General features: G+C 36.8%; 4 protein-coding genes across 4 annotated transcripts; 2 read left to right on the top strand and 2 right to left on the bottom strand.

Annotated features, from left to right (window-relative positions):
* Window positions 1-4,503: 4,503 nt before the first annotated feature.
* LOC143621775 (ATP-dependent DNA helicase 2 subunit KU80-like) lies at window positions 4,504-10,540 on the bottom strand. Its single transcript, XM_077093097.1, has 12 exons — window positions 10,458-10,540; window positions 9,542-9,634; window positions 9,310-9,361; window positions 9,043-9,174; window positions 8,374-8,780; window positions 8,021-8,307; window positions 6,948-7,143; window positions 6,655-6,861; window positions 5,390-5,557; window positions 5,007-5,306; window positions 4,803-4,933; window positions 4,504-4,706 (listed from the first exon to the last, which is right to left on the bottom strand). Exons 1-12 carry the CDS (start codon window positions 10,470-10,472, stop codon window positions 4,649-4,651), a joined length of 2,046 nt encoding a protein of 681 aa, XP_076949212.1. The 5' UTR covers window positions 10,473-10,540; the 3' UTR covers window positions 4,504-4,648.
* A 9,434-nt stretch (window positions 10,541-19,974) lies between these two features.
* On the top strand, window positions 19,975-22,547 carry LOC143621689 (uncharacterized). Its single transcript, XM_077093035.1, has 7 exons — window positions 19,975-20,150; window positions 20,255-20,311; window positions 21,398-21,523; window positions 21,705-21,783; window positions 21,928-22,020; window positions 22,106-22,216; window positions 22,303-22,547. Exons 1-7 carry the CDS (start codon window positions 19,975-19,977, stop codon window positions 22,354-22,356), a joined length of 696 nt encoding a protein of 231 aa, XP_076949150.1. The 3' UTR covers window positions 22,357-22,547.
* A 26,019-nt stretch (window positions 22,548-48,566) lies between these two features.
* LOC143621733 (ATP-dependent DNA helicase 2 subunit KU80-like) lies at window positions 48,567-52,576 on the bottom strand. Its single transcript, XM_077093064.1, has 8 exons — window positions 52,462-52,576; window positions 51,546-51,638; window positions 51,381-51,432; window positions 51,114-51,245; window positions 50,445-50,851; window positions 50,092-50,378; window positions 49,017-49,212; window positions 48,567-48,930 (listed from the first exon to the last, which is right to left on the bottom strand). The coding sequence occupies exons 1-8, from the start codon at window positions 52,474-52,476 to the stop codon at window positions 48,712-48,714; spliced, it is 1,401 nt and encodes a 466-aa protein (XP_076949179.1). The 5' UTR covers window positions 52,477-52,576; the 3' UTR covers window positions 48,567-48,711.
* A 7,357-nt stretch (window positions 52,577-59,933) lies between these two features.
* Window positions 59,934-62,564, top strand: LOC143621732 (uncharacterized). The gene is made up of 7 exons (XM_077093063.1): window positions 59,934-60,166; window positions 60,271-60,327; window positions 61,414-61,539; window positions 61,721-61,799; window positions 61,944-62,036; window positions 62,122-62,232; window positions 62,319-62,564. The coding sequence occupies exons 1-7, from the start codon at window positions 59,991-59,993 to the stop codon at window positions 62,370-62,372; spliced, it is 696 nt and encodes a 231-aa protein (XP_076949178.1). The 5' UTR covers window positions 59,934-59,990; the 3' UTR covers window positions 62,373-62,564.
* The last annotated feature ends 2,197 nt before the right edge of the window (window positions 62,565-64,761 follow it).

Genomic DNA, 64,761 nt, shown 5'->3' with positions numbered 1-64,761 from the left:
ATGACAGAGTAATATAACTTGATCTAACTTAATTATATAAATAACTAACGAACACCGAAGATGACGCTTATTAATCAATTAATGCCTAAGTACATAATGAAGTCGATTTAGTGTTTCTATAAATAATTAACGTACACCAAATCAAATGAGAAAGCAACTATAACATACCGGCGCTCCGAACATGCTGCTGCTACACCGGAGAAGTGGAATTGATTAATGCCTAAATACATAATGAAATCAATTTAGTGTTTATATAAATAATTAACGAATACCGAATCAAATGAGAAAGCAACAACTATAACATACCGGCGGTCTGAACATGCTGCTGCAACACCGGAGAAGTGGAATCGATTAATGCCTAAATACATAATCAAATCGATTTAGGGTTTATATTAATAGTTAAAGAACAACGAATCAAATCAGAAAGCAAAAACTATAGCATACTGGCGGTCCGCACATGCTGCTGCAACACCGGAGAAGTGGAATCGATTAATGCCTAAATACATAATCAAATCGATTTAAGGTTTATATTAATAGTTAAAGAACAACGAATCAAATCAGAAAGCAAAAACTATAGCATACCGGTGGTGGCGGTGGCTGGTGCGGTGGCGGTGGCGGGTGCTGCAACACCGGAGAAGTGGAATCCGGTGAGAAAACGGGGTTGGCGATGGCGATGGCGGTGGCGGGTGTGGGTGCGGCTGCAACACAGGAGAGGAGACGAACGGAGATGATGGCATTCTACAGCCTGATTACACCAGTGAGGAGGACATGAAGGATGAATTAGGATTTGTTTGAAAGATCTGGTGGTAACAATTAGAATCGGGCCGGGTTAATGGTTTCTAAATGAATTGTGGACACAGGCGGGAATGGATGAGTGAGGGTGGGCTAAATGAATGACACGTGGCTAGAGGAAAGCTTTATTTATTTAATTGTATAGATTTTCAGCTATTAATTAAACCAGATATTTGGTCCAGTGGTTTAGTGTGAGTTGTTTAAAGTCATGGGACGCTTGTTTGTCTGAGTTAAGCATGTTCTATTTTTTTTATTAGCTCATCTTATTTTTATTTATGTATGTTGTTTGCTCTTTTATTAATTAGAAAAACGTTTTTTTAGTATGTTTTCCTTTTTTTTAATATGATAACTTAACGACATGTCTAATATCAATCCAATTCATGTCAACTCATAGCCGCAACGTCCGTGTTTTTTTTTTATATTTTTTATTTATAAACATGTTAAGTTGATGAAATTAGTTTTTGCGTTTAGTTTCGGTACCGTAATAAACGTGGCACATACCGCCCAAATTTGCGTCTACTCGCCGCTGCAACACTTATATTTTATCGACCGAATTGACGGCATTTTTAATATGTTATATTTCATACCGTATTATATTTTTGAATTTATATTTAGGGCCTTTTGTTTTTTTTGTTCTAGACCCTTCTTTTTTCTTTTCTTCTCAGAGACGGTCCTGTTTAAAACTAAAATGATAAATTGGTAGTCTTATTTCTTCCCTAATGAAACCCAAGGTATCAAAGAGCTAGTTTGTGTCTAGCGATGTTATTGCGTGTAGTAAAAAATATTTCTTCTCAAGTAATTGAGGGTCCGACGAATGGTGATGGATGTCGGTGAGATTTAAAAGAAAAATATCTTGAGCATGTCTAGCAATTAATCATACAAATTACAACACAGAAAGCGAACGTTTTCTCACTTTAAATAGACACTACACTCATATACTTTTACTAATTTTTATATTAGATCCTCAAAAAATTAGTTAAGATATTAGAACTACCATTACTTTAAATGTAAAATAGGGTTAGTTCTTAATGTTTCCATTAGATTAAAGCACAATATAATCTAACACGTAAACTGTTATTTGTTTCTATTTTAATCCAATTATATTCATGTATGAATTCATGCATTTGATAACACTAATCCACGCATTGATCAATGTTCGTTTACTGTTTTATAGTTTTCAAATCACAAATTTAAGAAGTTTATTATATATGTTTTGTTTACCTAATGAATTTATCGTTTCTTTGTTCCATATAATCAATTTTTCCCAAATAAAATAACATACAAAAAAATTAACAAACAAAATCTTATAAAGATATATGCAAAAGAAATAATGAACATAAGGCTTAATTTTTATTTTCCAGTTTGAAAACCAAAATAATTTTTGAATTTACTAACGTGTAAAATTATAATTTTTTACAACACCTAGTTACAATATATTATTTTGATAATATTACGTATGACGTACACATGAATGACCTATAAAATGTCCAATTGAGGTGAGATTTCTTTGAAATTTTATTGAAGTCTTCTTGTTGGGACCATTGATTATTAGTCTTGTACAAAATACTTAAATAAAAAAGTGTGATTACGATTTATACCTTTTAGTAAATGACGATGTAATTTCATACGCGTAGATTTTATTAAATATTTGAAACAGTAAACCAATGGTAAGTTAACATCACTTTCTAATATAGTTGTAATAACGTAGACTTGTTAAATTAAATGCTTGTTCGGTAGTCCCTTACTCTCTTATGTTTAAGTTTTAGAGATATGCTGAATGATTCAGAGGATACATCTTAATCAATAAAACATATTATTGACACAACACTTAATTGTCAAACAACCCTAGGTTATGCACGAAGTCGAATTAAGAGAGGTGAATGCTCAACTCATTGACAGTGTTACTTTACATCCTTCAAAGAAAGTTAATGTTGCAACAACTATTCCTTAATTTAGGTGAATACTAAACATATCTGAAAAACATATATTTTATTTTTGTTTTGTTTTCTTTTAAATTCATCAAACATAATCAACATATAAGTAACTAGTTGTGTCAAATAATATAAATAAATTTATAACATGGTTGGGTTTTATGCTTTATATTTTGTAACACCGTTAGGTATTAACACAATGACACTATCAATCATTAACCTCACATGTCTAACACGTAAATGTATTATTCGTCACTTTCAAACTAAATGCCCCTATTTAATGTTTGACATTGTATTCCCCATTTACATACTCAAATACTGTCGATCTTTCTTCAAAGTTTTTCGTTGACGTTCATACTACAAACTCAGGAGACGCTCCAAATTGATCGCAATGTGGGCAATTAGAAAAAATGACACTCCAAACACAGGTGACACTCCAAATCGATCATACGCGTTAGGCATATTCCCGAGTGGTTTGAATGAACTCTTTCCACAATATGTTCCTCATGATCCCATCCAGTAAGTTTGTCACAAAAACGACGTATCTTGTTTCTCCATTGAAGCTTCGCCGCCGATCTTCCGCCTCCTCACCTCTCTATGCTCCATTAGTAACTTATGAACTAATGTTTATAGACAAAATTTTCAAATCTATGTATTAAAATTTGTGAAATTGAATTAAAGGAAACAAAGAGAACAATATATTAAAGTTAATAATAAATAATATAAGTTACTGAGTTAACGGGTTTTTTACATAAAATAATAAAATAGAAAATACAAAAAAAACTCGGCATTACCAACGCAGCGCCGCCCTTTATGGGGTCTACGAATGACGTGTAGGTGAAATCACATGTTTTTAATGTTTAATATAGTGTGTTTTAGTTTCTATCTATACATGATTACTGCGATTGGTTTATGATTACGGATGCTTGGAGCATTAAAGATACTAACAGGAGGTTTAACATGCATGTTTTGAAGTTTGGGGGAGTTCAAAAGTGATTCGCGTGCTTTTAAGGTAAAATGGGCATATCCGGGGCTAGAAAATGAGTTACGAGACCCATAATATATGAATTTTGGGGTTTCTCAACAAGACGAATATGAAAATGAAAATTTCTTGATGTCACCTTCACTGTAGCTTACGGCGGCTCCACCGTAGCTTACGGTGGAGGCTAGGTAAAAGTGGTGTAAAGGCTGCAGTTTCTTGATACCTAAGCCACCTGACCACCGTAAGCTAAGGTGACCCTACCGTAGCTTATGGTAGGCCCGGCGCACAATGTCAGTTTTTGGGTTTTTCTCTATATTTAAGCCCTGATTAACCCTAAATCGAGATATCTTAATACCACATCCGTCTTGGATGATTTTGGAGTAATTCTTTACCATCTTAACACCTTTCATCTTCCCAATCCCTAATCAATCTACTCAAGATGCAGAGACAACAATCCATAATCAATCTACTCAAAGATGTAGAGACAAGGCTAAACCTTTCGTCACCACGTCAAGTGTAGGTGTAGGGTTTTATATGAACAAATGATTTTGTGATTTCTATCTTATGTGTGGATTAAGTTTTGATTAATTCGTTTAATTAACCTTTATGTTTACTTGAATTGATCAAACAGTTGTTTTTCTAGGATTCCTTTTTATTATCAATCAATTGGTTTGTATTCATCAAGTAGGATTAAAGCGTCACTGAACCGGTTACCTTTGATCATAATTCTAGAAGAGTTTTATACTAATAAACTGGTAATTAAGTAGACTAAGTTCACTTGTGTCAAGTCCAATTCGAATATTGAACACGTTAACAGGTTTAACATCCATCATAATTACAAAACACAAACTTTCATGACTATTCGATAGCCGATACTTTAATTCCATTTGCCAAAGTGTGCGCATCTTCAAGATCAAAAAACACAAACTTCGTAGCACCCGACTTATGACCTTGGCTCTGGTTTCACAAACAAGCTCCTAGCATCTTGTTCCTCAATTTCACTGATCAAACCAGCACGCGCCATAAAAGCAAGCATGAGTTACACTGATAAACATGTAATATTATTATTACAAAAACAATCAGACACAAACTATTACCTGTCTTCAGCTTCGGTTTTGGTGATGAGCGTGACGTCATTTGAAGCAAGAAACTCCCAAAAACTTGATAGCTTCGCCTCCTGGCAGAATCTAAAAATCTGGCTCAGAAAATCATTGAACTGCTTCGGTTCCTATACGAGACACAAAAAAGGTCAAACTTCAGTCAACTGTCACATATTATGTGTGGTAAAAACAAATGCTTACTTGTTCAATGACACAACCCTTTCTAAGAGCAATTAGACACTCTAAAGCCTTTGGATAATTATCCCCTTCAAGTGAATTCTCCACCAAATCTAATATTTTATTCTTCATAGCAAAAATCGCTTTACTAACCCATTCGGGACTATCTCTGCGAGATATCATAGCTTCAAAATCAGCTACAGAAGTCAAATCTCCCAATGTCTCGACTTTGACTTCAGATGTAGAAGCTATTAAGTCAGTTGACTGGTTTTCATATGATCCCGGTGTTTTGTCCTTCAACAACCGCCTAGTTGATTTCTTCAACTGAAAATGAAATTTTAAACGTTACATTGTATCGTTTTATTGCAAGAAAGTAAAGATGTAATTGTCGGTCCTGTTTATTTGACCTTAGGATTCTCTTTAAGTTCAAAATGTCTTCTAAAGTCATCAATTGCGAGCTTGTTTTTCGATACTACTTCAGGATTGGGTTCTGTTATTCTTTTGAGTGATTCATCGAGTGGCGGTACAGCTGCATCTGGATGCTTGGATTTCAGTTCAAGGTGATGGTAAAACCGCTGAATAAATAGCAGTCAAAAGTCAACAAAATAGCAAGAAATTGACATAAGTCAAACATTTGTAAACGGATTTAGTTCAAGGGTAGCAATTTTCACCCATTTTACTCACAAATGAATTAACATAAATTAGTTACAAATAGAACATAACAGGTCGAAGTCACCCAAAGTCTATTTTTATAAATACTTCTTTTTAAATCAAACATTAAGATTACAATTGTAGTCATTGTTAAACTTAACTTATTAATTATTTATATATTAAACTGGACTAAAACGGGTTTGTGGGTCAAAAAGGGTTTGTGGGTCAGCCCTGCCCAGCCCAGCCCATATTGAATCGTACTAAAGAAGCAGTTTCCACCCACTACATGTGCACAAAAAACGGTTTCATAACCAGTTTGTAACCCGACCCGGAAAGAGCTGTAACCCAATCAGAACCAGTATTGAAACCAATTTAGCAGGAACCTGTTAGGAAGCTAACTGAACCACATCGAAACCGGTTCCAACCTGGTCAAGCCCAACCCGAACTAGTGATGCAAACAAGCCGATCCCAAGCTTTAGTCTACTTGAACTCGGCTCGATTCGAGCCTATGTTTTGGGCTCGAGCTCGACTCGTATACAGAATTGAAGCTTGAGGTCGGCTTGGCTCAGCTCGAGCAATTTTGAGAAGAACCTTAAACGAGGCAAAGCTCAGCTCGAGTTCAGACCCGATAACTAAACGGGCTTTATTTGAGGCTCAGGCTCGATAAGGCCCAGCTTGATGCAAGCTTCTTATCAATCCAATGCAAGCGGCCCAACACATTTTTAGCGGCTAGGCCCGAACAGTTCAAAACCCACCTGATTCATTGAGTTTTTCAACCCAATTCCAACCCAAACCGGTTCCAACAAAAACTGGTCAAACCTGATTCATTGACATTTTCAACCACAAAACCAGTTTTGACTTTTGTTGACCTGAACCGGTTTGGGCCCAGAAAACGGTTTGTGCACCTCTAGTTTCCACCAAAATTATTTTAACCCGTAACCTAACCCACCCATCTTGGCATCTAACTACAGTTTGCTTTTCAATTTTGCAAAATTAGAGAAATAACTAACTAACTAGATACCTCCAAAACAGGGTTTGGGGTGAACTCTGGCCGCAAAGATTCCTCCTTTCCAGCTGGCGCTAGATCCAGCATCATCACCAACTTATCAGCAGCTTCTTGCTGCTCTGCACTTGGCTGTAGTGATACCGGAAGACTGTTAAAAGACGGAAATTGAAACTCCCGAACATCTTCAGCAAAAGGAAGGACATTGAAGTAAAATGAATCCGCCTGCAATTTAACAGCAAGGTCAGAAAGAACATTGGTCAACAGTCAAAGACACAAGTCAAACACTGTAGCTGAAACTAAGGACTCACAATATTATCCTTGTCTGATACATTTGGAGTTAAGACTCCTATAACAACATTTGCTTGTCCTTGTCTCCACACGCAACGCAAAATAGCAACTTTGTTCATTTCCTTCATTGCCCTTGCTAATGCAGAAACCGCAGCAATCGCCTTTTTGTTGCCCGGATCAGCAATAAATATGTTGACATCTTTCATGTAGTAATGTCTTCGAATATACAAGTCAAAAGTCAACTTACTTTAAGTATGCAAAGAGGTGACAATTTCAACCCATTTTCTTACAAATGGGTCAATTCATTTCAGAAATGCATTTATCACTAGTGAGTCAAATCACAAATGTGTAAAAGAGAAACAAGTCAAATAGGTCAAAGATCACTATAAGTGTATTTTTAACGCGTAAAATGTAAATCCTAGGGGTGTGCATGGGTCGGTTTAAGGCTCAAACAGAACCAAAAACCGAAATTCGGTTTTCGAGTTTTTAAAAACCATTTGGTTTCGGGTTTTTTGGTTTGGGTTCACTTTGGTTTTGCCTTTTTCGGTTTTTGCCATTTGGGCTTGAACTTTTTGGGCCGAAAAAGGAATTCAACCCAAAAATATGAATTTGGACCAAAATCTTTTTGTTAGTTAATAACTAATCAATTATTTACATTTGGGCTAAAATGTTTGGGATACACTACTTGTTAAATTCTTATAAATTACATCAAATTTAAAAGTAAAATCCATAAAATTAGTTCGGCACATTTTGACTTTAATAACATCCAAAGCCGAAACCAACCAAAAGTTCGGTTTTTACAAAAAGTCGAAAACATAAAACCAGATCTTCATTTTTGTTTAGATTCGGTTTTTTCGGTTTCATGCACACCCCTCCTAAACCAGTTTATTCAAATAATTAGATTATTATTGACAAACATAACTTTGTGATCATATTTGACGCCTGTTATAAATAACTTAAAATAAAAGAGTGTTTCAGGTCAGCCCAACACAAACCGATCTTACCAAAAAAACACAGGTTGACTAGTTAAGCAACCCACCCATTTTGCAACCCCTATATGTTTATAGCTATCCATTACAGTAGGTAAACATACCGCATAATATTGGAAGCATTTGTTAACCCTAAAAGTTTCACACTTTTTTCTGGTCTGAATTTAACCGCATCAAGTTCAGCAGATGATATAGGAATCACTTGAGGTCCATATCTATATCCTTTTATCCTCTGTTCTGGAGGCACAACTTTACCGGGATCTTGAACGCTTTTGTACTCATAATCTAACTTAATTTCATGAGTCGCAAATTTATCTGTTGCAGGTGCATTATCAGAATACTTTTTGAGAGTCGGGAATCTCTCTTCAGCTGTTTTCTTGTAGACCCAAACCTAATCATTAACAAGAGTGAGCAAAAAATCATAATGAAACAATAATTATAGCAAATGGTAAATCACCTTTATCTTAAATGTGGAGCTTATTTCAAGATCACCCCTGTATGTGGTTACAGGAGTTACATTACGAGTCCTTAATGCACCCAACAATGAAGTTGAACTCTCAACATGCACGGCTTTTGCTTTTGTTTTCTTTGAAAATATACTCAGCAGTGAATCATTTTCTTCGATGATGTTAGTCTCGCTTGGTTCCCGTTTCTGGTTTTCTCTGTAAATGATGCAATCAATTTTCATGCCATGTAAAGCCATCTGCTCTGCAAGGGTGTAGACTTGATCTTCTTTGGTGCCTTCGTATGGATCTTTGATCGAGTACATAGCATTAGTAATGAGACAGATACGTTTTTTACCCTTGATTGTTTCTTGGAATTTCTTAATTAGCAAATCCATCCCCACAACAATTGCATCCATAACTATTATTAACGTCAAGGTACAAACCAATAAGCACAACTGAACCATTAGGGTTATTTACTTATTTTGATCTCTAACGGGTCAAACCGGTCACGTAAAAAAGGATTAGCTAAAGAAGAAACAGGTTGAATGTCTCCCAAAGCGTATAATGCATCAAACCTCCTAAATCATTTTACTAAAATAGTTAGATTATTGTTTTGATATAATATAACTTATAAATGATCATCTATCTAAATTATAAATGTAACATAAACATTAGGATACAATCTCCAGGAACAGTTCCTCGAGGAAGTTGTTGTACCACATCAACAAGATCTCCATCCACAACTTTTATCGGCTGCAAAACTGTCACGTGTTCATATCCACCCACTTCATTTGTCAAATCATTGTTGGTATCTGAACATATAAAAAGCACCTTCATAAGAATGACTCCATTACAAGCAAAATTCATGGACTTGATAGTTGATATTATGTCAACATGAAAAACGAGCGGTTAATAAAGACGAACTTGGTCAACTAAATTTAAATTACCTTTTGTTCCAAATACAACAACTCCCACTTCGTCATATTTGCTATAAACCAACTAAAAAGATACAAAATTAGACAAAACAAGTTAACAAACGGAAAATTTACAGAATCGGCTCTGACATAATGTACACAAATAATAACAAGAAACCGAAGAATTAAAACATTCACCTTCTTCTGTATTAGCAAAGAACAAACTTCAAATAATAACAAGAAACCGAAGAATTAAAACATTCACCTTCTTCTGTATTAGCAAAGAACAAACTTTCTGAATCTCTGGTAAGACACTGTGCATTGATGGACTAACATCGATCAATAAAACCAATCCTTCCTGTACGTGTTCACAAAACAGGTAAAAATATAAGCAAATCAACTTCCTTTCCAAATAATATTTTCTTGAGAAAAATAATTAACGTTTCATAAAATTTTACTCTAGTGAACCACATTGGGTCTCCCAAAAACATTTTTTTTCATGATATCGCTACTTGTCAGTTGGACTAAAATCGACATTAAATTTATAAAGTCAAACCATTTGATATAAGTCTTTAACGAATCTTTGAGAGCAGAAGAAAACCATTTGACAGGTGAAACAAAACAGCAAGTCACAAATAAATAGCAAGCTTACATAACTATCAAGCAAACTTATTTGCCTGCTATTAGTATAGCATGTATGAAACCAAGTCTCACTGCATCAATTCTCTAAATAAAAGGTGAAAAGGAGTCTAAGAAAACCACTCTCTGGCTGTTAGTAAAGTAGCATATAGCCATATAAGAAAAGAAAAATTACCAATAAACTAGCTTTATATTCAGCCTTGATTTGCAACCATAAACAAACATTAATATAAATATAGGGTTTGGATCAAATACAAATGAAATGACTTATATCAAGTAGAGTAATTATATATACAAGTAGATAAGCTGATAACCTCAACTCTCAAAACAATATACTTTTGACATTTTGACTGCAATCCACATAACATTTTAATGTTATGTTAAAAGCCTAATTATTGAACTATTACAAACTTCAAACACCCCCTAATTCTGAGTATTTTTTGCCCTAAAAATATAAGCAATTATTAGCACAAACAAAGACCTAAACATTTAATTAACTGAAATCGAAAGTTTAAATAAATAAAATGATTATTAAAGCTAACCTTGTTTCGTGCCATTATTATTATTATTATTTGGTTCAGGAAGACGAAGGTGTTGAAATGTAAAGCGTACGAGACAAGATGAAGCCTTCCCGCCCCCAATTTCAACTCTTTCTAATTTACGCACCTTATAATAACTATTTGGTCAACGTTGTATAAACAGATTATGGCGTGCGGGTGGATACTAGCAATTAATCGAGATTAAGTAATTTTTAGTTTTATATATACACAAATATATTTTGGTCGGAATTGAATGGGATCTTGCAGGAAACCACTGATTGTGACTGGAAATTCGTTGGAATCCGTTGATTTTGGCCAAAACCTCGTTGGAAAGAGAGACTAAGTCCAGTTAATGTTGGCCAGATTTTGACCATTGACCGATTATTCTAAAATTAATAAGTGGGGTGGGGACTGGCGATTAATCGCTGTCTAGTTGGGATTTTCACAACACTGCTCTCAATTAAAAATCTAACTTGCGACAATCCCAACTATTAATTTTGTTACCAATAACAATCTCAAACTAATAAAGCTTTAACTTCGATTATTTCTTATGATGAAATGACAGTCACTTGATTTTTTTTCATTTTATTTAGAATTGTTTTTTTAAAGAAATTACAATATTGCTCTTGTTATTAAAAGAAGAGAAAATTCCAATTTGCCTCCCTGTGATATATTGGCAGGAGATGGATTAGCCCCTGAAAACTAATTTGCGCATTTTGTGCACCTGTATTTCTCCGGCGGGTTCCTCTGACTCCTATCGTCAGTTGACTTACCGTTGACTCGTTAAAAATTGGCAAATTTACTATGTTACCATTTTATCCTTATTTTAACATAACCTACCCTGTTTCCCCTCTTTCTCCGACCGTCTTATTCATCTTTTGCTGCTGATTAACATCGGATGTCAAGTCAATACTCCTCGGGGTCACCTTCCAAGCCTTCCCGTGTAGGCGACTGTTGTGTGAGATGCCAATGTCTGCCGGGACATGTTACCTGATATCCAGGACCGATGTGAACCCGGGTCGTCGATTCTTGTACTGTGTAAGTGTTTAATTACTCACGAATTAGGGTTCTAGTCTGTTTATCGATGATGATTCCGGCTGTCGTGTGGCTTAGGTCAATTTTAGGGGTAATCGTTCTAGTCTGTGAATCAAATTAGGGTTGTTTGTTTGTTGATATCTTTAGTCCGTTATAGAAGGGGAGTTGTGGATTGCTAAAATGGGCTGATGATCCCACTTGCCCTAGTTGTGAAAAGGTAATTCAAGCAATGGTGAAGATGATGAACAAGAAAGATGAGTTTGAAAGAATGAAAACCAAATAAGTGACAAGCTTGAAGATGTTGCTAGGAATTAGTTAGTTTTTGTTCTTTGTTTATGTTTGGGTTTATTGATTAGTTGTTAACATTGTATTTTTAGTATTGGATAATGTAATCTTTGTTGTTGTTATTGTAGTTTATGTTAAATGTTTAGAGTTTCTTGTTCATATATTCACTTTGAATCTTTGTTCCACATTATTAGTCATGTTGCAGCCATGATGAAACTGAGAAGGATGACAATGAGAATGTTGAGTTTGGGAAGGATGTAGTGCAGTTTGCAATGAAGCAAGTCAAATGGAAGACAAAGAATGTCAGTTGGGAGAAGATGAGTTGCTGGCTTATTTGGTGAAAGAAGATGAATTATTTATGCCAATTGAAGAACTTGAAATGGATCCGGGTGATGATTATGACCCTGAGGTTTTGAAAGCAGCTTTCAACTACACCAGTGAGCCGGAGGAAGATTACTATCATGATCCATATGAAGACGATCCAGTGTGGTACTCTGACTGGTCAAATGACGATTGTCATTGGAAATAGCATCATACTTGGTTTGCATTTGAAATGTATTGTAACGTGTTACTTGAAATTGACATGGTTTTATGTATTGTAATGTTTGCATATTTGAGTAAAAAAAATTGTCAAAATAAACACAAACTGTCTCAAAAGCATTAAACACAAATTGTCAAAATAATATAAAAACCATCATATCCCAAATGAAACATACATGCCAGAAGTCTTAAATTGATTCAACCACAAACCATGATAACAGACACCATCAATCTTACTCAAACACACCTTGTTGACATCATTATGGTTGACTTGGTGCCTTGCAAGTTCTATATTGTGTCCGAAACCTCCACATCTACCACAACTCTTGGACTGCCCCAACTTAGTAAGTCTGTGTAACATCACAGAAAATTCGAGCCAAAAATATCAAACTTCCAAAGTCAAGGGACCAATTCTGCCAAATTCCAAAACTCTAAGGTTAAAAACAAAAATCTTGTTTTCTTGTCCTTTCGCGATACGCGACAGGACAAAACACGAACCCATCGCGTACCACGACAGGTTTGGTCAAAAAGTTCTAGAAGAGTCAACAGCAATACGCGATCGCTGTTGAGCCTACGTCATCGCGTACTGCGATGACGTGGTCTGACACCTCTGGCACAAAAGCTTCCACATGTCCACACGTGGCACCCCTTTTCGCCACGTGTCCTGACACGTGGCCACACGTGGCACGTGTCAACACGTGGCATACCGTTTGCCACGTGGCGACACGTGGCAGACCTATATGGTGACTGGCTGGGCCTACGTCGCGCTACGCGACGAGTGCCAAGGAGGCTGTCCGTACTGCGATGGGCTTCCAGAAAATGTCTATAAATAGCAGCCTCAGGTCTTCATATTTCCACACCAAAAATACACATACAACTCTCTCTTCAGCTTCTCTCTAAACCCCGAGAACCCGACCCTCGATCCACATCGTAAAGCATGCCGATTCCTCGTTTTCCGTGCCATCGTATCCTCGAAGATCGTGCCACATTCCACCGACGTATCAACCATGAAGGCGTTTGTTATTCCTCGACATCATGATAATTATCCTCGTAAAGCGTGCCGACAAGTGGTGAAGCATTGGTGTTCGTTGTTGGCGTGCCAAAGAAGGATTGGTCGAGAAGGAAAGGAAGAAGAGACGGCGTTGGAGTGCTGCTCAAGTAATTAGGGTTTCCATACGCCGACAAAGGTAGGCGTAACTCCAATGAAAATAATAATAAAATATTATAAAAAGTTTAAAGCTTAAGTCGAGGTTATACTCGATACCTCGATAAAAGAAAAGAAAATATAACAAAGAATTAATAAAAGATAGATCATGAGAATTCAGAAATATGTATATATGTATGTAAGTATATATGTATATAATCTTTGTTATAGATATTATTTAAGGAATAAATAACTATTCTTAAACAATAAAAGAAAAAGAATATGTTTCTTAAAGAAGAAGAAACGTAGGGTTTTATAAATAAACTAAAGGTTTATAAATTACTCTTAAAACTAAAGGTTTTAAAGTAAAAGAGATTTTGAACTAAAGGTTCATCGAGGTAAAGTTTATAAAATAAGACTAAAGGTCTAAAGCCGGATTTTATATCCGACTAACAATTGGTTATACTCGTACTATAGGTGCGAGATAGCAACGGGAAAGACCCTCGGACGGTGTTTGAAGCCGATCCAAATCAAAAAGGTGAATACGCCCCAACTTTTACAAACTTGTTTTCAAACGAGTCAAACGTGTTACTTGAAAAACTTTACATGAGACTAAGTGTCTCTAAAACATTTATAAACAATGGTATAAATACTGGCATCAGGCTATCGTGTATGTTTGTTTGGATCCTTACATATGTGGTGGGCACATCACACCTGGTCACAATTACGCTCTCCTGCGGGGAGTATGACCTTGTGTATGCGTATAGGCACTCAACTAGTCGAACGCTGCGGTGTTTGCTGGGGGAACCGAGTATAGAGACTCGAGTTTATGAATTGTGGTTTTAACTTGATTATTCCTAAGCCACGTTGGGCCGAGACCTACGTAGTCTCGAGAAGTGATTAAGTAAAGAAAATATTTTTCTGCGTCAGCATATTCACCAGCATTCGTTGCTGACGTATTTTCTTACATTTTGCAGGTGACCAAGATTAGCACTTGGAATGACGAAGTGCAAAAATCCGATGGCTCGGATATTTTTGTTAAATATAATATAATGGTGGTTTGTTTTGTAAAACTTAAACAAGTAAAACATAACGGGAACTTTTAAAATCTCGTCTTTTGTATATGTAAATATTATATTTTTAATCCACAAGTTTTAAAGACTTCCGCTATTAAAACGTAACTCTGATTTAATTACAATTGTGGTACCAACATATGTGTCATACTCCTAGGCCGTAGTTTGGGGTGTGACAAGTGTTGGTATCAGAGCCATCGATCTTAGCGAATTGTGTATCATAAAACAATACCCAAGTTTCGATTCAAGTATAGGAAAATATTTTACTTGTTTACTTGAATTAGGGATAAGATTGGCTGGTAACCTTTTCTTTCCCTCTCCTCATTCTAAACCACCTAATTTAGATGTCTTACGAGAAATTAATGGAGTATTATGAATGTGAAGTAAGGAGAGCCAGAAAATACTACAAATTCCCAAAGGACATCATGAGCAAAGATTACTATGAATCATTCTTCAATACCGACGAGGATCACAACCAAACCGAGTCATATCATTACCCCGGCACTAAACCAAGTCAAATTTATCACCTAGACAATACTCCACATCAGGTATACCAAGCACCAAGGCACTTAATCGACCATCCGTCAAGTTTACCCATGTATCAACCATCCGAAATCCCAACGTATCATCCTTCTGAAATTCCCACTTATCAACCAACTGAGATCCCGCCATATTACCTATCTGGAGGTTCGACACACTTACCACTGAATCCTCACCCTTCATACGCTTTCCTCTCCAACCGACCGATCAAGGGGGAACGAAGATCTCCCTCATCCGACTGGATGCAATGCCACTCAGATCAACGAAGGTGGCATACTGGAACTTCTACTATGGATTATGCAGACTCCCGCATCAACAAAGAAGGACCCTCTCGCAAGCCCAAAATGAGGGTGACGATGCCATACGAGAAGATTCACATACCTGCAATGACAGAAGAGGAACCCGAAGAGGAACCAAAAGAGGAACCGGAAGAGGAAACAGACCCAGAGGAGGAATACCCCGACCCAAACGAGGTAGCGACATCAATGGAAAAATCATATCCTCATCCAAACACAAGCTATGGTTCTGTTGATCCTTACATGCAGTTTCTTCAAGAGCTCAAGGGCCAAGCATCATCAAGCTTCCCGCCATACTCTGGCAAGATTCCATCAGTTGAAGAGCAAGCAAAAGAGATCCAAGAACAGAATGAAGCTGCTGAAGCCTTCTTCAACTACCAATCCGATGTGACTGCTTCTCCATATCTGGATCCAAGGAATCATTTCGATGTGGTTATGATGGGATACCGTGACCCACCACCTCGCTACGGTTATCCCAATGACATTCCTCAGTCACAGGAGGAACATCTGGATCGAGCCCTACATGAGACAGATGAATTGAGAAAGAAGATAGCCATTGATGGGAAGAAAAAGAAGAAGATGGGAGAAACGCTTCTTCGAAAGTGCAACAAGCTAACCAAGGTTGCGAATAAATTCATGAAAGATTGAAGTGATGATGATATAATCTCAAGAGATGAAGTGTCATGAAAGATGTGTGTCGTTTGTTTGTTAATGTAATGTTATGTGTTAAATGATGTATGGATAGGAATAAATATATACATCGAATATGGATGTATATATGAATCTATGTGTTGTAATAATCCGTTTATATATATCTTGTATGGTATATACATATGCTGAATAAATAAACGTATGTTTAATAAAAGAAAAATTTGTTAAATTTCAGTTAAAGAACACGTGAAAAAGATAAAATGTCTCATCAAAGCAACAACTTGGAGGCTTCTCGAATAGAAGCCGAGAAAAGAAAAACAAGATGAACAAATCCCTGAAAAATATATGAACCAAATTCAACAAATGATTAAAAAAGCGGTTAGAGAAGAATCCGAAGCTAGATCCCAATCTAGACAATCCAAACACTCTCGATCCGTTAACCCGTCACAAAAGTCTATTTCTAAACCTCGTTCTAGACCGTCCCACCTAGAAGAAAGTGTTCATGAATCAAATGCCGACAGAGGTATTCGTCAAAAGTTCAAGAAGTTTTCTCTTAAAATAATAAACAATAAATTTAGAGGTTAAATATAACAAGTGGACCCCACCATCCACCCTATCTCCTACTCTCTATCGTTTAAAGAGCTAAATGTCACGAAACTTAGGGGGTGTTTGGTACAGAGAATGAAATTGTAGAGAAATGGAATAGAGAAATGGAATTGCAGAGAAAGGGAATTGGTCTGGAGAATGAGAATTGACTGTTCTGTTTGGTAGTACAGAGATTTCAGTAGAGAAATATAGCTGAGAATCATTTCTCTTGTTTGGTACATAGACAAACATGCAGCTCAGACGTCAAATAGGGAGTCAACAAGTATACAAATATATTAAAAAAATTAAGGTTAAGTGAATTGCCAATATAATTACACACTATACATCTCCTGCTTCAGATGATTTTCGTTTCGTACAGCGCACGTGATGTGATTCATCAACAATCAATACAGCCCACTTTTGCTTTAAAATGCTCTTCTTCAAATGATGCAGCATTGTATAAGATATGACAACGACTTTTGGAGACCTTGCTAAGTTTTCAGGATTATTTACATGACCAAAAACTGGAAGACAATGCAATTACAGAAACAAAGCATCAGCTATTATAAGTTGCTCAAAAAGATATAGTTCTTACATTTACCAATTGTAATTTATGCCAATGATACTATTTGAAACAAGCTGAGATGACAAATAAAATGTGTATTTGCATCAGGTAAAACATGCACATGTTGAAGAGATAGTATTACCCTAAACTCCTAAAGAACAGACACTTACGTTAAGACAAGAAAAACCAACCAACAAAATCATCATCAATATACAATCCAAAAACTAGTTATATACCCTATTTCCATATATTATTTGTCACTTTCTTAGATCATCAAGACTCAGGTACTATTATACATAGTGTAAGGAGGAGCAAGTACACTTCGAACCAGTTGCGCCTCTCATGATGCATTCCTCGATACCGAACATCACGGTTAACTTTAAAAAAAAACAGCTCACAGTCAAATTTAAAATATTTCATCATCTGTATGCTAGTTTCAACTGCAACGCTATTAATTAAAATAAAATAACAGGATAACCCCTAGTTGAGAAAGATACCTAGATGAATATCAGAAGGCAAACAAGATGGAAGCCAATGCTCCAACTCTTCTGCCCATGTATATCTCAAAATAGCCGGGCACACGACTAGAATTGGGCCTTCATTCATGAAACAGCTTGCAATTGCAATGGCCTAAAATCAAGCAAACAACTAAGTCAATGTATACTAGTTATCATCTGATTACAATTATTATTACCTGAAGTGTTTTTCCGAGGCCCATTTCATCAGCAATGAGACACCTACCGCCCCTACGCAATCCAAACTTGACACCTTCAATTTGGAAGGGAAGCATCACCTCCAAGAGAGACTTTGAAAGTCCTCCCATTGACTCGTCTACTTTCTGTTCGGACAAGTGTTCAGGCCTGCAGGGCTCCCATCTTCCCTCAACATAAGCACGTGATAATACGCTTACAGCTCTGTGCGTCACGTAAGGGATATCTTCATACTCAATGCGCTCAGTCTTTAACGCTTTGACAACAACGTCATAATCTTTCAAATGGAACACGCATGGCTCTCCACCGACATGAGTTTGTGTAATGCGATTGAACCACTTGGTGAATTAGGGCAATAATAATCAATAGAATAGAATGTAAGGAAGATTAATTAATAAATAATAAAACATACAATAGGGAGGCAGTGGGTTAACTTCTGGAAGCAATCGGCTTCACCGGGAAACGAGTAGCCGTCGACGGGCAATGGCTTGACGGAGAAGGAGTCCGGCGAGGAAATCTCGAGGCGGACGATGAATTTGTGAGTGGGTTTTTGGCACTTGGTTAGGTTCCAGGGTTCTTCGTGGTGTCCTGGTGACTTGCGCTTAAGAGGACGTGAGGCTGAGAAATGAAATCAGAGAAATCCAATTCTCAGCTTTTTTTAGAGAAACAAAATCAGAGAAATGGAAATGGTTTATTTCCATTTCTCACCTCTTTCTTTCATAAACAAACAAGAGAATTCTTTCCAATTCCATTTCTCACCCCTCAATTCCCTCTACCAAACACCCCCTAAATGTCATGGAGTTACCACTTATTAATTATTATGAAGTTATGGTATGTAGCCCTACGTGTGTGAACTATTAATCTAAAAAGTAAAACCTTCGATGCATGTATTATGTTTACATACATAAATAGCACTTAATCCTCTCTAATTTACAAACACAATTGCCTAAATTTTGCATTTGAAACTTCTTCAATTGAGTTTTGACTAATAATTTGGGGTTGGTCTACGTAGGCTTTCCCTTTTGGGCAAATTTTTAATTTTAATTTATGCAACTTATAATTTTAGACATGAACTTTAATAAGTTCTAGACAATGCCTTACCTTTAATATATTCTAAAAAACCTATTTACGTTTCCACCCCTTTTATAACTAATTTATGTTTCACGACATGTGGTGTTTGATGGAAATTCATCATGGTGGTCAAATGATCATCAACTGTTACATGACCCCGCAAAAATATGAAAAAGCAATTTGAAACCTCAAGTTCTAACCTTGAAATCAATGTAAAAATTATCTAGTACCAAGCAAAAGACTTAATGAACAGCAACAAAAAAAACATAAGTTGAAATTCGAACATATTTGAAATTCCAATAAAGTTTGATTAGAATCCAAATATAATTCTTGTATTCGGTTTTTCATAAATGAAATTTAGATTTATGATTCCCGAATTGATACCATCCAGACATACAAAGTCGAATATGCGTACATATTTATTTTCCACATATAATTTATTTATTTATTCACTATTCATTAAAACAATTTGGCAAGTTGTCTCGCAATGGTATAAAATCCCGACTTTTTTTGCACCGGGAACTCGTGCAATTTTGAAAATGTATTAATTTATGCGATTCACAAATCAAAAGGCAAAAGCTTTTCACGCGTTGTGTCTGGTTACCACATGGTGCATATGGAGAGCTAGATATGAGATGGTGTTTAATCATTAATGTGAGACCGACCAACATTAGCACTACAGTTTCAACATTAATGCATTGGACTACTAATCTGTTATAGACTCGGAATACTGTGAATGTGAGAAAAATGATGTTCCTCTAAAAACCATGAGCGGTTTATACATTGGGAGGGAAAGCCTGGTGTACCTTGGTTTTGTTTGTAATACCAACGGATGGTTGTATATCATCAATTTGATTAGTTGCTTGCTATACCGTTTAGTTTTTGATCGTTTCAAAAAACAAAAATAAAAAAAATTAATAATGACAAATAAAATTAAATAAAAAAAGCACTAGCTGCTTCATCACCATTCACACACACACACACACAAACCAGACAAATCTAAAATCTCTTTTCACTTCACATCAATGGCGTACATGACGTCATCATCACCAAATATCTATAACCGTTTATACAACCACCATAACCATAACTATAAACTAACCGCCGTTAAAACTAAAATCAACTGCTCTCACCGTCTCATATCATCTTCGAAGAACAACAACAGAAACTCCGATGACCGGAAACCAGAAGTAACTCGAAGGTAGGTATCTCATGTCATTCATATTTTATAAATTAATTAATATTATAATGCTGATGAATTGATAGATTAGTTAGCTAAAATTCGTGTTGGTTGGTTGATTACAGGGAGGTTATATTGAGGAGCAGTGAATTAACAGTTCTCGGTGCCATTTTTCACTTCAGGTATCTGTACATATTATTATTAATTTGCTGTTAATTTTGTGATGTTTTATATGATTTGGATTCTGATTCGGTTATGCTATGAATTGATTGTGAAAGTAGTTGAGGTTAGTAAATTATTAAAAGCCTAGAAAATCAATTGAGTTATATACTTGCAGCAACAAAATTGAGCATGTGAAAGCTATCAGATATTGCTAATTAGTGCATTATAGGTTATGTGAATCTTTTGTCATTGCTGTTCGGATGGACTTTTAAGCTTATGTTTACATGTTTCAGTATGAATCAAATTATTGATATGATTTAGGTTCAGTAGATTTCCAAATTGATTAGTGTAAACGAGCCGAGCCGAGCCTAAGCTCGCCTCGTTTAACTTACGAGAGCTTGAGTTCGGCATGTTTCGTGCTCAGCTCATGAGTTGGTTTTCAAGCTTGGTCTCGGCTCTTTTAGTTTTTATTAATTAACTTATATACGCTTTAAATTATTTTTATTTATTTTGAGAAAACCCTTAAACGAGCCTAAGCTCGACTTGCTCGTTTAGTACCTTAGACGAGCCAAAGCTTGGCTGTGTGGTGTGCAATTAATACGTAGAAGCCCAAAAGTCAAAAGAAGTCAAACTTAATAATACGCAAGGCTCGATAAGGATCAACGAGCCTAAACGAGCTTCCCATATGTTATGGAATAAATAGTAATAAATAGAGTTAGGTTCGTATCGTCATTTGTTGATAGTTATGGTGTTTTGTAATAGTTTCTCAGGTCAGTTAGTTGGTATGAGCACTTAAACGTGTATTACAGTTTCGTTAATCAATTGAATACTAAGCTTTGCTTACTCTCTCTCTCTCTCTCTCTCTGGAACTTCTTCTCTCTATCCTAATCGAGGCTTGAGCTCGGGCTCGATAACTAAACAAGCAAAATCTGAGGCTCAAGCTCGAAAAATCTTGGCTCATTTCAACCTTATTATTGATACGAGCTCGAATAGCTCACTAGCCTTGTTTGCACCTCTAGATTTCACTAATATTCAAATGTTCAAAACAAAAACTGCTGTAAAATCATGTTGTCTGTAAGTTTTACCATTTCATGTATTTGATGCAGTGGAAATAAACCTAATTACCTTGGTGTACAGAAGAATCCTCCTGCTTTAGCTTTATGCCCTGCAACAAACAAATGTGTTTCAACTTCTGAGAATATTAGCGATAATGTCCACTATGTACCACCTTGGTAAGATATCGTATTGTCATAGTCTCACTTTGAATACCAGTCAAATTACTTTCATTTTCAAAGTTTGTATTGATATATTTAACTTTGAGAATAACTACGTCTGGAGTATAATCGCTACTATAAATGGAAAGACAAATTGTCATCAAAATTAATATAAACAATCGTAATTTGTTTTCTGCAGGAACTATAATCCAAAAGAAGGTCGCGGAAGTAAGAATCCCGTGAGCAAAGAGGTGGCAATGGAGGAGCTTCTTGAAGTGGTTAGATAATAAGCTTTCAAATGCATCTTTTTTATGACATGACAGATAAAATACTGTCACTTTATTAGTGGCAATGTGTGTTATACTGTTATGTACTTATGTGCTTTTTATTATTGGTTCAATGCATCTTTTTTATGATCACAGATAAAAACAACAAAACCGGACAACTTTACACCGAAGGTGGTGGAGAAGAAAAATGATTATATACGCGTGGAGTATGAAAGCCCGATTTTAGGGGTATTTTTTTTAAATGTTTAATTTTTATGTTGATTAATGGACGTAAGTCGTAAATGATGTGCTGAGTTGGTTTGTTTGGTTTTAGTTTGTGGATGATGTTGAATTCTGGTTCCCACCTGGAAAGAAACCACTTGTACAGTACAGATCAGCATCACGAATCGAGCTTGGTTTTGATGCTAACAAGAAAAGAGTCAAGGTAAGAAGACTTTATTTATATATAAAACATGTGATTGCCATTCTTAAATATTATATAAAATAACTGCCTCTCCTCTATCTCTTCAGGCATTGCGGTTAGCACTGGAGAAAAAAGGATGGGCTTCTGAAGATGACTTTTGACAAGGTCTCGAGTGTTGACTTTTTTTTTTGTTTGATTTGGAGCTTCTTGAAGATGTATAACCACAAAGAGGTAAACAAATACAAGTCATTTAGTGATAATAGTGTTGTCATTTTTACCTCACTTTTTTTTATATCATTTTTGAACTATAAAGTTTCAACAAAACTTGAATGTTGTGAGATCAAAAAGAGTTTTATTTTGTTGTAAACTAATAGTCTTTACATTGAAAGTAAATCACAAGAATTTGGGTACAAAATGAAACGTTTATTTGTTGAGAACGACTAATCTCTTTGAAGATCTTTGTATTCATGATTAATACCATCAGCATCATTCAAAATTACAATTTGACCTTTCTCCCTGTATACATGTGAAAGAAAGTTAAGGATACCACTTATATGATATGAGGGTGAATGGGTGATAAAGATATGATCATGATGTATACTATTTTCAAGATGGGGCCCACTTATAGAACGGAAAAAAATGAGAACGGTTTATAAAGACAAACATAGCGCGTGTGTATATACAGGGGCGGACCCACATAGTTCCCATCGGGGTCCCGGGACACCAATGTTTTTTAAAAATTACTTAGAGACGATATATTAAATTTTGTAAGGACCCCATAAAATTAATACTTGGAACCCATACTATAAAGGCTGAACTAGTCTAGTGGAAAGTCCCTTGTTTTTTCTTTGAGAGATTGCAGGTTCAAGCCTCACCATACCCAATTTTTGTTGTTTTTTTAATATTCTAGTCAATATTAGTTATTTAGTTAGGGTATTTGTGTTTTTTCTTTAGTTTATCCCATATAACCATTATCACTTTAGTTTATCCCATATAACCATTATCACCATGCAACATATATAATGACAACATGAGTTTTACATATACTTAAATTATTTATCTTGTGTATGTATATTATAATTAATCATTTATTTGTGTAAGAGTTAGTTTTTCATGTCTTGGTTATTCATGTAAGACCATATATATATATAGCTTACGCTTATGTTCTTCGGGTATGAATAAAAATGAATTAAAAGTGTATGTTCTATCTAGTTTCTAATCTATATTCTTTCTACTTACTCGTTTCCAATGACACCATATTTTCGTGTTTTATTATGTTCCTCGTCTCGACCCGACCCGAATAACGACCGACCCAAAAATTTTGTAAACCGGAAAAATTGGGACCCCATTGGCAAAAAATCCTGGGTCCGCCACTGTGTATATATATCTCTTTCTGTAGTTGATGCAAAACAATGTCTGCACCAAATCAATAGCTTCCGCTTCAGAAATTGGTGTACGAGCAACCTGCAGAAAGAAGATAAATAATAAATTGTATAAAAAATTTAAAAACCCGTAAAAAGGTCAAGTCTAGCATTTGCTGATAACACATGTGGGCATGGCGATATAAGCTGGAATTCTAGAAAAGGTGTGGCACCAGACCTTGAGAACCATATCCAGCACTTTCATATGATACAACATCTTTAATCCTTAGTGTTTTAAAGGTTTTGAGCTAGCAGTCGCTGGCTGCCAGTTAGAGGTGCATTTAACAAGTCGGGCCTGCTACGGTTAATAAGCTAAAATCAAGAGGTCCAATTTGTAACTGTTATATTTTCTAGGGTCTATTGTGTGGGTCTTAACTCTTAACTAAATGACAGTTGATCGGTTGGGTAGTTGTATACTTGTACTTTAGCAAGCTGAATGAGAATAGAGTCATCGATGAATTGGTTTGGACTTGTTTTTTTCTCACGCCTACATATTTCTTTCTCAAGCTGATAAATAACAAAAGAGCTGAGCTCAGGGTCTATTAAGACACAAGTCAAACGAGCTTAACTAGAACTTAGGGGGCTCGAGTGAGCTCGTTTTTCACCTCTTAAGGCCAATAACTTCCGCCATGAGGTTTAAGTTTTAAAACACGTAATTAAAATATACTGATACTTACATGGATTATCACAACCGTGAAATTGAACTGGAAGTTTAAGTCTAAGTTGATAAGCTAACCATTTAAAATCATGCACCCGAACACGATCCAATTAACCCAACTTCAAGTTGTAAACGTGATAAACGGGTTGGAGGGTTTTAACATATGGGTTATGTGGGTCGACCTATTTAATTCGAACGGGCTAAACAAACACGGGTCATGTATGACAACAAAAAACATACTTATTTTGTTGTCGTCTGAAGATGCAACTCCTACAATTAGGTGGCTTTAAAATAAATAAATGTCACATTTAACCTAAAAGACAGCATGTTGTACTCAGTTAACTTCTTTTTCTTTTTAACAAAACTTACATTGCCTGTTGCAAAAAAAAAAAAAAAAAACCTTTCAAGTCAATCATTTTTATATGAATAAATGTAGCTTTATGTTGTTGAATATGTAAGCACTAATGGGGGACCAAACGACCACAATTAAGGGTTTAAATTAAAATAATTATTTAATTATTGATTAACAGTTCAAATCAAACACGAATAACAAACCCCATGAATCTATTAGTGAATAAAAACAAAAATTGAAAGGAAAATGGTGGTACAAGTAATAAAATGGTGGACCTAACACAAGGACATCGAAAGTTAATAATATATAACGTAGTTATATAACTTATATTAGCGTATATAACACGGAAAAATAACCGGACTATGTTATAGATGTCCTTTTTAAAAACTTAATAGGGCAAGTTAAAACGAGGTTAATAACCTAATAAAGCCTATTTTACTTGCAATCAGATATTATGTACAAGTCTTTCTTTTTTAAGATACTTGTCAATGATCAAGATATAAAAGAAGACAAAAAAGAATTCTGTATATATAAGAAAAAACTGCATTAAAAAAATTTATACTGACAACAAATTATAGTCCATAAACGGCAATTAAACATATAAGATATAACATGTACTTACCACAATTTCAAAATTTGGAGATAGATAGGATTAACTCGTTACCCATACATTCGGCAAGTATATATCAGTCCACACAAAAATGTACATTAACGAAAAAAAAAAGATACAAATACAAGTATTTTGGATATCAAATTAATATAAATTAGTACACACATCCATAGAAAAATATTAAAATAAAAAATGTCTAATCAGAATGAGTCGAACTTATAGCAATTATAACTATAAGCCTTGATTTTTTATTTTTATTTTTAGACTTTATTCTAGGATGATAGAACCCAATTGATCATCCTTAAAGTGATGGTTAAAAAGTATATCATCCAATATCACAACTGTCCCATAATAGTAACCCAAAATTGAATTAGGAAGCAACAAAGTAGAACATTTTGACTTTGTTACGTACATCAACACACAACGCGTTCATGATTAATTTAGTTGGAGACTAATTGGTAATCCTAGTGTCATACCCGATTGTAAAACTCCCATATTTGTTATATTTTTAAAATTTGTCAATTGGAATTTCAATTACATATCTAGTTTTGATATTTATATAAATTTTCCACTCAAGGGAAAATTTGAAATATAAAAAGTAAGTGAATTACTCTATTACCCAACAACACAAGATAATATAGAAAATGGAAATAAACGTTTTGAGTATGGTCTAGGTACATAATAAATAAGTGCGTATGTTTCAGGTAATTTGATGAGTACAACTTAATATTATACTCGTACCCTAACCCGCATAATTTTTTTATCAATCATATCCTGGTCTTGTTTCCGATAGTTGAATCAAACACTATAATTGTGTCAAGCACAAGTGTCACATGGTTGTGCTACTCATAACATGCGCTCATGCTAGACTTAACTTGCCTATTTATTTATTTCAAAATTTAAAGATATTCTTTCAATATCTAACTATAGATTTCGTGAATAACTAATACTTCATTTAATAACGCCGAATAGGAATTAAAAAATGGTTAGTATTTAATTGATGATAAGTAGGGCTGTCTCGTGGGTAAGCTAAATGTGACAATAACTTTAGGCCTCAAGATATATAGGGCCTCCATCTTAAATAAAAGTTATGTATTATGAGATTTTGAAAGTAGAGTTCTTTTAGAATTTGTAACTCAATGATGAGTCAAAAGCTATGGATTATTCAATCATATCCTTGATCACAGCATATCATCCATATTCTATAATTCTTGTATACTCTCTAGCGCTATACGCATAAAGAAAATAAAACAAAAAGGCCTCAACATTTTAGTTAGTTTTAGGCCTCCGAGGACGTTGAGACGGGTCTGATGATAAGGATTGATCTCAATATGACTTGTGATTTAAGTTATATGAAATTCGACTTTATGTTCTTGAATATTATAATCTCAAATTCGACTTGTGATTTAACCTGCAACAACCTAAAATAGGCGTGACAGTGTTCCCTCTAGTAGCCTGTAGGAAAATCAATTTTAATCTTGTTTTCTGTCATAACCTAAGAGGCTAAAATCGTCCTCTGGTGAGTTTTACAATAATGAGTTCTCATGTTCACCAAAATAAATGAAAATTGGGTGTTAAAACCGTTCGTTGGGAGATATCACATTTATGGTTTTGTTATTACTCATCTTTATATGTGTGTACAAGTGATTTGGGGATATTATTTTTGTATTCTTCTTACCAACTACATTAACTAATAATTAGTAAATCAAGGATAACACCACCTATCATTTCTGATGTCATTAAAAGATTGTAGGCCATGCATAGTGTCAAGTGGTACTATGGTAACTAAGCATACATGAGTGTTTTGTGATACGTGACGTGTCAGTTAACAATAAGGAATTCTGTAAAAGTAGTGGTAAAAAGTCAATAACCCCTTGCAATTGTTATATTTCGTCTCCATTCTGTTTCACAACTCTAGTTTTGGAGCTTGTTCTCCTCACACAACGAGGCAACTATAGGAGTACGGGTGGTCTTAAAAATATTTTTATAATAATAAATGTATATTAATCAATATAGTTGGAAACACTTTTAAATGCTTATTTTAAGAGAAAAAATTTGTGCAAATGGTGTGCTTTAGTTTGTTTCTAGTAATATGGGAGTCCCTACCAATCCCATGACTCTAATTAGCTTCTTGAATCGTCAAATACGGGAGATCTCAACTTTAGTTAACCCCTATTCTAACTCCATGACTTTAAAATTGAAATAGAAGCTCATGTATAAACAAATACGACTTTAAAATAGAAAGTCATTTATAAACAACCGCGACTTTAAATAGAAACTAATAGACAAGTGCGACTTTAAAATAGAAACTCATATATAAACAAATGTGACTTTAACATAGAAACTCATAGTCAAACAAAAATCATTTGTACGACGGTACTTGTTTTAAATAGGGTCGTTCACTAGTCTAACCAAGTCTAGTTCGAGCCCGCTCGAAGTCTAACAAGATAGCTAAACTCGACTCAAAATTTTAACCCGAGCTGAAATGGCTTGGCTTGTTTATAAACTGAGCCAACTCAGCTAGGCTTGCTTTATCTTGGGTTCAAGTAGTAATTCCAATCTTGGTTCAAGACTTCAAGTGGTACTTGCACGAGATACCAATGTCACAATTTATAGAGAGAAACTATCTTTTTTGGTTCGTTGTTTGAGCGATGTGTGACATGGATATACAGGTAGAAATGGAGAAGCCTTTTCATTTGGACGAGATGGGATGCGTTAATCACAAATTGAACAAATGCGGAGAAGTGAATGAGAAAGTACATTTCTATAACTTGTACATAATTTATAGATTTTCTAAACTTTTGTGGATCTTTTTATTCATATATGTTCGATATTAGCCTTTAAAAAAACGTAATTAACTTACTAGTTATTACTCATATTTACTTCAAAGTTTGCATATTACAATAAATGACTTTTTGAAATGTACAATTTTAATTTGTTCATTTTAAGAGAAGAATTTGTAACAATTGTGGCCTTATTTTGTTTCTAGTAACATGGGAGTCCCTACCATGACATTAGTTTCTTGAATCGTCAAAATGAGAGATCTCAACTTTAGTTAAACACTATTCTTACTTTACGACTTTAAACTAGAAATAGAAACTCATAAAATAGAAATAGAAATAGAAACTCATGCGACTTTAAAAAAGAAACTCACATATAAACAAACACGACTAACAATAGAAACTCATACATAAACAAAAACAAAAATCATATGTACGACAGTAATTGTTTTGCCTGGTCTTGAAATAGACATTTATAAACCGGACTGCTTTCATGGATAAAAATTGAAGAAAAGAGTCAAAATGGACATTTTGATCTTTTTCCCGTTCTTTTATTCGTATATGTTCGATATAAACTAAAATAGTTAAGTTTTATACTGAAAAATATGATAATAACTATTATCGGTTATACTTGTATAGACACAAGTATTTTATAGCTACATAATACATAAACTTTACTCATATATACTTCAAGTTTGATTATTACAAGAGATGATCGACTTTAAACGTACGACTTATTTTTGTGCTTTATTTTCTCGTATTTGCTTTCATTTCTTAAAATTGAAACAGGCAACGTCAACGTTAGTCGACTCAAAGACATTTCATGAACTGAATATGTAAAACTTTCTTTTGTATTATGTGAATTATAGTGTAGTTAGTTACATCCTTAGAGCATAACTGAAGAAACACTAATCGACCCCGGGCAGATTACGGATAATCTGGGGGTTAAATAGATGTTTCCCACGAGGGGTTAGATCCGGCAAAGATGGTTCTTCTGATAACCTGCAAAACAGACACCGTGAGCTCGTCACTGAGAAGGGGGGGGGGGGGGTACCTCCTTGTGACCACCCTCCGGCGTGAGAATCAGACTAGATTGCTCTTGAATATAAGTGTATATTAAGAGAATGACTAGAGCAGATATCAGGTAATATATCAAGATATGAGATATGAGATAAGATATATGATAATCATACCATTCCAAGGTGTTGGAGTATTTATAGCCGAAGGTAGGTTTCCAAGAAGGTACAGCCAGCTGAATAGTGTTCCTGTTCTGCCAACTGTGGGCTACGCACATGCCATGCTGGTGGTTGGTGGATAGGCAGCGGCTGATAGTGACCAGGCCGGCTGTGTACTATTCCTATTCCACCAACTGCAGGCCATGCAAGTCTTCCGACAGGTTGGTGAGTAGGCAGCGGCTAATAGTGACATACAGTACAAGAGCGTGCTGCTCGTCATACTGTTGTCAGTGAGCTGTCGTATCCTTGGTCAGATCTTTTGTCCATACCTCGTCAGGTACAGTACAAAAGATCCTCCAGTATCGTACGGACTGGCTCATTTGGGCGGGAGTTCTCCCGGCTTTGTGCGGGAGTGTTCCCGGCTTGCTCACTCCTTCTTCAGGTGACATTACTGAATTATTTAAGAGTTAAGTGCCTTGTGCGTGTAGCTTTGCTGCGCAGGTAGCCTTCCCTGATGGCTTGTATCCGCAGCTGCGGGAACAGGCGGAGTACTTCACCATTGGGAGGCTTTTCCTGCGGGAACAGCTTGCGTACTGCGCGTAAGGACGTCACGTCTCTGAGCATGGTGGGTCCTGCGGGCCCAGTTGGTTTCTGCGCAGACGTCCCTCTTCAAGGGGTTGCGAGTTTAGCCTTTGCGCAGACGTCCCTGTTTGAGGTGAGTCTTGCGGGTCCAACTGGGCTCTGCTGGGACCTACCTCTTCAATAACCGAAAGAAATTTCAATACACAAGTGGAATGCATACAATTACATATCCATTTCATATACATTTTTCTCGAAAATATTCAAACACGTTTAATCCTTCTTTTTATAAGTCTAATTTAATTTCATTAATGTGGTTCATTTATTGGTCAAAGATCATTTTCATATTTTAATCTTATCCATGTCATATACACATATAAATTTATTCTTATTTACAAAGTCACAATCAACTATTTCGAAGGACTTGCCCGAGTAGACTTTCTGCTATATACATTCCACGTTTCATGACATCATTACTCAAAGCATACCAAATTCTTTATAATAATCAGAAAGGAAAAATCTTTGTAATATCTGTCTCTATATATAATATATATGTATATGTACATGTATCGAGCCGGGGGTCTCACCGGAAGCAGCCTCTCTATCCCTATGGGGTAGAGGTAAGGCTGCCTACATCTTACCCTCCTCAGACCCTACCATAGCTTTGCTATTGGTGGGATATACTGAGTACGATGATGATGATGATGATGATGATGTATATGTACATGTACATGTATATATACAATATATGTACATCCATATCTATGTATCAACTCTCACTAAAAGTAAACATAGGTAAGAACCAAGAAAGAAGTGCATGAAGATCCGTCGAGTCCCAAAACTTAGATCATTCTTAGTTACAATCGTCTCATTCTTTTCATCCTCTCGTCATTATCAAAAACTTATAGTCCATCATGCATATGATCTCTTTCTCAAATCCGTATTTGAGATAAATCGGATCCATGTTTTGTTGTTCTTTTTGATACTTTGCTTCTGCATTGTAATCATATTCTCGAGTTGTTCTTCGAAAAAATCAAATGATAGCGAAGAAACTCAGCGTCACTCTAATCATTTTGTCTCTATGTTAGAATTGTACCCGTTATCTTACAATTTCGATGAAGACATGTTAGATGACACTTATAGTCTCACTGATATTATGGCTGAAGATGACCGGGAGTTCATCCCTCGATTACAAAAAGTTGATGAAGAAATAGTAGATGAGACTTATAGTCTCGCTAATGTTGTGGCTGAAGATGATGTCCAGGAGTTTTTCCCTCGATTAGTTTATCTAGAACTAATCGAAGGAGCCACTGGGAGCCATGAAGATTACAAATATGTCACCCCTCATGTTATTCATGTATAACTTATAGAGGGTGCTATTGCAAGCAACAAGGAGATCGAAGAGTTTAGTGGATATGATGAGGATAACGAAGATGAAGGTGATGAGGATGACGATGATAGTACTTTTGATGATGGTAACGATTACGATAACGATGAGCTTACAATTAGAATAGAAGAATTTATAGCAAAGACTAATAGGAAATGGAAGGAGGAGATGCTCCATGACAAGTGTTATTTCCTGGAAGGCTAGCAGCTAGCTTGATGTGCTTAGTTTTTTGTACATATAAATAAATTGGGTTTGATTTTTGTACATAAGATAAGCTTTCTTGTTCTCCACTTGTCTTTTTACAAAGTTAAGGGGATTATCATATATGGACTATGTGTACATGTCATGTTAAATTATCTCCATTCATGATGTTTGTGAATTGTAATGTGAGATAGAGTTGGTGACACAAATTATGTAACATGTAATCCATTGACCGATAATAATCATATAGGTAATCTAACAAACGACACTCCTAACTTTATTTTAGTTGTCATGAACAATTTCATTCTCGATAACCTAATCATAATAGATTTTACACTTGATTTACACTTTAGTTACCTAACTTTCACTTAAGTTGCCAAGTGATCAAATTTGCGTCATCAGTTCCATATTACATTACAATTCATAACTACCATCAATAATATTATATCCGAGTAGGCGCCGTCCCGGACCCATAAGTCTCTGGTACATAAGCCAAGTTGATGACCCGACATGTACCATCAACAATATTACATCCCCTTTCACCCTTTGCCTTGCCCTACACTATTATTGTGTTAGATGTCAATCCACTACCAAAACACGATGAACACTATGCTATGAATACCCTCACAACAATCAGGCTAATGCATTGAATGCTCTCACATTAATTACTCTCAACACACACATATTTATTCTCACGCTCAAAGTTTGGCATTATGGGGTCTCTCTTATCCCGTAACGAGGCTAACAATATCTTCTTTGTCTTGTTGGTTCCTATGTCTCAGGTGTGACTTCTTTCCATTTGCCCTTCACCATGTATCCGGACTCCATAGGAAGGTCGTATCAACACAAGGCTTGTTATTGTCACCAATTGGTTGCAACCAAATAATCAATCTTTCCCAAGAACATCAAGAGAAGATAAATAAATGTAACGTAATAAGAAATATTATACGGGCCTTTGTAGTACAATTCAATTATTGGTGTAATATAACTATGTAAGTAGTTGAATTAGTCATTACCTATAAAAGTAAGTAATATATGATTAATGTATTGTTGATAGAATGATTATTAGTATTGTACTATATTAATTAATTTTGAAAAGTTAAGTTAAAATATTACGCATGACTTACCTATAAAATGCCCAACTGAGGTGATCGAGATGTCTTTGAAGTTTTACTGAAGCTTTCTTGTTGGGACCATTACGAGTCATAAATTAAATATATTATTATTTAAAATTGTTTGATTACGCGATATACTTTTTAGTAAATGACGATGTAATTCCATTTGCTTAGATTTCATTAAATATATGAATAGTAAACCGACCAATAATAATTTGGCATCACTTTCTAACATTAAGCCCTTAAACTTACCGCTTGACTTTGATGTGATTTAATATAATATTGTAGACTTCTTAAAAGTATAGTCGTGCCGGAAGTAGTATTGGAGATGTGAATGCTCAACTTATTAATATAAAAAGTCACGTAGCATTGGATTTGGGATTTGAGGTGTGAATGCTCTAACTTATTAATAAAAATAGTTATGCTCAACTTGTTAATTGTACTTGTACTTGACAAGGACAATGCTATTTTACATCTTTCTATGAAAATGAATGTTGCAACAACTATTCCTTGACTAGGTATAGAGCAAACTTATCAAGGCGATGTGTAGTGGAGGGGTTATAAATTGAGGTGAATTACGACACATGACGTCCAGTTTTAGCAAGGGATGATAATTTGTTTTTGAGGTGTAATGGTGTAGGGATTACACATAGTAATATATATATATATATAACACATTAATATAATAATAATAATAATAATAATAATAATAATAATATTTCTTTTCCTCTTCCGGCGACAATTTCCCCCCGCCCCGCCCCTTATCGCCCCAAAATCTCCCAGGCGGCGGTGTTCCCCCCCCTCCCAAATTCGCTCCTATATTTCGCCCATTACGAATGGCCTAATCGTTATATTCTAGCCAGTTTTACAATTGCATATGCACATTTCTTTCTCTTTGTATTTGAACAACATTGTAGATAGAATCATGTAATTTTGTTACGGAAAAAAAAGAGTTGTTTTGGGGGTGGTGGGGAGGAAAACTGGAAAAGTGAGAAAACAGAGAACAGAAATGAGGAAGAAAAATATATATATTTACACTTTTGTCTTCTTTATTTCATATAAATCATTTCATTAAACAATCATATGTAAATCACTACGCCCTGCTTGCGGTGCGCACATATAATGTATATATGTGTGAACCCTTGGGTGGGCAAAAGTAAAATTGCACTAATTTTGACGTTATTTTACTAATCACGTGAAAATAACGTTAAAAGTGGCGGAAGGTTAATCAGGCATCATGTGGTGGCGTTGATAGCCGAAAGACAAGGGCACATGCACCAATCTGCCGGTGTCCCGATGATTGAGTGTTATGTGTCTTATGTCCAAGGCTTGATTCAAAACTACTATCGAGCCGGGGGTCTCACCGGAAGCAGCCTCTCTATCCCTATGGGATAGAGGTAAGGCTGTCTACATCTTACCCTCCTCAGACCCTACCATAGCATTGCTATTGGTGGGATATACTGAGTACGATGACGATGATGATGATGATGTAAATCACTAAATGCAATTGGGTATGTGGGCTATTAACAAAACTAAGTGGATTTTTCGAGTGATACGGTAGAAATTTAGTCAGTACTGAGTTACTTCATTACGATACCGGCACTCGTTATGACAACAAAAAGAAATAATCTAAACAAATAAAGTCATAATATTGCTTAAAATGAATCAAACCTATGTGTGTGGAGGTTGGGGTGTAGCTTCCTTCGTGTTATCACTCGGCACTAGCAAAATGATTCCGTCATATCTTATGAAAATAATATTTGAAGTAGGTGTAGCAGTTGCAAATTTGTAAGCTTGACTTGGTTAGAATGTACAAAGAACTTTCAAGTATTTAATAATAGTTTTTTTATAAGTAGGGTGGGTTAACATTTAATTAAATGAAATACCGACAAAGTTATTAAATTAACAGCAACATTAATAATAAAATCTTTACTAAGGCGGTGTTTGGGATTCTTTATTTTCATCAACTTATAACCTATTAACTTTTTAGAAAATAAATAAAGTGTATAAAGTGTTTGACAAACTATAAGACCTTATTGATTTTAACTTATGGAGAAAACAAAATAAAGGAATTTTAAAAAGTTAAGAATATGTAACTTATGTAAGGCTCCGTTACCGGTAGCCCAACTTTCGTGTTGGATTTACTCATAAACACAGTTCTAAACATCAGAGTTAATTAAAACATTTACGCGGAATATAAAACTTTCATAAAACATTACATAATTCATAACTTGTCTCAAAACATCCTTTGTCTTTCAACATTAACGCATTAAAATTAAAACATCATAAGTCTTCAGATGCCAGGCTCTTGTTCAATGCCACGTGTCTCCTCAAGCGAGCTGCCTCATCCTACTCACCTGCGTGCATACTAAAAGTCAGCTACGCTGAGTGAGTTCTAGTTAATCATACACTATACAATACACATAAACCTATATTCTTTCATTCATACTTTCATACTTTCATACTTTCATTCTTTCTTTTGTATTAACTTACCTTCATATCTTACGTTATAAAGAGCATTACGCCCTACATTCCTCGAGTATTATTAGGGCTCGGTACCCTCCTTCCTCGAGCATTATTAGGGCTCGGTACCCTCTTTCCACGAGTATTATTAGGGCTCGGTTTCCCTCTTTCCACGAGTATTATTAGGGCTCGGTTTCCCTCTTTCCTCGAATATTAGTAGGGTTCGGTTCCCTCTTCGTTACCATACAACCATACATCATACCTCGAGTATTATTAGGGCTCGGTACCCTTTTCGTAACCATACAACCATGCAACCGTCATTTCCTTCTTTTATTAACTTTATCACGTTCATACACATAAGCATACATATCATACTTACCTTATACATAGCGTTACAACCTGACGGTACGTGCAATATCCGAAGATCGTTCACGTACCATCAAGCCATCATTCATACATATCACATCATTCACATAAGGCATACACTTATCTCTTAGGATAAGCGTATTAACAAACATATCGAGTATGCACACAGCCCCGAAAACATAACACTTAAATGGGGCTAGAAACTCACCTGAACACGGTTACGTTCACCGTTGATCGTAATCCCTTTCTTCAGTTGTGCACGGCTGACTGTATAACAAGTACACGTATCAAACAACTATCACTACTCATATCATCTTTCCAGTCTTAACTACTACCCACAACGAACGGGGGTCCGGGGGCAGCGCCCCTGGCAGCGGGGTCTAGGGGCGGCAGCCCCTAGCAGGGTCCAAGGGGCAGAGCCCCTGGCTGGGGTCGAGCTTGGCCTCAGGCGAAGTTATCGCTTTGAAGGCGAAGTTGCCCAGATGCAGGCGAAGTTGCCCAGATCAGCCGCTGTTTTAGTTTCTGACCAGCATTTCGAGCGATTTTAACACCCTTGCTATGGTTCGACATCACCCCCTACGTTCCCCAACCGTTTCCGGTCGTATATACGCTATAAAGCTCGGATCTTTAAACTTCAAAGATCAAGAATCATACCTTTTTGAGCTTGTTTGGATCTCGTTTACTTGTTATCACAACTAATCGCTCTCTCTCTCTCTCTCTCTCTCGGATCTGCCCGGTTCTTCCCTCGGCCGGCGGCGAAGTTGTGTGGTGTGTGTGTGTTTTGGAGTGTGTTAGAAAAGTGATAGAATGAAAGATATTTTTGGGTTTAGGGGGTATTTATATCCCTTAAATCCCATGGACCTAAGGCCCATTCTCATTTAACCCATCTCAATTTATCCAAGTCCATGATCCGCTCCTTACTCGATATCCAATAATTAATGCGAAATCACTAAACATAACTTTCTTTATTCAACATTATAAATTTTAGGATGTTACAAGTCTTCCCTCCTTAAAGAGGTTTCGTCCCCGAAACCTAACTATTACATAAACAGACTAGGGTAAAACTTGCGCATCTCATCCTCGGCCTCCCAAGTAGCATCTGATCCCTTGCGGTGTTTCCATATCACCTTTACCAAAGGTATAATCTTGTGACGAAGCTGCTTCTCCTTGCGGTCAACGATCTCTATCGGTTGCTCGATGTAGTTCAATTGTTCATCAACCTCAATGTCCATCAATGGCACGTGAGACGTGTCATCAGCTAGACACTTCCTCAGATGAGAAACATGGAAGGTTGAATGAATTCCTTCTAACTCATCGGGTAAATTCAGTTTATAAGCTACTTCACCCACACGATCTACAATCTTGAACGGTCCAATGTACCTCGGACTCAATTTCCCCCTCTTTCTAAAACGGATAATCCCTTTCCAAGGCGAGACCTTAAGCATCACATTGTCGCCAACGTTAAACTCAATTGGTCGTCGCCGCTTATCTGCATAAGACTTTTGTCTGTCTTGAGCGGCTTTCATTCTTGCTTTGATCTGATCGAACTTTGAAGACGTTTCTTGAACCACTTCTAGGCTTTCCATTTCTTTCTGACCAATCTCACCCCAACACACCGGGGTTCTACATCGTCTACCGTAAAGCATCTCAAACGGTGGCATGCCAATACTTGAATGGTAACTGTTGTTATAGGAGAACTCTGCCAGGTGCAGATGATCATCCCAACTTCCACCAAAATCTAAAACACAAGCACGTAGCATATCCTCAAGGGTTTGGATCGTCCTTTCAGACTGTCCATCAGTTTGAGGATGATACGCCGTACCGATGTTCAACCTCGTCCCCATAGCTTCATGGAATTTCTTCCAAAACCTCGAAGTAAACCGTGTATCTCTATCAGACACGATCGATAACGGTACTCCATGCTTGGTTACAACTTCTTTGATGAACAAGCTTGCTAACGTTTCTGACGAGATGGCCTCTCGTATGGGCAGAAAGTGAGCACTCTTGGTCAAACGGTCCACAATCACCCAGATGGTATCATGTTGCTTAGCTGTACGAGGTAGCTTAGTTATGAAATCCATGGTAATGTGTTCCCATTTCCACTCAGGTATCTCTAGCGGTTGCATCTTCCCATAAGGCTTTTGGTGCTCGGCTTTGACTTGTAAGCAAGTTAAGCACTTACTAACATAATCCACTACATCATTCTTCATTCCTGGCCACCAGTAATCTCTCTTCAAGTCTTGGTACATCTTTGTAGCTCCAGGATGGATTGAGTACCTTGACTTATGAGCTTCATCTAAGATTCGACTTCTAAGACCACCATGGCGTGGGATCCACATACGGTCGAACCTAGTTTTAACTCCATGAGTGTTTTCCATCAACTCGTCTTGCTGGCCATAAATCCTTTCTTTCTTTAACCACCCTTCATCTACTAACACTTCTGACTGCACTTTGATGATTTCTTCAAAAAGACTTGGGTTCATGATCAACTTGTAGGACTTCACTGTTGCAAGGACTTCCTCATTCTTACGACTTAACGCATCAGCGACCACGTTAGCTTTACCGGGGTAATACTTAATCTCACAGTCGTAATCCTTTATCAATTCTAACCATCTTCTCTGCCTCATGTTCAATTCTTTCTGCTCGAAGAAATACTTTAAACTCTTATGATCTGTATAGATAATACACTTAGTACCGTACAGATAATGCCTCCATATCTTAAGAGCATGTACTACAGCTGCTAACTCCAAATCATGCGTCGGATAAGTACTCTCATGGACCTTCAACTGCCTAGACGCGTAGGCTATCACCTTCCCTCGTTGCATCAACACGCAACCTAACCCTTGATGCGAGGCATCAGCACAAACAACGAAATCCTCGTCGCCATCAGGTAGAGTAAGGATGGGAGCTTGCGTGAGTCTCTTCTTCAATTCTTCAAAGGCTTCTTCCTGAAACTTCCCCCAACTGAATACTATCGACTTTCGGGTCATACCGGTCAGCGGTGCGGCTATCTTAGAGAAACCTTCGATGAATCTCCTATAGTAGCCAGCTAACCCTAGGAAGCTTCGTATATCAGTCGGGTTCTGCGGAGTCTTCCAATTCGTTATCGCTTCAATCTTAGCTGGGTCCACGGTAATCCCTTCAGGATTAATTACGTGACCTAAAAATTGCACTTCTCTTAACCAGAACGCGCACTTCGAAAACTTGGCATACAACTTTTCTTTCTTCAGAGTCTCCAATACCTCTCTCAGATGCTCAGCATGGTCAGACTCGTTCTTTGAATAAATCAATATATCGTCAATGAAGACGATAACCGACTTATCTAACATCGGCCGACACACCCTATTCATCATGTCCATAAATGCTGCAGGAGCATTTGTTAGACCGAATGACATTACGAGGAACTCGTAGTGTCCATACCGCGTTCGGAACGCTGTCTTAGGGATGTCTGCCTCCTTCACCTTCAGCTGATGGTAGCCTGATATGAGATCTACTCGTGAGAACCAACTTGAACCTTGCAATTGGTCAAACAGATCATCAATCCTTGGCAACAGATATCTATTCTTCAACGTAAGCTTATTCAACTCACGATAGTCTATGCACATCCTCATACTTCCATACTTCTTTTTCACGAACAATACTGGTGCGCCCCACGGGGAAACACTCGGTCTTATGAAACCTTTGTCGAGGAGTTCTTGCAGTTGGGACATCAATTCTTTCATCTCGGACGGTGCTAGACGGTAAGGCGCCTTCGCGACAGGTTGGGCTCCTGGTATTAGATCTATCTGAAATTCTATCTCTCGCTCAGGTGGCAACCCCGGAAGATCCTCAGGGAATACTTCTGGGTAGTCGCGCACAATAGGAACATCTTTCATTTCTTTCGTCTCGGCCGTAACGTTGACGACATACGCCAGGTAGGCACAACACCCTCGCCTTAGCAAACCCTCGGCTTTTATCATCGAAATGACATTAAGCCCAGAACTTTCCTTATCACCGTAAACTGTCACCGCACTACCATCCAATGACTTTAACCTTATCATCCTACTCTTACACACTATCTGAGCCTCAAACTCAGACAACCAATCCATACCCAAAACCACATCGAACCCTCCCAAGGTCATAACGTACAAGGTAACCGGGAACTCATGTCCTTCCAATTCTATCTTACAGTTCTTAACCATCTTTGTTATTTTAACCGAAGTGTCACTAGCGGTTTCTACTACAAAAGTTTCAGACACTCGGCAGCCTTTCATTTTAGCGAGTTTACTAAATGTTGTAGCTACAAAACTTCTATTTGCACCAGAATCAAATAATACGGCAGCAGAAATGCCGTTTACTAAGAACGTACCGGTCACAACATCAGGAATCTGTCTAGCTTGCTCTTGGGTCAACATGTAGGCTCTAGTTCTTGGCCTAGCTTGATCGGCATCCTTCCTTCTACTACCTTCAGCTTCACTCTCGGTACACTCCCTAGCAAAATAACCTGTCTTACCACACTTGTAGCATGCAGGCTTAGAACTGCACTCATGAGCATAATGACCTGCCTTCCCACACTTGTAACAAACATTCGACCCAAATCTACATTCTCCGGCATGAATCTTTCCACACTTATGACATGTATCCGAACCCTTTCCCCACCTACACTCACCACTGTGTGCCTTGCCACAGGTCTTGCACGACCTGTTCTCCCAAACTCTCGGCTGCTTGTTCTTAGGGTTCCACATCTGGGTACCTGGTCGTTTAGCAGGAGCGACCCATTTCTTTTCTTTCTTCTCGTCTCCCACCACCACATCATCCGCAGTCAAGTCTGCATAGACCATTTCTGCGAGTTCGACAGCAGAATCGAAAGTAGCAGGTTTACTTGTCCTGACTAACATGCAGACTCTCTGTGGTAATCCCCTCACGTAACACTTGATCCTTTTAGTCTCAGTGTTGACCATATCGGGCACCAACCTAGACATTCGATTGAACTCGGTGGTGTACTCACGATGTGTCATTGTCCCAGCTTTCAAGTTTAGGAACTTCATCTCCGCCCTTTCAACCTCGGCGTCAGCACAGAACTTCATCATCACTAACTCCTTCAGATCGTCCCACTTCATCTCTTTGATCTCTTCACGGGTCTTCCTCTGCTCCACACTTTCCCACCAATACATAGCCTCATCTTCAAATGATTGAGTAGCATAACCTACCGCTTGATCGGGACGGCACTCGCTAATGCGGATAACCTTATCCATGACGGTTATCCACTGAAGAGTAGCGATTGCGTCTCCTAAACCAGTCAGCTTAGGCGGGTCACAACCTTTGAAGGACTTATAGTTGCAACCGCCTCGGCCCCTCTTCCTGTCATCATCTTTCACAGACCTTACCTCACTTGAGTCACCCCTTTCCCTCTCGCCATCCTTTCTATCATTACCACCTGCCCCTTCAACAGTTCTTTCACGGCTTCCAGCAGACCTTCCCGGGGTAATATTCTTCACAGCAGTGGCCACAGCTTGAACAATAGCTGCTTGAATGGCGGGATCCAGTTGAACTCCATTGTTTTCCGGGTTTGTTCCCGCTGTGCTTCCTTCAGCTTCGGTGTTGGAAGCTGTCTCAACCGAAGGTTGCTGGACACGACGAGGCCTGCCGCGTCGTCCAGTGTGACCTCCAGCTCCAACAATGTCTCCAGCTCCAGCCATCGTATTCTAAAAGGGAAAACACAAACATCATCACTCAATGAACTATTTAGTACAAGGATAGCAAGGCTACCAGGTAATAACAGTGGCCAGCTGTGACTAGCTGATCACGTTGCTTTCCGTGTCCTATACACTTCCCTTTATGAGTCTATTTGTGCTGGTTCTACTTAAGCAGTTAGTCAAATCAAACAATCAATTATTCCTATCCCTGTCGTTCACATATCTTTTCTTTCTCATTAACATATCATTTAATCATACAATTTACCTTTACTGATCTTGCTTGAGCGACACATGGCATTCTTGGACTGGTATCTTCTTTCCTTTCTTACTTAAATCCCGTTCTCTGTTCGAGTCTAAGCATGTAGGATGCTTAAATCTCTCGAACTTTGCTCTGATACCAACTTGTAAGGCCCCGTTACCGGTAGCCCAACTTTCGTGTTGGATTTACTCATAAACACAGTTCTAAACATCAGAGTTAATTAAAACATTTACGCGGAATATAAAACTTTCATAAAACATTACATAATTCATAACTTGTCTCAAAACATCCTTTGTCTTTCAACATTAACGCATTAAAATTAAATCATAAGTCTTCAGATGCCAGGCTCTTGTTCAATGCCACGTGTCTCCTCAAGCGAGCTGCCTCATCCTACTCACCTGCGTGCATACTAAAAGTCAGCTACGCTGAGTGAGTTCTAGTTAATCATACACTATACAATACACATAAACCTATATTCTTTCATTCATACTTTCATACTTTCATACTTTCATTCTTTCTTTTGTATTAACTTACCTACATTCCTCGAGTATTATTAGGGCTCGGTACCCTCCTTCCTCGAGTATTATTAGGGCTCGGTACCCTCCTTCCTCGAGTATTATTAGGGCTCGGTACCCTCTTTCCACGAGTATTATTAGGGCTCGGTTTCCCTCTTTCCACGAGTATTATTAGGGCTCGGTTTCTCTCTTTCCTCGAATATTAGTAGGGTTCGGTTCCCTCTTCGTTACCATACAACCATACATCATACCTCGAGTATTATTAGGGCTCGGTACCCTTTTCGTAACCATACAACCATGCAACCGTCATTTCCTTCTTTTATTAACTTTATCACGTTCATACACATAAGCATACATATCATACTTACCTTATACATAGCGTTACAACCTGACGGTACGTGCAATATCCGGAGATCGTTCACGTACCATCAAGCCATCATTCATACATATCACATCATTCACATAAGGCATACACTTATCTCTTAGGATAAGCGTATTAACAAACATATCGAGTATGCACACAGCCCCGAAAACATAACACTTAAATGGGGCTAGAAACTCACCTGAACACGGTTACGTTCACCGTTGATCGTAATCCCTTTCTTCAGTTGTGCACGGCTGACTGTATAACAAGCACACGTATCAAACAACTATCACTACTCATATCATCTTTCCAGTCTTAACTACTACCCACAACGAACGGGGGTCCGGGGGCAGCGCCCCTGGCAGCGGGGTCTAGGGGCGGCAGCCCCTAGCAGGGTCCAAGGGGCAGAGCCCCTGGCTGGGGTCGAGCTTGGCCTCAGGCGAAGTTATCGCTTTGAAGGCGAAGTTATCGCTTTGAAGGCGAAGTTGCCCAGATGCAGGCGAAGTTGCCCAGATCAGCCGCTGTTTTAGTTTCTGACCAGCATTTCGAGCGATTTTAACACCCTTGCTATGGTTCGACATCACCCCCTACGTTCCCCAACCGTTTCCGGTCGTATATACGCTATAAAGCTCGGATCTTTAAACTTCAAAGATCAAGAATCATACCTTTTTGAGCTTGTTTGGATCTCGTTTACTTGTTATCACAACTAATCGCTCTCTCTCTCTCTCTCTCTCTCTCGGATCTGCCCGGTTCTTCCCTCGGCCGGCGGCGAAGTTGTGTGGTGTGTGTGTGTTTTGGAGTGTGTTACAAAAGTGATAGAATGAAAGATATTTTTGGGTTTAGGGGGTATTTATATCCCTTAAATCCCATGGACCTAAGGCCCATTCTCATTTAACCCATCTCAATTAATCCAAGTCCATGATCCGCTCCTTACTCGATATCCAATAATTAACGCGAAATCACTAAACATAACTTTCTTTATTCAACATTATAAATTTTAGGATGTTACAACTTATTAACTTAATGAGTTTGATTTACCTATTACACTCCTTTAAAAAATAGTGTCATTTTTTGTCATTTTGGTTTTTCCAACACATAAGGTAATCCAAACAATTTTTAAAAAACTTATTTTAAAAAAAATCATAAGTTAATAAGGCCTTTTAACAAATAGTCTTTTTTAACTTAAATAAGCAATTTCACAATTTAAAAATGGAGGTGGCGGGTTCAAATACTTGTAAGTGGAAGGTTTGGGAAATTTTGGATAGCGGCATAGCTTGTTATCCGCTTGCTTTATGTTTAATGTAATCACTACCTTATTTATTTTGAGTGAAAATAAATTTAAAAAAAAAAAGAAAACCGAGTATACTTTTAACTTCTATGTTCAAATATGTGTATTAAAAATGTGAAACTTAATCAAATGACTAAGAAATAAACATAATAAATAAATATAAGTTAGTCCACCCATTTTCAGGACTTTTAAGTTTAATCTATTAAGAAATAAACAATACCAAGTGGGCCGGGCTAGCCGCACATTGGCATGTGAAAATGGGCTTATTTTTCCATAAATCAATACATTCATAACATGTGAAAGTAAATATTTCTTTTACGTGCTTCCCCCCCTGGGATGAATGAAAAATTTATTTATCAATATAGGTAAGTTGAAATTGTTGGGTTCATAGACCTTGTGTGGCTCGGTTTATTATTTGAAGTCAAAATGGCAGACTGGTGTAGGGTGGCTAGACCGTAGCCCGACCCGGTTTGGATTTCTTGTTCAATAATTTACAAACCCTAGTTCAATTTCTATTTAAACAACGCTATGTACTTGTAACAATTTCTCACTCAATATGGAAATACCTAGTCGCCACCCGTGGACGTAGGTCAGTTTAGACCAAACCACGTTAAATCCTCGTGTTCGTTATTGCTTTCGTGTTCGTGTGTGCGTTTAATCCTAACAAGTGGTATCAAGAGCTTAGGTTTGGGATCACACGAAGAACACGAGAACCCACCAAGTTGTCGCCGCTAACCTACTGCGCTAGGGTTCAGTCGCCATCGACGTTCGATTCTCGCCGCCATAGCAGCCGGTTGTCACGGTTGCTTTCCGTCAAAGATTGGAGTGTTTGGGTTACGTACGAAACAAGTTAAGCAGCGCATCACCACCGTTCAGATCGTAGTTGCAAAATACAAGCCAAGAACAGTTAAATCAAGATTATATTTTTTTCCGTTGAAGAATAGTTCCAAATAAGAAGAAATCGTTTAAAGAAACTTAGAACCAGTGCCAACCGCGTTTGTCAGGTTATATTGTTTCAGTTTAAAGTTTCAGTATCTGATTTTTAGTTCGTTATACCGCTACGTTTAAATAGGTTGATTGTTTAACAGAGTTTAGTAGAACAGTCGTTAAGTTCAGGCCCGTTCGTTGCCGTGTCTATCTCTGTTTTTATCCAGGTTTCCGTTTTAGTCATTGTCATGGTAGAAGACGAAAAGGTTTCGATACAAAAGTCTGATGGACAGAAATTTGGTTGGTGGAAGATGCAAATTGAAGCGCTACTTTGTCAGAAAGACTTGGATGCGGTGTTTGAGGATGAAAAACCAGAAAAGTTGTCAGAAGCAGAGTGGAAGAAGTTAGACAAGAAAGCTAGGGCTTGTCTTACATTGTCGTTGTCGGAAGATGTGGCGTTTAATGTCATGAAAGAAACCACAGCCCGTGGTATGATGGATGCATTATCCAACATGTATGAGAAGCATTCGGCAGCCGATAAGGTCTATCTTATCAGAGAGCTAGTGACAACTCGAATGAAATAGGGTGGGTCAGTTACAACACATATCAATAATCTTAATTCGAACCTCTCCCACTTAGTGTCAGTCGGCATTAAGTTTGATAATGAAGTTCAAGGTCTTTTGTTATTATCCTCTTTACCCGGCAGTTGGTCGCAAACAGTGACTGCGGTTTGTAGTTCGTCTACAAAAATTACTTTTGATGGGATTCGGGATTTGATTCTTGGAGAAGATTCAAGACGCAGAAATTCAGGTGAATCATCAAGTGATATATTAGTCACAGAAGGTAGAGGTAGGGGAAAACAACGAGGCAGTGGGAGCAGGAAGAGAAGTCAGTCTAGGACTCGCAAAGATATTGAATGCTGGGGTTGTAAAGAGAAGAGACACTTCAGGAATCAGTGTCCGAATGGTAAGAAAGAGGTGAACGTTACAGAAGAAGACACAGAAGAGTCAGTAGTGATGAGTTTTTAGTTCTTAGTGTTGAGAGTAACGTTGATGCTTGGGTGATGGATTCTGGTGCATCGTTTCATGCCACTCACTGTAGTGATATGATGAAGAATCTTAAGGTTGGATTTTGGAAAGGTTTGACTCGTGAATGATGATATTCTAGAGGTTACGGGTATGGGAGATGTTGATTTGATAACTTCAACAGGTACTTCTTGGACTTTGAAAGACGTGAGGGTTATTCCAAGTTTGAAAAAACGTTTGATTTCAGTTGGGCAGTTGACCAGGGTTACGATGTTAAGTTGGGGAATGGGCGGTGGAAAGTAGTCAAAGGAAATCTCGTGATTGCTCGTGGCAAGAAAATGGGTTCGTTGTATATGGTCGATATGTCACCGAAAGGAGTGAATTCAGTTTTGGTGAAAGACAAAGTCCGGTTCACAGAATCTCGTGGGTAGAAGAAGGTTCGTTTTGCAAGTAACAAACCCAGAGCCAAAGTGAAGATTCAGGATGAACGAGCTAGGAAGGTTAAATCAGTCAAAGGACATTGTGACAGTGGGAGCACAGGTCGTGTTTCAGTTACAGTTCCATGTCGATAGTGGATTAAGAAAACCAGTATTCCAGCTGTAAAAGTTTCTCTAGTGGATTACTTGATGAATATGGAGAGTGTTTGTTCTCAGGGTATCTCAGAATCCGGTAGTTTGATTTAGTGGGAGCCAGTAGGGACAGAAAACGGGTCAGGGGCAGTTTTAGCCGTGACTGACGTGTTGGAGCTCCGGGGAGCTTCAACGGGCCTTTAGGTTAATTGATGAGAAGACGGTGGCAACTAGAAGATGTTTAATGTTCAGATTACAGAAGTACAATCCGGAGTGCAAACGAGAGTACTCAAGGTCTCTGAGTGGGAGATTGTTGGGTTCGTAGGCCTTATGTGGCCCGGTTTATTATTTGAAGTCCAAAGGGCAGACTGGTGTAAGGTGGCCAGACCGAAGCCTGGCCCGGTTTGGATTTCTTATTCAATAATTTACAAACCCTAGTTCAATTTCTAGCTATTTAAACAACGCTCTATACTTGTAACAATTTGTCACTCAATAAAAAAAATACCTAGTTGCCACCCGTGGACGTAGGTCAGTTTAGACCGAACCACGTTAAATCCTCGTGTTCGTTATTGCTTTCGTGTTCGTGTTCGGTTCGTGTGTGTGTTTAATCCTAACAGAAATTTGATGTGAGCATTGATATATTTCACAAAAAATTTGGTAATTTTTTAAATGGCATAAAACAAAGTAACACGAACTCAAAAAATGTACAGGGCACACTAACCCAATTTAACACTTTAGTTAATTTACCCACTTGACCCGTTATATATAAAACATATGTATAGGGTTTCTGTTGGCCGTCTAGTTTTGTTTGGTGTGAGAGACAAGTATTTTGTAATCTTAGTGCTTAAACACCCAACGTTAATATTAATGTGTGTTTTGAAGCATTCCATTGTGTTTTTACGTATTATAGTTCATTGTTCTTGAATCATCTTGTGTTGGGTTTCCGCACTAACATCAAGATTAGTTGATATCATATTGAAAGATCCTTCACGGGACTTACAAATATAATAATATTTTGTTCAAAGGATCTCCGTTGTAAGGAACATATTTTATGAAACATTCTTTGTAAACATTAAAATGGGTATTTTAACTCAACATTTTATAAAAGAATACTTTATCTTAAAGACTTCAACTAAAAGAAACTCGCAACTCTTATATAATTTCAAAACAAATACCAACTAACGGGTGTTACACATAGGCCCTAAGTTGAGGTGTGACAGGTTAGTATTAGAGCCATCAATCTTAATGAATTAGGTATATTTACATGGCTTTGATAGGGATATGCTTTAAACTTATTATACAAATATTGATTCCAACAAAATTACATACTTGATTGAAAGTATCAAAATTACTATCATTAAATGATTAAATTTTTACGCATAAGATATAACATTACGTATAAGATTGGAACGCCTTCCTATCCCTAGTATAACTTCACACAGATGTAAGATCACCATAGAATTTCTAGTCAGGGCATTTCAACCTCTATCCAGTGATGAAGATTCATACCAAACAACAATGGAGGAATATTCAGATTCCTTCGATACTAACATCCCACTAGCTCAGATTATTCCAAATTAAAACATGCACGGGGAATGATCAAATAGATCCAAGAAACCGATAAAAGGAAAATACGTAATGACCTATTCGAAAGAATATCCCCATGGATAGGAATATATTAATTTTCCGAAAACTCAAGATTTATAAACGGATTTAGTCAAAAGTCAACAAAATAGCAAGAAATTGACATAAGTCAAACATTTGTAAACGGATTTAGTTCAAGGGTAGCAATTTTCACCCATTTTACTCACAAATGAATTAACATAAATTAGTTACAAATAGAACATAACAGGTCGAAGTCACCCAAAGTCTATTTTTATAAATACTTCTTTTTAAATCAAACATTAAGATTACAATTGTAGTCATTGTTAAACTTAACTTATTAATTATTTATATATTAAACTGGACTAAAACGGGTTTGTGGGTCAAAAAGGGTTTGTGGGTCAGCCCTGCCCAGCCCAGCCCATATTGAATCGTACTATAGAAGCAGTTTCCACCCACTACATGTGCACAAAAAACGGTTTCATAACCAGTTTGTAACCCGACCCGGAAAGAGCTGTAACCCAATCAGAACCAGTATTGAAACCAATTTAGCAGGAACCTGTTAGGAAGCTAACTGAACCACATCGAAACCGGTTCCAACCTGGTCAAGCCCAACCCGAACTAGTGGTGCAAACAAGCCGATCCCAAGCTTTAGTCTACTTGAACTCGGCTCGATTCGAGCCTATGTTTTGGGCTCGAGCTCGACTCGTATACAGAATTGAAGCTTGAGGTCGGCTTGGCTCAGCTCGAGCAATTTTGAGAAGAACCTTAAACGAGGCAAAGCTCAGCTCGAGTTCAGACCCGATAACTAAACGGGCTTTATTTGAGGCTCAGGCTCGATAAGGCCCAGCTTGATGCAAGCTTCTTATCAATCCAATGCAAGCGGCCCAACACATTTTTAGCGGCTAGGCCCGAACAGTTCAAAACCCACCTGATTCATTGAGTTTTTCAACCCAATTCCAACCCAAACCGGTTCCAACAAAAACTGGTCAAACCTGATTCATTGACATTTTCAACCACAAAACCAGTTTTGACTTTTGTTGACCTGAACCGGTTTGGGCCCAGAAAACGGTTTGTGCACCTCTAGTTTCCACCAAAATTATTTTAACCCGTAACCTAACCCACCCATCTTGGCATCTAACTACAGTTTGCTTTTCAATTTTGCAAAATTAGAGAAATAACTAACTAACTAGATACCTCCAAAACAGGGTTTGGGGTGAACTCTGGCCGCAAAGATTCCTCCTTTCCAGCTGGCGCTAGATCCAGCATCATCACCAACTTATCAGCAGCTTCTTGCTGCTCTGCACTTGGCTGTAGTGATACCAGAAGACTGTTAAAAGACGGAAATTGAAACTCCCGAACATCTTCAGCAAAAGGAAGGACATTGAAGTAAAATGAATCCGCCTGCAATTTAACAGCAAGGTCAGAAAGAACATTGGTCAACAGTCAAAGACACAAGTCAAACACTGTAGCTGAAACTAAGGACTCACAATATTATCCTTGTCTGATACATTTGGAGTTAAGACTCCTATAACAACATTTGCTTGTCCTTGTCTCCACACGCAACGCAAAATAGCAACTTTGTTCATTTCCTTCATTGCCCTTGCTAATGCAGAAACCGCAGCAATCGCCTTTTTGTTGCCCGGATCAGCAATAAATATGTTGACATCTTTCATGTAGTAATGTCTTCGAATATACAAGTCAAAAGTCAACTTACTTTAAGTATGCAAAGAGGTGACAATTTCAACCCATTTTCTTACAAATGGGTCAATTCATTTCAGAAATGCATTTATCACTAGTGAGTCAAATCACAAATGTGTAAAAGAGAAACAAGTCAAATAGGTCAAAGATCACTATAAGTGTATTTTTAACGCGTAAAATGTAAATCCTAGGGGTGTGCATGGGTCGGTTTAAGGCTCAAACAGAACCAAAAACCGAAATTCGGTTTTCGAGTTTTTAAAAACCATTTGGTTTCGGGTTTTTTGGTTTGGGTTCACTTTGGTTTTGCCTTTTTCGGTTTTTGCCATTTGGGCTTGAACTTTTTGGGCCGAAAAAGGAATTCAACCCAAAAATATGAATTTGGACCAAAATCTTTTTGTTAGTTAATAACTAATCGATTATTTACATTTGGGCTAAAATGTTTGGGATACACTACTTGTTAAATTCTTATAAATTACATCAAATTTAAAAGTAAAATCCATAAAATTGGTTCGGCACATTTTTTGACTTTAATAACATCCAAAGCCGAAACCAACCAAAAGTTCGGTTTTTACAAAAAGTCGAAAACATAAAACCAGATCTTCATTTTTGTTTAGATTCGGTTTTTTCGGTTTCATGCACACCCCTCCTAAACCAGTTTATTCAAATAATTAGATTATTATTGACAAACATAACTTTGTGATCATATTTGACGCCTGTTATAAATAACTTAAAATAAAAGAGTGTTTCAGGTCAGCCCAACACAAACCGATCTTACCAAAAAAACACAGGTTGACTAGTTAAGCAACCCACCCATTTTGCAACCCCTATATGTTTATAGCTATCCATTACAGTAGGTAAACATACCGCATAATATTGGAAGCATTTGTGAACCCTAAAAGTTTCACACTTTTTTCTGGTCTGAATTTAACCGCATCAAGTTCAGCAGATGATATAGGAATCACTTGAGGTCCATATCTATATCCTTTTATCCTCTGTTCTGGAGGCACAACTTTACCGGGATCTTGAACGCTTTTGTACTCATAATCTAACTTAATTTCATGAGTCGCAAATTTATCTGTTGCAGGTGCATTATCAGAATACTTTTTGAGAGTCGGGAATCTCTCTTCAGCTGTTTTCTTGTAGACCCAAACCTAATCATTAACAAGGGTGAGCAAAAAATCATAATGAAACAATAATTATAGCAAATGGTAAATCACCTTTATCTTAAATGTGGAGCTTATTTCAAGATCACCCCTGTATGTGGTTACAGGAGTTACATTACGAGTCCTTAATGCACCCAACAATGAAGTTGAACTCTCAACATGCACGGCTTTTGCTTTTGTTTTCTTTGAAAATATACTCAGCAGTGAATCATTTTCTTCGATGATGTTAGTCTTGCTTGGTTCCCGTTTCTGGTTTTCTCTGTAAATGATGCAATCAATTTTCATGCCATGTAAAGCCATCTGCTCTGCAAGGGTGTAGACTTGATCTTCTTTGGTGCCTTCGTATGGATCTTTGATCGAGTACATAGCATTAGTAATGAGACAGATACGTTTTTTACCCTTGATTGTTTCTTGGAATTTCTTAATTAGCAAATCCATCCCCACAACAATTGCATCCATAACTATTATTAACGTCAAGGTACAAACCAATAAGCACAACTGAACCATTAGGGTTATTTACTTATTTTGATCTCTAACGGGTCAAACCGGTCACGTAAAAAAGGATTAGCTAAAGAAGAAACAGGTTGAATGTCTCCCAAAGCGTATAATGCATCAAACCTCCTAAATCATTTTACTAAAATAGTTAGATTATTGTTTTGATATAATATAACTTATAAATGATCATCTATCTAAATTATAAATGTAACATAAACATTAGGATACAATCTCCAGGAACAGTTCCTCGAGGAAGTTGTTGTACCACATCAACAAGATCTCCATCCACAACTTTTATCGGCTGCAAAACTGTCACGTGTTCATATCCACCCACTTCATTTGTCAAATCATTGTTGGTATCTGAACATATAAAAAGCACCTTCATAAGAATGACTCCATTACAAGCAAAATTCATGGACTTGATAGTTGATATTATGTCAACATGAAAAACGAGCGGTTAATAAAGACGAACTTGGTCAACTAAATTTAAATTACCTTTTGTTCCAAATACAACAACTCCCACTTCGTCATATTTGCTATAAACCAACTAAAAAGATACAAAATTAGACAAAACAAGTTAACAAACGGAAAATTTACAGAATCGGCTCTGACATAATGTACACAAATAATAACAAGAAACCGAAGAATTAAAACATTCACCTTCTTCTGTATTAGCAAAGAACAAACTTTCTGAATCTCTGGTAAGACACTGTGCATTGATGGACTAACATCGATCAATAAAACCAATCCTTCCTGTACGTGTTCACAAAACAGGTAAAAATATAAGCAAATCAACTTCCTTTCCAAATAATATTTTCTTGAGAAAAATAATTAACGTTTCATAAAATTTTACTCTAGTGAACCACATTGGGTCTCCCAAAAACATTTTTTTTCATGATATCGCTACTTGTCAGTTGGACTAAAATCGACATTAAATTTATAAAGTCAAACCATTTGATATAAGTCTTTAACGAATCTTTGAGAGCAGAAGAAAACCATTTGACAGGTGAAACAAAACAGCAAGTCACAAATAAATAGCAAGCTTACATAACTATCAAGCAAACTTATTTGCCTGCTATTAGTATAGCATGTATGAAACCAAGTCTCACTGCATCAATTCTCTAAATAAAAGGTGAAAAGGAGTCTAAGAAAACCACTCTCTGGCTGTTAGTAAAGTAGCATATAGCCATATAAGAAAAGAAAAATTACCAATAAACTAGCTTTATATTCAGCCTTGATTTGCAACCATAAACAAACATTAATATAAATATAGGGTTTGGATCAAATACAAATGAAATGACTTATATCAAGTAGAGTAATTATATATACAAGTAGATAAGCTGATAACCTCAACTCTCAAAACAATATACTTTTGACATTTTGACTGCAATCCACATAACATTTTAATGTTATGTTAAAAGCCTAATTATTGAACTATTACAAACTTCAAACACCCCCTAATTCTGAGTATTTTTTGCCCTAAAAATATAAGCAATTATTAGCACAAACAAAGACCTAAACATTTAATTAACTGAAATCGAAAGTTTAAATAAATAAAATGATTATTAAAGCTAACCTTGTTTCGTGCCATTATTATTATTATTATTTGGTTCAGGAAGGAAGACGAAGGTGTTGAAATGTAAAGCGTACGAGACAAGATGAAGCCTTCCCGCCCCCAATTTCAACTCTTTCTAATTTACGCACCTTATAATAACTATTTGGTCAACGTTGTATAAACAGATTATGGCGTGCGGGTGGATACTAGCAATTAATCGAGATTAAGTAATTTTTAGTTTTATATATACACAAATATATTTTGGTCGGAATTGAATGGGATCTTGCAGGAAACCACTGATTGTGACTGGAAATTCGTTGGAATCCGTTGATTTTGGCCAAAACCTCGTTGGAAAGAGAGACTAAGTCCAGTTAATGTTGGCCAGATTTTGACCATTGACCGATTATTCTAAAATTAATAAGTGGGGTGGGGACTGGCGATTAATCGCTGTTTAGTTGGGATTTTCACAACACTGCTCTCAATTAAAAATCTAACTTGCGACAATCCCAACTATTAATTTTGTTACCAATAACAATCTCAAACTAATAAAGCTTTAACTTCGATTATTTCTTATGATGAAATGACAGTCACTTGATTTTTTTTCATTTTATTTAGAATTGTTTTTTTAAAGAAATTACAATATTGCTCTTGTTATTAAAAGAAGAGAAAATTCCAATTTGCCTCCCTGTGATATATTGGCGGGAGATGGATTAGCCCCTGAAAACTAATTTGCGTATTTTGTGCACCTGTATTTCTCCGGCGGGTTCCTCTGACTCCTACCGTCAGTTGACTTACCGTTGACTCGTTAAAAATTGGCAAATTTACTATGTTACCATTTTATCCTTATTATAACATAACCTACCCTGTTTCCCCTCTTTCTCCGACCGTCTTATTCATCTTTTGCTGCTGATTAACATCGGATGTCAAGTCAATACTCCTCGGGGTCACCTTCCAAGCCTTCCCGTGTAGGCGACTGTTGTGTGAGATGCCAATGTCTGCCGGGACATGTTACCGAATATCCAGGACCGATGTGAACCCGGGTCGTCGATTCTTGTACTGTGTAAGTGTTTAATTACTCACGAATTAGGGTTCTAGTCTGTTTATCGATGATGATTCCGGCTGTCGTGTGGCTTAGGTCAATTTTAGGGGTAATCGTTCTAGTCTGTGAATCAAATTAGGGTTGTTTGTTTGTTGATATCTTTAGTCCGTTATAGAAGGGGAGTTGTGGATGGCTAAAATGGGCTGATGATCCCACTTGCCCTAGTTGTGAAAAGGTAATTCAAGCAATGGTGAAGATGATGAACAAGAAAGATGAGTTTGAAAGAATGAAAACCAAATAAGTGACAAGCTTGAAGATGTTGCTAGGAATTAGTTAGTTTTTGTTCTTTGTTTATGTTTGGGTTTATTGATTAGTTGTTAACATTGTATTTTTAGTATTGGATAATGTAATCTTTGTTGTTGTTATTGTAGTTTATGTTAAATGTTTAGAGTTTCTTGTTCATATATTCACTTTGAATCTTTGTTCCACATTATTAGTCATGTTGCAGCCATGATGAAAATGAGAAGGATGACAATGAGAATGTTGAGTTTGGGAAGGATGTAGTGCAGTTTGCAATGAAGCAAGTCAAATGGAAGACAAAGAATGTCAGTTGGGAGAAGATGAGTTGCTGGCTTATTTGGTGAAAGAAGATGAATTATTTATGCCAATTGAAGAACTTGAAATGGATCCGGGTGATGATTATGACCTTGAGGTTTTGAAAGCAGCTTTCAACTACACCAGTGAGCCGGAGGAAGATTACTATCATGATCCATATGAAGACGATCCAGTGTGGTACTCTGACTGGTCAAAGGACGATTGTCATTGGAAATAGCATCGTACTTGGTTTGCATTTGAAATGTATTGTAATGTGTTACTTGAAATTGACATGGTTTTATGTATTGTAATGTTTGCATGTTTGAGTAAAAAAAATTGTCAAAATAAACACAAACTGTCTCAAAAGCATTAAACACAAATTGTCAAAATAATATAAAAACCATCATATCCCAAATGAAACATACATGCCAGAAGTCTTAAATTGATTCAACCACAAACCATGATAACACACACCATCAATCTTACTCAAACACACCTTGTTGACATCATTATGGTTGACTTGGTGCCTTGCAAGTTCTATATTGTGTCCGAAACCTCCGCATCTACCACAACTCTTGGACTGCCCAACTTAGTAAGTCTGTGTAACATCACGGAAAATTCGAGCCAAAAATATCAAACTTCCAAAGTCAAGGGACCAATTCTGCCAAATTCCAAAACTCTAAGGTTAAAAACAAAAATCTTGTTTTCTTGTCCTCGCGATACGCGACAGGACAAAACACGAACCCATCGCGTACCGCGACAGGTTTGGTCAAAAAGTTCTAGAAGAGTCAACAGCAATACGCGATCGCTGTTGAGCCTACGTCATCGCGTACTGCGATGACGTGGTCTGACACCTCTGGCACAAAAGCTTCCACATGTCCACACGTGGCACCCCTTTTCGCCACGTGTCCTGACACGTGGCCACACGTGGCACGTGTCAACACGTGGCATACCGTTTGCCACGTGGCGACACGTGGCAGACCTATATGGTGACTGGCTGGGCCTACGTCGCGCTACGCGACGAGTGCCAAGGAGTCTGTCCGTACCGCGATGGGCTTCCAGAAAATGTCTATAAATAGCAGCCTCAGGTCTTCATATTTCCACACCAAAAATACACATACAACTCTCTCTTCAGCTTCTCTCTAAACCCCGAGAACCCGACCCTCGATCCACATCGTAAAGCGTGCCGATTCCTCGTTTTCCGTGCCATCGTATCCTCGAAGATCGTGCCACATTCCACCGACGTATCAACCATGAAGGCGTTTGTTATTCCTCGACATCATGATAATTATCCTCGTAAAGCGTGCCGACAAGTGGTGAAGCATTGGTGTTCGTTGTTGGCGTGCCAAAGAAGGATTGGTCGAGAAGGAAAGGAAGAAGAGACGGCGTTGGAGTGCTGCTCAAGTAATTAGGGTTTCCATACGCCGACAAAGGTAGGCGTAACTCCAATGAAAATAATAATAAAATATTATAAAAAGTTTAAAGCTTAAGTCGAGGTTATACTCGATACCTCAATAAAAGAAAAGAAAATATAACAAAGAATTAATAAAAGATAGATCATGAGAATTCAGAAATATGTATATATGTATGTAAGTATATATGTATATAATCTTTGTTATAGGTATTATTTAAGGAATAAATAACTATTCTTAAACAATAAAAGAAAAAGAATATGTTTCTTAAAGAAGAAGAAACGTAGGGTTTTATAAATAAACTAAAGGTTTATAAATTACTCTTAAAACTAAAGGTTTTAAAGTAAAAGAGATTTTGAACTAAAGGTTCATCGAGGTAAAGTTTATAAAATAAGACTAAAGGTCTAAAGCCGGATTTTATATCCGACTAACAATTGGTTATACTCGTACTATAGGTGCGAGATAGCAACGGGAAAGACCCTCGGACGGTGTTTGAAGCCGATCCAAATCAAAAAGGTGAATACGCCCCAACTTTTACAAACTTGTTTTCAAACGAGTCAAACGTGTTACTTGAAAAACTTTACATGAGACTAAGTGTCTCTAAAACATTTATAAACAATGGTATAAATACTGGCATCAGGCTATCGTGTACGTTTGTTTGGATCCTTACATATGTGGTGGGCACATCACACCTGGTCACAATTACGCTCTCCTGCGGGGAGTATGACCTTGTGTATGCGTATAGGCACTCAACTAGTCGAACGCTGCGGTGTTTGCTGGGGGAACCGAGTATAGAGACTCGAGTTTATGAATTGTGGTTTTAACTTGATTATTCCTAAGCCACGTTGGGCCGAGACCTACGTAGTCTCGAGAAGTGATTAAGTAAAGAAAATATTTTTCTGCGTCAGCATATTCACCAGCATTCGTTGCTGACGTATTTTCTTACATTTTGCAGGTGACCAAGATTAGCACTTGGAATGACGAAGTGCAAAAATCCGATGGCTCGGATATTTTTGTTAAATATAATATAATGGTGGTTTGTTTTGTAAAACTTAAACAAGTAAAACATAACGGGAACTTTTAAAATCTCGTCTTTTGTATATGTAAATATTATATTTTTAATCCACAAGTTTTAAAGACTTCCGCTATTAAAACGTAACTCTGATTTAATTACAATTGTGGTACCAACATATGTGTCATACTCCTAGGCCGTAGTTTGGGGTGTGACAAGTGTTGGTATCAGAGCCATCGATCTTAGCGAATTGTGTATCATAAAACAATACCCAAGTTTCGATTCAAGTATAGGAAAATATTTTACTTGTTTACTTGAATTAGGGATAAGATTGGCTGGTAACCTTTTCTTTCCCTCTCCTCATTCTAAACCACCTAATTTAGATGTCTTACGAGAAATTAATGGAGTATTATGAATGTGAAGTAAGGAGAGCCAGAAAATACTACAAATTCCCAAAGGACATCATGAGCAAAGATTACTATGAATCATTCTTCAATACCAACGAGGATCACAACCAAACCGAGTCATATCATTACCCCGGCACTAAACCAAGTCAAATTTATCACCTAGACAATACTCCACATCAGGTATACCAAGCACCAAGGCACTCAAGCGACCATCCGTCAAGTTTACCCATGTATCAACCATCCGAAATCCCAACGTATCATCCTTCTGAAATTCCCACTTATCAACCAACTGAGATCCCGCCATATTACCTATCTGGAGGTTCGACACACTTACCACTGAATCCTCACCCTTCATATGCTTTCCTCTCCAACCGACCGATCAAGGGGGAACGAAGATCTCCCTCATCCGACTGGATGCAATGCCACTCAGATCAACGAATGTGGCATACTGGAACTTCTACTATGGATTATGCAGACTCCCGCATCAACAAAGAAGGACCCTCTCGCAAGCCCAAAATGAGGGTGACGATGCCATACGAGAAGATTCACATACCTGCAATGACAGAAGAGGAACCCGAAGAGGAAGCAAAACAGGAACCGGAAGAGGAAACAGACCCAGAGGAGGAATACCCCGACCCAAACGAGGTAGCGACATCAATGGAAAAATCATATCCTCATCCAAACACAAGCTATGGTTCTGTTGATCCTTACATGCAGTTTCTTCAAGAGCTCAAGGGCCAAGCATCATCAAGCTTCCCGCCATACTCTGTCAAGATTCCATCAGTTGAAGAGCAAGCAAAAGAGATCCAAGAACATAATGAAGCTGCTGAAGCCTTCTTCAACTACCAATCTGATGTGACTGCTTCTCCATATCCGGATCCAAGGAATCATTTCGATGTGGTTATGATGGGATACCGTGACCCACCACCTCGCTACGGTTATCCCAATGACATTCCTCAGTCACAGGAGGAACATCTGGATCGAGCCCTACATGAGACAGATGAATTGAGAAAGAAGATAGCCATTGATGGGAAGAAAAAGAAGAAGATGGGAGAAACGCTTCTTCGAAAGTGCAACAAGCTAACCAAGGTTGCGAATAAATTCATGAAAGATTGAAGTGATGATGATATAATCTCAAGAGATGAAGTGTCATGAAAGATGTGTGTCGTTTGTTTGTTAATGTAATGTTATGTGTTAAATGATGTATGGATAGGAATAAATATATACATCGAATATGGATGTATATATGAATCTATGTGTTGTAATAATCCGTTTATATATATCTTGTATGGTATATACATATGCTGAATAAATAAACGTATGTTTAATAAAAGAAAAATTTGTTAAATTTCAGTTAAAGAACACGTGAAAAAGATAAAATGTCTCATCAAAGCAACAACTTGGAGGCTTCTCGAATAGAAGCCGAGAAAAGAAAAACAAGATGAACAAATCCCTGAAAAATATATGAACCAAATTCAACAAATGATTAAAAAAGCGGTTAGAGAAGAATCCGAAGCTAGATCCCAATCTAGACAATCCAAACACTCTCGATCCGTTAACCCGTCTCAAAAGTCTATTTCTAAACCTCGTTCTAGACCGTCCCACCTAGAAGAAAGTGTTCATGAATCAAATGCCGACGGAGGTATTCGTCAAAAGTTCAAGAAGTTTTCTCTTAAAATAATAAACAATAAATTTAGAGGTTAAATATAACAAGTGGACCCCACCATCCACCCTATCTCCTACTCTCTATCGTTTAAAGAGCTAAATGTCACGAAACTAAATGTCATGGAGTTACCACTTATTAATTATTATGAAGTTATGCTATGTAGCCCTACGTGTGTGAACTATTAATCTAAAAAGTAAAACCTTCAATGCATGTATTATGTTTACATACATAAATAGCACTTAATCCTCTCTAATTTACAAACACAATTGCCTAAATTTTGCATTTGAAACTTCTTCAATTGAATTTTGACTAATAATTTGGGGTTGGTCTACGTAGGCTTTCCCTTTTGGGCCAATTTTTAATTTTAATTTATGCAACTTATAATTTTAGACATGAACTTTAATAAGTTCTAGACAATGCCTTACCTTTAATATATTCTAAAAAACCTATTTACGTTTCCACCCCTTTTATAACTAATTTATGTTTCACGACATGTGGTGTTTGATGGAAATTCATCATGGTGGTCAAATGATCATCAACTGTTACATGACCCCGCAAAAATATGAAAAAGCAATTTGAAACCTCAAGTTCTAACCTTGAAATCAATGTAAAAATTATCTAGTACCAAGCAAAAGACTTAATGAACAGCAACAAAAAAAACATAAGTTGAAATTCGAACATATTTGAAATTCCAATAAAGTTTGATTAGAATCCAAATATAATTCTTGTATTCGGTTTTTCATAAATGAAATTTAGATTTATGATTCCCGAATTGATACCATCCAGACATACAAAGTCGAATATGCGTACATATTTATTTTCCACATATAATTTATTTATTTATTCACTATTCATTAAAACAATTTGGCAAGTTGTCTCGCAATGGTATAAAATCCCGACTTTTTTTGCACCGGGAACTCGTGCAATTTTGAAAATGTATTAATTTATGCGATTCACAAATCAAAAGGCAAAAGCTTTTCACGCGTTGTGTCTGGTTACCACATGGTGCATATGGAGAGCTAGATATGAGATGGTGTTTAATCATTAATGTGAGACCGACCAACATTAGCACTACAGTTTCAACATTAATGCATTGGACTACTAATCTGTTATAGACTCGGAATACTGCGAATGTGAGAAAAATGATGTTCCTCTAAAAACCATGAGCGGTTTATACATTGGGAGGGAAAGCCTGGTGTACCTTGGTTTTGTTTGTAATACCAACGGATGGTTGTATATCATCAATTTGATTAGTTGCTTGCTATACCGTTTAGTTTTTGATCGTTTCAAAAAACAAAAATAAAAAAAATTAATAATGACAAATAAAATTAAATAAAAAAAGCACTAGCTGCTTCATCACCATTCACACACACACACACACAAACCAGACAAATCTAAAATCTCTTTTCACTTCACATCAATGGCGTCCATGACGTCATCATCACCAAATATCTATAACCGTTTATACAACCACCATAACCATAACTATAAACTAACCGCCGTTAAAACTAAAATCAACTGCTCTCACCGTCTCATATCATCTTCGAAGAACAACAACAGAAACTCCGATGACCGGAAACCAGAAGTAACTCGAAGGTAGGTATCTCATGTCATTCATATTTTATAAATTAATTAATATTATAATGCTGATGAATTGATAGATTAGTTAGCTAAAATTCGTGTTGGTTGGTTGATTACAGGGAGGTTATATTGAGGAGCAGTGAATTAACAGTTCTCGGTGCCATTTTTCACTTCAGGTATCTGTACATATTATTATTAATTTGCTGTTAATTTTGTGATGTTTTATATGATTTGGATTCTGATTCGGTTATGCTATGAATTGATTGTGAAAGTAGTTGAGGTTAGTAAATTATTAAAAGCCTAGAAAATCAATTGAGTTATATACTTGCAGCTACAAAATTGAGCATGTGAAAGCTATCAGATATTGCTAATTAGTACATTATAGGTTATGTGAATCTTTTGTCATTGCTGTTCGGATGGACTTTTAAGCTTATGTTTACATGTTTCAGTATGAATCAAATTATTGATATGATTTAGGTTCAGTAGATTTCCAAATTGATTAGTGTAAACGAGCCGAGCCGAGCCTAAGCTCGCCTCGTTTAACTTACGAGAGCTTGAGTTCGGCATGTTTCGTGCTCAGCTCATGAGTTGGTTTTCAAGCTTGGTCTCGGCTCTTTTAGTTTTTATTAATTAACTTATATACGCTTTAAATTATTTTTATTTATTTTGAGAAAACCCTTAAACGAGCCTAAGCTCGACTTGCTCGTTTAGTACCTTAGACGAGCCAAAGCTTGGCTGTGTGGTGTGCAATTAATACGTAGAAGCCCAAAAGTCAAAAGAAGTCAAACTTAATAATACGCAAGGCTCGATAAGGATCAACGAGCCTAAACGAGCTTCCCATATGTTATGGAATAAATAGTAATAAATAGAGTTAGGTTCGTATCGTCATTTGTTGATAGTTATGGTGTTTTGTAATAGTTTCTCAGGTCAGTTAGTTGGTATGAGCACTTAAACGTGTATTACAGTTTCGTTAATCAATTGAATACTAAGCTTTGCTTACTCTCTCTCTCTCTCTCTCTCTGGAACTTCTTCTCTCTATCCTAATCGAGGCTTGAGCTCGGGCTCGATAACTAAACAAGCAAAATCTGAGGCTCAAGCTCGAAAAATCTTGGCTCATTTCAACCTTATTATTGATATGAGCTCGAATAGCTCACTAGCCTTGTTTGCACCTCTAGATTTCACTAATATTCAAATGTTCAAAACAAAAACTGCTGTAAAATCATGTTGTCTGTAAGTTTTACCATTTCATGTATTTGATGCAGTGGAAATAAACCTAATTACCTTGGTGTACAGAAGAATCCTCCTGCTTTAGCTTTATGCCCTGCAACAAACAAATGTGTTTCAACTTCTGAGAATATTAGCGATAATGTCCACTATGTACCACCTTGGTAAGATATCGTATTGTCATAGTCTCACTTTGAATACCAGTCAAATTACTTTCATTTTCAAAGTTTGTATTGATATATTTAACTTTGAGAATAACTACGTCTGGAGTATAATCGCTACTATAAATGGAAAGACAAATTGTCATCAAAATTAATATAAACAATCGTAATTTGTTTTCTGCAGGAACTATAATCCAAAAGAAGGTCGCGGAAGTAAGAATCCCGTGAGCAAAGAGGTGGCAATGGAGGAGCTTCTTGAAGTGGTTAGATAATAAGCTTTCAAATGCATCTTTTTTATGACATGACAGATAAAATACTGTCACTTTATTAGTGGCAATGTGTGTTATACTGTTATGTACTTATGTGCTTTTTATTATTGGTTCAATGCATCTTTTTTATGATCACAGATAAAAACAACAAAACCGGACAACTTTACACCGAAGGTGGTGGAGAAGAAAAATGATTATATACGCGTGGAGTATGAAAGCCCGATTTTAGGGGTATTTTTTTTAAATGTTTAATTTTTATGTTGATTAATGGACGTAAGTCGTAAATGATGTGCTGAGTTGGTTTGTTTGGTTTTAGTTTGTGGATGATGTTGAATTCTGGTTCCCACCTGGAAAGAAACCACTTGTACAGTACAGATCAGCATCACGAATCGAGCTTGGTTTTGATGCTAACAAGAAAAGAGTCAAGGTAAGAAGACTTTATTTATATATAAAACATGTGATTGCCATTCTTAAATATTATATAAAATAACTGCCTCTCCTCTATCTCTTCAGGCATTGCGGTTAGCACTGGAGAAAAAAGGATGGGCTTCTGAAGATGACTTTTGACAAGGTCTCGAGTGTTGACTTTTTTTTTTGTTTGATTTGGAGCTTCTTGAAGATGTATAACCACAAAGAGGTAAACAAATACAAGTCATTTAGTGATAATAGTGTTGTCATTTTTACCTCACTTTTTTTTATATCATTTTTGAACTATAAAGTTTCAACAAAACTTGAATGTTGTGAGATCAAAAAGAGTTTTATTTTGTTGTAAACTAATAGTCTTTACATTGAAAGTAAATCACAAGAATTTGGGTACAAAATGAAACGTTTATTTGTTGAGAACGACTAATCTCTTTGAAGATCTTTGTATTCATGATTAATACCATCAGCATCATTCAAAATTACAATTTGACCTTTCTCCCTGTATACATGTGAAAGAAAGTTAAGGATACCACTTATATGATATGAGGGTGAATGGGTGATAAAGATATGATCATGATGTATACTATTTTCAAGATGGGGCCCACTTATAGAACGGAAAAAAATGAGAACGGTTTATAAAGACAAACATAGCGCGTGTGTATATACAGGGGCGGACCCACATAGTTCCCATCGGGGTCCCGGGACACCAATGTTTTTTAAAAATTACTTAGAGACGATATATTAAATTTTGTAAGGACCCCATAAAATTAATACTTGGAACCCATACTATAAAGGCTGAACTAGTCTAGTGGAAAGTCCCTTGTTTTTTCTTTGAGAGGTTGCAGGTTCAAGCCTCACCATACCCAATTTTTGTTGTTTTTTTAATATTCTAGTCAATATTAGTTATTTAGTTAGGGTATTTGTGTTTTTTCTTTAGTTTATCCCATATAACCATTATCACTTTAGTTTATCCCATATAACCATTATCACCATGCAACATATATAATGACAACATGAGTTTTACATATACTTAAATTATTTATCTTGTGTATGTATATTATAATTAATCATTTATTTGTGTAAGAGTTAGTTTTTCATGTCTTGGTTATTCATGTAAGACCATATATATATATAGCTTACGCTTATGTTCTTCGGGTATGAATAAAAATGAATTAAAAGTGTATGTTCTATCTAGTTTCTAATCTATATTCTTTCTACTTACTCGTTTCCAATGACACCATATTTTCGTGTTTTATTATGTTCCTCGTCTCGACCCGACCCGAATAACGACCGACCCAAAAATTTTGTAAACCGGAAAAATTGGGACCCCATTGGCAAAAAATCCTGGGTCCGCCACTGTGTATATATATCTCTTTCTGTAGTTGATGCAAAACAATGTCTGCACCAAATCAATAGCTTCCGCTTCAGAAATTGGTGTACGAGCAACCTGCAGAAAGAAGATAAATAATAAATTGTATAAAAAATTTAAAAACCCGTAAAAAGGTCAAGTCTAGCATTTGCTGATAACACATGTGGGCATGGCGATATAAGCTGGAATTCTAGAAAAGGTGTGGCACCAGACCTTGAGAACCATATCCAGCACTTTCATATGATACAACATCTTTAATCCTTAGTGTTTTAAAGGTTTTGAGCTAGCAGTCGCTGGCTGCCAGTTAGAGGTGCATTTAACAAGTCGGGCCTGCTACGGTTAATAAGCTAAAATCAAGAGGTCCAATTTGTAACTGTTATATTTTCTAGGGTCTATTGTGTGGGTCTTAACTCTTAACTAAATGACAGTTGATCGGTTGGGTAGTTGTATACTTGTACTTTAGCAAGCTGAATGAGAATAGAGTCATCGATGAATTGGTTTGGACTTGTTTTTTTCTCACGCCTACATATTTCTTTCTCAAGCTGATAAATAACAAAAGAGCTGAGCTCAGGGTCTATTAAGACACAAGTCAAACGAGCTTAACTAGAACTTAGGGGGCTCGAGTGAGCTCGTTTTTCACCTCTTAAGGCCAATAACTTCCGCCATGAGGTTTAAGTTTTAAAACACGTAATTAAAATATACTGATACTTACATGGATTATCACAACCGTGAAATTGAACTGGAAGTTTAAGTCTAAGTTGATAAGCTAACCATTTAAAATCATGCACCCGAACACGATCCAATTAACCCAACTTCAAGTTGTAAACGTGATAAACGGGTTGGAGGGTTTTAACATATGGGTTATGTGGGTCGACCTATTTAATTCGAACGGGCTAAACAAACACGGGTCATGTATGACAACAAAAAACATACTTATTTTGTTGTCGTCTGAAGATGCAACTCCTACAATTAGGTGGCTTTAAAATAAATAAATGTCACATTTAACCTAAAAGACAGCATGTTGTACTCAGTTAACTTCTTTTTCTTTTTAACAAAACTTACATTGCCTGTTGCAAAAAAAAAAAAAAAAAACCTTTCAAGTCAATCATTTTTATATGAATAAATGTAGCTTTATGTTGTTGAATATGTAAGCACTAATGGGGG

This window comes from Bidens hawaiensis, unplaced genomic scaffold (genome assembly GCF_021521415.1).
Source record: "Bidens hawaiensis isolate Kalapana, Puna unplaced genomic scaffold, B.hawaiensis_p1.1 tig00002935_1, whole genome shotgun sequence".
Classification (NCBI taxonomy): Eukaryota; Viridiplantae; Streptophyta; class Magnoliopsida; order Asterales; family Asteraceae; genus Bidens; species Bidens hawaiensis.
Note: the sequence above shows the minus strand (reverse complement) of the source record. Positions and strands in the feature narration are given on the sequence as shown.

Bases quoted from the DNA above. Each gene is read 5' to 3' on its own strand.
- LOC143621775 (XM_077093097.1), bottom strand. The intron at 9,175-9,309 runs GTAATTTAAATT...TTATATGTTCAG, and splicing joins TGTTGTATTTGGAACAAAAG to ATACCAACAATGATTTGACA. The intron at 4,934-5,006 runs GTAAGCATTTGT...TGTCTCGTATAG, and splicing joins AGGGTTGTGTCATTGAACAA to GAACCGAAGCAGTTCAATGA.
- LOC143621689 (XM_077093035.1), top strand. From the start codon at position 19,975: ATGGCGTACATGACGTCATCATCACCAAATATCTATAACCGTTTATAC. The intron at 21,784-21,927 runs GTTAGATAATAA...TTATGATCACAG, and splicing joins TGGAGGAGCTTCTTGAAGTG to ATAAAAACAACAAAACCGGA. The intron at 22,021-22,105 runs GTATTTTTTTTA...GTTTGGTTTTAG, and splicing joins ATGAAAGCCCGATTTTAGGG to TTTGTGGATGATGTTGAATT.
- LOC143621733 (XM_077093064.1), bottom strand. The intron at 50,852-51,113 runs GTATCCTAATGT...CGTTAATAATAG, and splicing joins AGGAACTGTTCCTGGAGATT to TTATGGATGCAATTGTTGTG. The intron at 48,931-49,016 runs GTGAGTCCTTAG...GTTAAATTGCAG, and splicing joins TATCAGACAAGGATAATATT to GCGGATTCATTTTACTTCAA.
- LOC143621732 (XM_077093063.1), top strand. From the start codon at position 59,991: ATGGCGTCCATGACGTCATCATCACCAAATATCTATAACCGTTTATAC. The intron at 61,540-61,720 runs GTAAGATATCGT...TGTTTTCTGCAG, and splicing joins GTCCACTATGTACCACCTTG to GAACTATAATCCAAAAGAAG. The intron at 61,800-61,943 runs GTTAGATAATAA...TTATGATCACAG, and splicing joins TGGAGGAGCTTCTTGAAGTG to ATAAAAACAACAAAACCGGA.